The 69,902-nt window shown below is 47.9% G+C and overlaps 4 protein-coding genes and 2 long non-coding RNA genes across 6 annotated transcripts; 3 read left to right on the forward strand and 3 right to left on the reverse strand.

Moving 5' to 3' along the window:
* Positions 1-3,589: 3,589 nt before the first annotated feature.
* KCNA10 (potassium voltage-gated channel subfamily A member 10) lies at positions 3,590-5,140 on the forward strand. The gene has a single exon (XM_066565313.1). The coding sequence runs from the start codon at positions 3,590-3,592 to the stop codon at positions 5,138-5,140; it is 1,551 nt and encodes a 516-aa protein (XP_066421410.1).
* Positions 5,141-8,708: 3,568 nt separating this feature from the next.
* On the reverse strand, positions 8,709-15,331 carry LOC136566260 (embryonic pepsinogen-like). Its single transcript, XM_066565330.1, has 9 exons — positions 15,276-15,331; positions 14,796-14,958; positions 14,018-14,135; positions 13,515-13,633; positions 11,358-11,557; positions 10,439-10,552; positions 9,748-9,892; positions 9,031-9,129; positions 8,709-8,846 (listed from the first exon to the last, which is right to left on the reverse strand). Exons 1-9 carry the CDS (start codon positions 15,329-15,331, stop codon positions 8,709-8,711), a joined length of 1,152 nt encoding a protein of 383 aa, XP_066421427.1.
* Positions 15,332-19,882: 4,551 nt separating this feature from the next.
* LAMTOR5 (late endosomal/lysosomal adaptor, MAPK and MTOR activator 5) lies at positions 19,883-22,345 on the forward strand. The gene is made up of 4 exons (XM_066565319.1): positions 19,883-19,959; positions 20,525-20,586; positions 21,238-21,355; positions 22,048-22,345. Exons 1-4 carry the CDS (start codon positions 19,925-19,927, stop codon positions 22,106-22,108), a joined length of 276 nt encoding a protein of 91 aa, XP_066421416.1. The 5' UTR covers positions 19,883-19,924; the 3' UTR covers positions 22,109-22,345.
* Positions 22,346-27,007: 4,662 nt separating this feature from the next.
* On the forward strand, positions 27,008-51,335 carry SLC16A4 (solute carrier family 16 member 4). Its single transcript, XM_066565205.1, has 7 exons — positions 27,008-27,167; positions 28,882-29,014; positions 32,950-33,093; positions 35,210-35,371; positions 41,950-42,161; positions 44,512-44,605; positions 51,060-51,335. The coding sequence occupies exons 1-7, from the start codon at positions 27,030-27,032 to the stop codon at positions 51,200-51,202; spliced, it is 1,026 nt and encodes a 341-aa protein (XP_066421302.1). The 5' UTR covers positions 27,008-27,029; the 3' UTR covers positions 51,203-51,335.
* Positions 41,907-48,061, reverse strand: LOC136566181 (uncharacterized). Its single transcript, XR_010784999.1, has 3 exons — positions 47,958-48,061; positions 47,612-47,700; positions 41,907-42,201 (listed from the first exon to the last, which is right to left on the reverse strand). It is a non-coding gene; the product is annotated as an uncharacterized lncRNA (long non-coding RNA).
* A 14,077-nt stretch (positions 51,336-65,412) lies between the features above and the next one.
* On the reverse strand, positions 65,413-69,858 carry LOC136566180 (uncharacterized). The gene is made up of 2 exons (XR_010784998.1): positions 69,203-69,858; positions 65,413-65,800 (listed from the first exon to the last, which is right to left on the reverse strand). It is a non-coding gene; the product is annotated as an uncharacterized lncRNA (long non-coding RNA).
* Between the last annotated feature and the right edge of the window lie 44 nt (positions 69,859-69,902).

The following is a 69,902-nucleotide window of genomic DNA, read 5'->3' on the forward strand; positions in this document are numbered from 1 at the left end:
AGGCGCCTTCCGAGGGTATGGCTGGGCTTTTCTCTCACCCTGCACGTCCCTGTCTGTGTTTGCTAACTCTCTCCCCAGATGCTGACAGCCTTGGCGCTTCCATGCCCTGGCCAGGTAAGTCCTTGCAGGTGCTGCTGTGGGCGGGCAGAGGGGACAATCTCCTCCTTCCTCATCCCACCCAGGGATGATGATGGGGAGGGGAGGGGAGGGGACAGGAGAGGGGGAGAAGAGGCTCAACAGCTCCAATAATCTGGAAAAACCTTGGGGATGTGTCACAGACATCTTTTACTTGGGATTTTTCCTCCTGAGAAGCTGAGAGGCCTCAGGAACAAAATGCAACCAATGGTTATCTGCTGCTGTGGAATGCAACAGGTGCATCTGGGATTGGTCTCATGTGGTTGTTTCTAATTAATGGCCAATCACAGTCAGCTGGCTCGGATTCTCTGTCCTTGTTATTCATTCCTTCCTTTTCTATTCTTAGCCAGCCTTCTGATGAAATCCTTTCTTCTATTCTTTGAGTACAGTTTTAATATAATATATATCATAAAATAATAAATCAGCCTTCTGAAACATGGAGTCAGATCCTCATCTCTTCCCTCATCCTCAGCCCCCTGTGAACACGGACACAGGGACGGACGTTGTTCACACAGGGTGCTCACAGGAGGAGGAGGAGGAGGAGGAGGGGATTGCAGGGAGGAAGGTTTGACTGGGTGCAGAGAGCCTGGTGGAAACCACAGCCCTGACTCGCTGGGATGTGATGGGTAAAACACCAACTCTCCCTCCAAATGACCTTTCTCTTTCACCGTCGCTCTGCCTCGCGTGGTTTTTTTGTTATTATTATGATTTTCCACGGGCAGGGATTTCCGCTGAAGGATATTAGTTAATCAGATTCTGAGAAGCAGATGTTGGGTGATTTAGGAGGAAAAAATCAGGCAACTTTCTAGTTCAAGCCTCGGCTGGAGCCCGGTGCAAGGCTTAGGGAGGATGTTTTGTGGCTTTGGGATGCACTGTTAATTTTGGTCTTAATTAAAAACGAGACAGATAAGGTGGTTTAGGGTCAGGTGGGGCACCTCCCTCCAGACATCAGCATGGTCTGGGGATTTAAGGTAAGGAAAGGAACCTCAGAGCCCTGCATCCCATGGGAAACTGTTCCAAGGACTTGAAATGGAGCTGAAGCACTCTGGGAATTTCGTGGTCAGCTTTAGCTGCTCAGCTTTGTTCCACTGCCAAGAGAGGTCCCTGTACTTTTGGACCCCTCTGGGTCCTCCCCCTTTCTGGAGGTGTGGTGGGCCAGGTCAGCCCACCCTGCCACTGAACACTAAACTCTGATTCAAACTTTATTTTATTCTGATTTAAAAATCAGCTTGGGATTTATATTAAGAAAAAACAAGAACCAGAAGGGAATTATGTGTGCTGCTTTTCTTCTTTCCTTTAGCACTTATTTTTCCCTTGAAAGTGCTTTATCTGGGCCAGGTTTGTTGCAGTATCCCTTTGTAGGCCTCCTGATTCTCCTGAAACCAGGGTTATCCTCAGCTCTGATGCCACAAATCATCCTGCCAGCACCAGCTTCTCACTGAGCCCCCAAACAGTCCAGCCTGGGATGCCTCCAGCCCCATGGAGAGCAGCTGCACCTTGGGCATGCCCAGCTGGGGCTGGAGGACTCAGGTTTGGAGTCCTTGAGGCTCCCCAGCTTTGCCTGAGGTCACTTTGAGGACACAATCACGCTGCTGCTGCTGCTGCTGCTGCTCCAGGCACCAGTTCTGTCCCTTGCCCCAGCCACTCCTCTCTACACATCCCCGAGAGGGAGGTTGGGCACAAAGCCAGCCTGCAGCAGCTCCTTAGGGCTGGATTTCTAAGAACAGCCAAGCTTTGTGGGTTTAGCTCAAGCAAAGAGACCTGGCCTGTAAATAGCTTATGATAAATTGTAGGATTTTTCCCCAAATCCAGAATCTCTCCTACTGAGGAGAGGTTGACCCCTAGATGCTGGGTCCTGTATGAGCTTCTGCTGCCAGGGCTGTAAAGCTGAGAGGAGGAGAGGGAGGATTTGTGGCAAATCAGGCTCTTCATGCCCATTCTGCAACAGATTGGGGGGATTTTGGCCTGTCCTACCCCAGCTGTGTGTCAGCAAGGATGGAATCTCAGCTTCTGGGGAGCAAAAACCTTCAGCACCCCAAATCACTCCAGTGGAACAGGGAGCTCGAGGCACGGGGAGCAGCTCAGGCCCCATGTGGGGGTGGGTTCCTGCCCAGCCCTGGAAGCAAACCCAGCACTGGGGACCATCCTCATCACAGGACCAGCCCTGGCACCACTGCTGCTGCTCCGTGGCCTCAATTGTGTTGCTATTCCTGGCAGTTGAGGGCATTTGGGTTTTTTGTGTGCCTCTCACTGGAGCTGCCTGGGTAAGAAAGCCAGAGTGCCCTTGGTGAGCAGCGGTCACGCAGAGCAGCTCCACGTGTCCTCCTGTGGTGCCTCATGTCTGGGAAATACATTTGGAGGGGAAATAAATCAGGGCACTGAATTTACTTGGAAAGTTCATTCTGGGGAAAATCTCCACAGAACTGCTCCCTGTTAACACCTAATTTCTCTCTGTGCTTCTCCCTGAGGCAGGACAGGTAATTTCCCAGCTCCATAACTTGGCCTGGTCCCTGGGCTCCTCTTTGACTTTGCTGAGCTCAGAATGGTGTTGGTGTGTGGGGAGATGTGTGCCCAGGAATATTTGGAGATGTGGGGACTGTTCCTGAGTGCCTCTCAGAGTTGGGCTGGGAAAGAATCCACCCCATGGCCTGAAAGGTTCTCTCCAGGGGATCCAAAGGCTTAGTCCTGAGCTTCTTCCTGAGGCTGGGAATATCAGGTCTGTTGTGGAGGAGGGCTAGGAGAGCTCTGGGGGATGTCACCCCATCCTGTGCCTGCCCCAAGGCCAGGGGTCCTGTCCCACCCCTCTTCCCAGACCAAAGGGGCTCTCCAAGGCTGGTGGACATTTCTCCTCCTGGCCTGCTTCCTCCTGGGCTGCATTCCCCAAATTCCAGTGTCGTTCCTACTTTGGGAATTGTTTCCAAACAATGCTTGACCCATCTGCAACGTGCCCAGGACCTCCTGCGGTTTGACCAATGCCTCTCCCACCTGGATCAAGGGCTGTTCTTAACTTGGGGCAGCCATGTTCCAAACCTCCAAATCCTGCTCTGAGCTTTGGATCTGCACCTGGAAACGGATGAAACGACCCCTTGCTGTGGGATCACTGGGGAGAGGCTGGGTGGGACACCTGGATTCACCCCCATCCTCTGCTGCTGCCTGACCTTTCATCCTTGGGTTCTGTAGGAGGTTTGGGGAGGGCTAACAATGGCAAAGCCGTGCCAAAAGGGCGTGCAGGATCCAAAAATGAGTGATTTGCTGGAGGTCATTTTGCTACTCAACAGCATTAATGCTTCCATTAAAAACCAGAAGAGGGTGGTGTGGCCTCTCAGGGCTTGTTTGCCCTGCTCATGCACAGTTCAGCTCTGTGTCCCTGTCCCTTGCAGATCCTCCTAGCGTGGGAAAGGCGCGGGCAGCCGGCGTCGGCCGCGGGGGTTTCTGCTGCTGAGCTGATTAGCGTATGATGGACGTGGCCAGTTGGAAGGAGATGGAGGTGGCACTAGTCAGTTTTGACAACGCTGATCAGATCGTGGAGGATCCCTGCTACTCCAACGACCTCAGCCCCGCCGGGCAGTCGCGCAAGGGCCACCCCAGCTGCGCCAACCTGCTGTCCAACCTGCGGATCCTCATCAACAGCGAGAACGCCAACAATGAGACCATCTTCTCCAGGTTCTCTGCCGAGTTCAGCGACCACCTGGTGGGGGAGAGGGTGGGCATGGATGAGGGGGACCAACGAGTCATCATCAACATCGCTGGGCTGAGGTTTGAGACACGGCTCAAGACCCTGGACCAGTTCCCCGAGACCTTGCTTGGGGACCCGGAAAAGAGGATGCGTTACTTTGACTCCATGAGGAATGAATATTTCTTTGACAGGAACAGGCCCAGTTTTGATGGGATCCTGTACTATTACCAGTCTGGGGGGAAAATACGGCGCCCGGCCAACGTCCCTATCGACGTCTTTGCTGATGAAATCACCTTCTATGAGCTGGGTGATGAAGCCATGGACCAGTTCCGGGAGGATGAAGGGTTCATCAAGGATCCTGAGACCCTCTTACCAACCAATGACTTTCACAGGCAGTTCTGGCTGCTCTTTGAGTACCCTGAGAGCTCCAGTGCAGCCAGAGGCGTAGCTTTGGTCTCCGTCCTGGTCATTGTCATCTCCATCATCATCTTCTGCATGGAGACCCTGCCGGAGTTCCGGGAGGAGAGGGAGTTCAGGTCCACCCAGGAGCTTTCTAAGAATGTGACAGACACCTTGGTGTCCCACAGCACCTTCACGGACCCTTTCTTCGTCATAGAGACCGCCTGCATCGTCTGGTTCTCCTTTGAGCTCTTTGTCCGGTTCATCGTGTGCCCCAGCAAGACCGAGTTCTTCAGGAACATCATGAACATCATCGACATCGTGTCCATCATCCCCTACTTCGTGACGCTCACCACCGAGCTGATCCAGCAGAGCGAACTCAACGGGCAGCAGAACATGTCCCTGGCCATCCTGCGCATCATCCGCCTCGTCAGGGTCTTCCGCATCTTCAAGCTCTCCCGGCACTCCAAGGGGCTGCAGATCCTGGGGCAGACCCTCAAGGCCAGCATGAGGGAGCTGGGCTTGCTCATCTTCTTCCTCTTCATCGGCGTCATCCTCTTCTCCAGCGCCGTTTACTTCGCGGAAGTCGACGAGCCGCAGTCCCATTTCTCCAGCATTCCCGACGGCTTCTGGTGGGCCGTGGTCACCATGACCACCGTGGGCTACGGGGACATGTGTCCCACCACGCTGGGCGGGAAGATCGTGGGGACGCTGTGCGCCATCGCGGGGGTGCTGACCATCGCCCTGCCCGTGCCCGTCATCGTCTCCAATTTCAATTATTTCTACCACCGGGAGACGGAGAACGAAGAGAAGCAGATGCTGCCTGGGGAGGTGGAGCGGCTGCTGGCCAGTGTGGCCACGGGCAACGGCAGCATGGAGTCACTCAATAAGACCAATGGGGGTTACCCTCGAGACAAGGCCAAAAAATGATGGTAGAGGCCCTGAGGGACTGGGCACAGTCAGGTGGGATTAGCTGGAAAATGCATCCAACATCTGCATGCTCTGATTTTTTTTTTTTTTAATTATGTGCTGCTGCTTTTTTTTTTTTTTAGACATTTTTCAATCTCTGATTTCCTGTGGCTGTTCAAATAAATACCATCTTTCTTATCTCTCTGCCCTGCCCATCGGTCTGGCGTTTTTTATTTGATGCTCATCTGCTTGACATTTGTGTCCTCTCTTCTTCCACACTCCCTGGTGTCAGAGTGGAATTCCCACACATACAGAGATTTCCCCATTTACTGGAGAGGAAAAAAGGGCAAAATGACATGAAATGCTTGGCTTGGTGACACCCAGCTGTCCAGGGATGAAGGTGGGTCCAGCTCCCTGCTTTGTTTATAAAATTAGTTTTAAATATTTTAAATAGTTCCTCCCTGCCCACCACTTCAGATCTGGGGGGTCTGACAAATTCCCAGACCTGCAACAGCAAAAATAAGCTGGCAAAAAGAAATGAGAAGGGATATTTTTTGCTGGATGAGTTCCCTGGTCTGCCTGGCTCATTAATTTTGATGGCACAGCAGGGTGGGCAGTCATGGATGGACCCAAGGCAGCAGGGGGGGATTTGGGGTTGCTGACCAGACACGGTGGCACAGCCACCCCAAAGGTTCAGGGCACTGCAGCTCAAAGCCCACAGGGGTTTCTGCTGGAAAACTGAGCTCTGAGAGAGGGAATGGGATTTCTCCTGCAACAAATGCTCATTATCTGGTTTACAAACAACCCTGGGAATGAGCCACTGTGACCTTGTAGCTTTTATTGTCACTTCTGGTGCTGAAAAGGGGGCAGAGAGCAATGAGAGCCAACATTTCCTGACAGCTCCATTCCCTGTTGTAACAAGGCACTTCTGCTTTCCTAAAAATGCAAATTTCCAGTGGCACTTGGGATGGGAGCAGCCAGCAACAGCTCATTTTGCCATTCTCTCCAATGCCAGCAGTTTTTCTGACAAAAACATTTTGTTCCTACTTCGCTGTTTCACTCGACTTTTTTTTTTTTTTTTAATGTTTCTGCCTCCATTGAAATCCCAGCTTCTCGTGCAGTGTCTCATCCACTCTGATGTCCCACACCTGCTGCACAGATGTCTCATCTCCTGACAGATCCCCCCGATCATCACGCAGCGTGCCAGCATTTCTGCTTTGCAATTTCATTCAGAAAGCAGCGGTGGAACAGGGGTTGGATTTATCGCTCCTGCTCTGTTGGAAAATGTGGGTTCGGGCTCGTTGGGATTTTCCCTGTAGCAGAAATCCCACAGCCCTGGTGGGAGGAGTTTTTATTTTGGTTTTAAGGGATTCTGTGCCCTGTCTTTCTGCAATGAGGTGTTTTTCACCCCAGGAGATGGATCTGAGACATGACCAGTACAATCCCTTCTCCCTCTGGGACAAATCCCACTATAACACCTGCTCTCCCCGTTGTTTTTTTCCCATCCCTCCACCATCCCTCTCCCCTCCCTTGCAGCCCTCACACCATCATCTCAGGCAGGAGGAACTGTCAGAGCTATTTAATCTCCTTCCCACTGTGTCCAAGTTCTGTGGGGACGCTTGGAGAACGCACAGCTGGGCACAGCTGGAGGAGGCACAGCTGGGAACAGCACTCAAACATCCCCAGCTCCTCTCTTTTTACCCCTCAATTCTCTCCAGCAGCTCTTTCACATCACTATTTTTATTTCATAGCAGGTTCTTTCTCTTTTTCTTCTAGAAAACTTGATTTTTTTTTCCATTCTTTTGTATTTTTATTGCTCCCCTCCCCAAATTCTCTCCCTGCCTCTCTAATCTGAACTTTTGGTGGTTTTTCCTTGGGAAATTACCATGAAAAACTCTGATGAGAAGGTTTGGGCTGGGAAAGATTCAGCCTGATCAGCCACGAGCACATTTCCACTCCTCCTGCAAACATGGACTGTAATGGTGCTGGGATGGATGGATGGATGGATGGATGGATGGATGGATGGATGGATGGATGGATGGATGGATGGATGGATGGATGGATGGACGGAAAATCTGATTCTTATAAACTTGTAAACTATCCTCAAATAAAAGAATAAATGCTTCAAAATCTGGTATGCAGAAAATATTATTTCTTTGGACTCAACTTTTTTGTTCCTGGCTTTGTGCTGCTCCATGGCAACACAATTCCAGCTGGGAATTGTGCGTGGGAAGGTTGAGACATGGGGCAATATGGAATCCCAGAGTGGTTTGGGCTGGAAGGGACCTTAGAGCTCACCTCATTCCACAAGGCAGGGACACCTTCCACTGTCCTGGGTTGTTCCAAGCCCTGTCCAGCCTGGCCTTGGGCAATCCAGGGAAGGGGCAGCCACAGCTGCTCTGGAAAACAGAAAATTGCAGCTCTCCAACTCTGTGAGATGAGGACAAACCCTGCAGATTGGGTCACACCGTCCATTGTGGGAGATCAGGTCCAAGGGGGATCCCTGACTGATGCCATGGGAAGGGGATCAGAGGCATTAAACCTCCCCAGACACACCAACCTATTTCTAGTTTGCCCCAAAGAGGAGGAAAACCAGGCTACAAACTCCCAGTGTCAACACTGATGAAAACCTGCAAGAAACCTGATTTTCCTGCACAATTTGCAGCTTTGTCCCTTCCCAAACACAGGCCCAAAGCTCAAAGATCAACGAAATCCATACAAAGCCCTCAGTAACTGTCCTGTTCCAGAGCCAAGCCCTGATGAGCCAATCTGTCATGTCCTTCTGCACACAGGATGAATTCCCTCTTCACATTTTTTACTGCCTCAGGTTATCTAAAAGTAGACAAGAACCCCCTTTGCTCCATCAGAAAGGTGTCCTGGCCATGTTTTATCCTTGGAGCAAGACAAAACCTGTGGCCAGGTGTGAAATATTTGCAGGTAGGAGTGACTCCCTCCTTTGAGCTGAAATTCCCAAGAATCCCGGAATGGTTTGAGTTGGAAGGGACCTCAAAGCTCAATCTGCCATGGCAGGGACACCTTCCACTATCCCAGGTTGCTCCAAGCCCTTTCCAGCCTGGCCTTGGGCACTTCCAGGGATGGAGCATCCAGGATTTCAGGGTTGGCACCAGAGCCACGAGATGGCACTCCAGGATCGGCATTTCCCTGACACGGGCAGTCCCGGCTCCCTCCCCGCTCTCCAATCCGAGCTTGGAAGCTTTTCCTTGGTTTATCCCTTTATTGGAATGCGAACAAGGCTGGGAAGGGCTGCCCCGGACAGGTGGAGGAAATCCCTTTGTCGGGAATTCTCAGCAGGAGGAGGATTTAGGAACTGCTGGATTTAGAGACAGCATCGAGGCTTCCACCCCTCAGCCCTGCAGGTGATGACAGCTCCCAGGGGCTCTCAGCAGAGCTGTGATGGACAAACAGTCCTTGGCCACCACAAAGCAGCTCCTCCTGCCTCCTGCCGAATATTCCATCAGAAATACACACACAGCCACCAGCTCAGAACCACCAACTCTTTATTTGTGCCAAAAGCCTTGGCTGGGGCTGGGTGTGGACAAACCCCAGGAGCACTCCCATGGTGGTGGATCTAAACAGCCTTGGCCAGCCCAACGCGGTTGTTGGCCCGGTCAAAGATGCTGTAGTAGACCCTGATGAAGACATCTCCCAAGATCCAGAGGTCCCCAGAGGTGTCCTGGAAGCTGCTCATGCAAGATTCTTCACTGTGCTGCATTTGAGCACGAGAAGGAAATTGGGGAAATGTGGGAAATCTCTTCCTGCCTTGCCCTGGAGGCCCTTGGCCATCCATCTTCCAAGGAAATGGGAGAAGCCAAGGTGACCAGAGCCACTGGAGAGAACAGAAGGACCTTGAGAGAGGCTCCTGCAGCCAGGAGCTGCTGGTCCCCACTCACCTGCTCGGTGTAGGCCAAGGCTGACACGGGGTACTGGACCCCATCGATGACAAAGGTGACATCGGGCATGGCAGGGATGGAGCTGCAGTTCACACTGTGCTGCAGGGAGCAGAGGGAAGGGCTCTCAGCAGGGAAACATGTTCAGAGGGTGAGGAGTGAGGGGAGACCTCACTGGGGCCTTCAACCTCCTCCCAAGGGGCAGCAGAGGGACAGCTCCAATCTCTGTGACAGGGACAGGACCCAAGGAAGGGCTGGGGCTGGGCCAGGGGTGGATTTCAGGGAAAGGTTCTTCCCCCAGAGGGTGCTGGCACTGCCCAGGCTCCCCAGGGAATGGGCACAGCCCCGAGGCTGCCAGAGCTCCAGGAGTGTTTGGGCAGCGCTGCCCAGGGATGCCCAGGGTGGGATTTGGGGGTGTCTGTGCAGGGCAGGGGTTGGACTGGATGATCCTGGTGGGTCAGGATCCTGGATGACCCTGGTGGGCAGGGGTTGGACTGGATGATCCCTGTGGATCCCTTCAGCTCAGGACATCCTGTGGTTCTCTGTATCATCCCAGGACACCCTGTGATTCTCTGTCCCACTGACACAAGCCAGAGAGCCCCGGGGTGTCTCTGCCAGGGTTGCCATGAGCACCGGGCGGTTTCCCCACACGGTTTCCCCAGCCCTTGGCTGGGCTCTGCTGCGCCAGCTGCCTCCAGGGCCAGCAGGGCGAGCTCTCACCTCTCCATACTCGCCCTGCCTGGCCCCAACTGCGCTCTGGATGCTCCTGATGCCCGAGGGGGGCCCGGCCACGAGGGAAGTGCCGGTGTCGATGATGGCCTGGCAGCCACCAGCGCACGCAACCTCCTGGCTGCCCACAATGATGCTGTGGGGAGAGACCAAGCAGGGGCTGTGAAATAACCAACGGGGCTGTGAAATAACCAACGGGGCCGTGAAATAACCAACGGGGCTGTGAAATAAACAACAGGGCCATGAAATAACCAGGGGGCCTCAGGGATGGTTTCTAACTTCTTTTATAAGAGTTAAAGCTGGGTAATCCCAAGTGCTGCCTGTGAACCTGCTCCTGTCTGGAGTTGCAGAGCCACCATTGCAGATGTGGGCACTGAACACATGCCAGCAGCTGGGACCCACTCCAGCCCAACAAAGGAGGTTTTGACCCATGATTTTGCTCTCCTCATCACCAAAAACATTCCTAAATCACAGGACAGGAAGTAGGCTGTGCCCCAGGCACAAAGCATCCTCATTTTGGGTGTCAGTTACCAGAGCACTACAGAGTTTGTCCCCTTGTCCCCCTGCATCCCTCAGCCCTGGGGTGGGGGTGTCAGTGGAAGCCTCTGGTGCTGATGGGCCCAATGTCTCTTTAGAAGCAATGCTTTGAGGTGACCAGAGAGCAACAGAGCTGGTTTGTCACCTGTCCATGAAGATCTGCCAGTAGCCCTGGTAAGAGACAGGGATCCAGTTGATGGGGCCGGTGAAATAGGACTCGTCGATGCCCCCGAAGATGACCGCGCTCCCTGCTGCCTCCCTGGATGGTGCAGGAAACAAAAACAAGGGAGATTTGCCTTGTGGTTCACTGCAGGGCCATGTGTCCCATTGTCCCCACCTCCTCACACAGCACAGCACAGGGCCAGGGCCTTTGGCACCAGGAGCAGTGCTGGGAACTGCTTCCCAGCAAGCCATGAACCCTCTGGGGAGGCTGGAAATAGGAGCCTCCTCCAGCCAGGTCTCATGAGCTCTTGGAGGTCTATTTCACACCCAAGATAGCTCACCTACTTCAGAAGGCATAAAATCAGCAGGATGGCTTCTGTTGCAGTGTTAGAAACAAAAAGGTTTTAATAAAAGGCAAAATAACAAAACTCTTTACAGAGAAAAACTGATCCAAGTGCAAGAGGCCCTCCTGCCCCTGGTAAAACACCTCACAAAAGCAATTAGTTTCTTTGTTCTCTTCTTTTTCTAGTAAATTGTCTAAGCAGGACTTTTTGGTTCCTGTCCAATTAACCACCCTTAAGTTTGAGGTGAAGTCCCCCAAACCTATGAAATGCCTTTTCCACCTAATCGAAAAGAGAAACTTCTGAGCTTATTTCCTTTTTAAAGAGACAATAGATAGTTTTGTCACTCCATCAACAAGAAGCACATTCCTACAGCCCCCAGCCCTTGCACAATGGTGACACAGACACAACATCTGATGGCAGCAGTGACAAGGGGGGAGCCAGAGCCAGCAGCACATCGTGCATGAGGTGCATCCCTGTCGGAATTCAGGACATCACCCTGGCTGTCCTGGATTCCAACACATCCCCCCTTCCCCAGCCCCACAAGCCCACGTGGCTCACCGGGACAGGTAGACAGAGAAGAGGTTCTCCTGCAGCAAGCTCTGGTTCACCAGGTTATCAAAGACAGGGGTGATGCCATCAGCAGCCAGGTTTGGGTATCCCAAGCCCAGGATTCCATCGAATTGGACATGGACAAAGAACTGGCCAGGCTCAGCGGTGCTCAAGCCAAAGAGCTGGTTGGTGTCCACCAGAGAGGCCACCTGGGGACAGGGAGGTGAGGCCTGGAGCAGGCACTGGGATTCTGGTGTTAATCTGGTTAATCTGGGGATCCCCTGCTGTTGGAACTCAGTGCATCCCTGCGGGTGTCCAGAGTTGCCAAGCACCAGCCCCAGTCACTCCAGTGGAACAGAAATAATCTCTTTTGTTAAATATATGAAAAAAAAAAGCTTCTAAGGCTGAAATTCTCACTGAGGTTTGACAGAGGAGAGACATACAAGGCGCCCAGCTGGGAATTCCCTCCTTGTCACAGGGATGACAGCGAGGAGGCAGCTCAGGGATTCCTCTCTCAGCATCCCTCCCTCGCAGCACCCCCAGCCCAGCAGGAGCAGCCCCAGCACCTTCTGCATCTGAAAAGGCTCCTGCAGACACCACTGCAGGTGAATGAGCAACACACAGACTCTGGGTCTCTTCAGCTGTTGGAACTCAGTGCATCCCTCTGGGTGTCCAGAGCTGCCAGGACCCCGCCAGGGGCTCAGAGACCCTGGCACATGGCCCAGAGCACCTGGGGATTTGATTGTGACCCTTGGAACAAATTGCCAGCTCTGTATGAGGACCTGAAAGTCACAGAGGTTAGAATAGTAGAATAATAAATTATCACAGGGTGAAAATGTAGATTTTAGGATTTTTGGTATGGGGGTTATGGGGACAAGATGGAGGAACTTGGGCATGTCCAGCCTTTCTTCTTCTTCTTCTTGGTCTCCGTTTTCTGCAGTGATGCTGGCACTTTGGGATTGGTTTAGAGTAGAAGTGCACTGTCTAACACAGGTGATGGGTATTGGAATTCAGTGTAAATATGTTATATGTAGTTTGTAGTATAAAAGGACAACACCACCCTGAGGGTGGTCAGAGTGCCTGTGGCTGCCCTGCTGAGCAGATCTCGGCTGGGCAGAAAGAAAATTTTATAGCTAAGAATTAATAAACAACCTCAAGACCGAAAACTGAAGAGCTCTGAGTCTTTCTTCGGACACGGGGGCCGAAACAGAGACACCCTGCACATCTCAGGGCAGCAATTAACAACCAAAACCCGAGACCCTGCTGCAGGTGGAGCAGGAGCTTCAGACAAAGGTTGTTAAAGAAGCCCAAAAATTGAGGTAGGAGGATTATTGCCCTTTGCAATAACCCACAAGTTCCAAGCCCTGGCTGCAGAGATCTCTCATCTCCGTCCATCCCCACCATCCTACCCCTGATGCTCCTACAATGGTTGGGACAGACGGAGATGAGAGATCTCTGCAGCCAGGGCTTGGAACTTGTGGGTTATTGCAAAGGGCCTGGGTGCAGGGCCCTGCTGGGAGCTGCCAGCCACAGCTGGAGCAGGACTGAGAGAAGTAAAGAGAGTGGGAAAGAGAGAGAAGACAAGAGTGTGGTAAAGAGGATGAGAGAGTAAAAGAGAGGATAAGAGAGTAAGAGAGCGAGGTTCCCGTTACAATACCATAAATCTTCTGTGTTGAATATTCTGATTCTCACTGACCAATCTAGTCCAAGATACAAATCCTATAGCATTTCCATACAGCCTATAGGAATCATTACATTACCATACTGTGCTACATTTTAAACCCTACAAACTCCTCTTTGGGCCCCTTCTGCCAAGCTGGCAGGGTCTGCTCTGCCCCTTGGGCCTGTCTGCAAGCAGAGGGTGCTGTTCCATCAAAAGGGGATCACCTTCAGCTGGCCACACCATTGTTTTCCAGTTGTTCAGTGACTGAGGGATCTCAAAGCTTGCTTTCATTTCAATCTCACTTACAGTTTCCATGTTCTCAAAATCTTTTGCCAGACAATCATATTTATAAGGCTTTCCTGTTTCATCTTCCCCAACAGACCGTCCTACCCCCGTTGCTCCTACAGGTGAGATGTGGGATGTTCCCCATGGATATTCCCCACAGATGTTCCCCACAGATGTTCCCCATGGATGTCCCCCAGGTGTGCCATAGGGACACTCACGGTGACGGTGTCTGAGCCCACGGTCCCCTCCATCTCTCCTGTGCCATAGTGGATGGACAGACTCAGCCCTGTGCTCTTGTAGGTGGAGGACTGAGAGGGGTCAAACACCCGGTGAGTTTCTAGATAAGTGGAAAAACACAGAATTAAAACTTTGAGCAAGGCCAAGCCTAAGGGAGGTGTGGGAGGAGGAGCCCTGCTGAATTGCTGTTTATTATCCTGCATTCGGGAATAATTCAGCTGTGAGCTTTGCTGCTCATCCTTCCCCTCCTCCAGCAACCACAGGCATTCCCACCCCCCTTGGGCAGATGGGGAAACTGAGGCACCAAGCAGGAATCACATCACCCGAGGAATGCAGCCCTGAGCAGCCCCTACACCCCAAATATTCATCACTCACAGCTGCCATGGCCCAGCTGGGTGAGCCCCTCTCTCTGGCAATGTCACCCCAATTTTTGAGCTTGGTGGAGCCATTCCAAACCCAGAACATGCAGCTGGGCCCTACTCACGGCAGGCCAGGCTGGGGCAGGACACAGAGGGGACCCAGAGGTCGGAGGAGCCGGTGTCGAAGACCACGCTGAAGTCCTGTGGGGGGGTGCCAATGGAGATGGTCCCATAGTATTCCACCTGCAGGGAGCCAGGCCAGGGATGGGTTTGGAGGCATGAAACCAAACCTGGACCTTCCCCAGGCTTGGTCCCGTGCTTCATGGAGAGCCCCTGTGTGACGGCGTTCACAGGGGTTTTTGGATGAGGGAAGAGATGAGGATCTGACTCCATGTTTCAGAAGGCTGATTTATTATTTTATGATATATATTATATTAAAACTGTACAAAAAGAATAGAAGAAAGGATTTCATCAGAAGGCTGGCTAAGAATAGAAAAAGAAGGAATGATAACAAAGGCTTGTGTCTGGGATAGAGAGTCTGAGCCAGCTGGGCTGTTATTGGCCATTAATTAGAAACAACCACATGAGCCCAATCCCAGATGCACCTGTTGCATTCCACAGCAGCAGATAACCATTGTTTGCATTTTGTTGTTGAGGCTTCTCAGCTTCTCAGGAGGAAAAATCCTAAGGAAAGGATTTTCCATAAAATCTGTCTGCGACACCCCTGCTTCCAGCAGAGCTCCTGGGGGATATTTCTCCATTCAGAGCCACCAGCGTGGGCAAGGAGGGGTGAAGGACGTGACCTGAAGGCTTTGAGATGAAGGATTTCGGTTTGGACAGAGGGATGGACATCCCACAGACCCTGCCAGGGCTGTGTCCCTGGGGGTTGGAGCCCATACTCACGTCCAGGGCGTTCAGCAGGGGCTCGGTGGCCGCCCCGGTTCGGTTGGGGAGAGCGTGCGGGAATTTGGTGCCGATGTCGTAGTGGTGATGCTGGAAGAACTGCTGCAGCAAATCCTTCTCCCTGAGGACATCTCTCAGCTTCTTCCCCCTCTCCAAGGGCAGCCTGGCACAAGCAACAAGGGAAAAAGAAGGGTGAGATGGGATTTTGCTGCCTGCAGCTCCAGTGTTTGACAGCTCCAATGCTCCGATCCAACAGCAGGAGCACAGGAAACTCCTCCAAAACTCCGAGTCTGGGATTTCCTCTAAAATCCCAAATCAGCCCTAGAAACCAGCCCTTCCCCAGGCACGTCCTGCACCCCTGGAGCAGCTTTCTGCAGCTCAGACCTCACCTCTGCTCCCCAAAGCCATGAAAAGCCTCCAAATTCTCGTTTCCCCCTCCCTTCTCCCAGTGGCCCTGGCAATGATGGTGCTGTGGCTCACCTGGTGACACCCTGGCACAGGGCAGAGGCAGCACAGAGGAGCACAAGGAACCACATCCTGCCAGGACAGCCAGGACCAGTTCCTTCAGGTTTATAAAGCCCCTGCCCACCCCCCCTGCCGTGCCAAGAGCAGCCAGGACCAACAGGAGCTGCCCCCTCCCCTCCTTTGGGCACCCAGCCAAGGCAGGTGACAGCCAGGGACTGAAGGACACAGCACACACGAGCCACACGTCACCTGGCAGGGGGAACTGTCCCCTAATGCCTCCCATGGTCCTCTTCTGGGGACCCCATGCTCCCCTCTAGATCCCAAATCCAAACGCTCCATCCTTGAGGCCCCAAATTCTTCATCCCAACCAGGCACTGCCTGGCAGTGGGCATGGATCCAGAATTCCAGGATAATTCGTCTTGGAAGGGACCTTAAAGCTCATCCAGTCCCAACCCCTACCATGGCCAGGGACACTTCCACTGTCCCAGTTTGCTCCCAGCCCTGTCCAGCCTGGCCTTGGGCACTGCCAGGGATCCAGGGGCAGCCCCAGCTGCTCTGGGCAACCTGTGCCAGGGCCTGCCCACCCTCCCAGGGAACAATTCCTGCCCAATATCCCATCCATCCCTGTCTTGTGACAGTGGGAAGCCATTCCCTGTGTTCTGTCCCTCCATCCCTTGTTCCCAGTCCCTCTGCAGCTCTCCTGGAGCCCCTTTAGGCCCTGGAAGGGGCTCCAAGGTCTCCCTGGAGCTTTCTCTGGATGTGGCACTGGGTGCCAGGGTTTAGTTGAGGTGTTGGGGTGTCGCAGACATGTTTTATGAAAAATCCTTTCTTTAGGGTTTTTCCTCCTGAGAAGCTGGGAGGCCTCAGGAACAAAATGCAAACAATGGTTATCTGCTGCTGTGGAATGCAACAGGTGCATCTGGGATTGGTCTCATGTGGTTGTTTCTAATTAATGGCCAATCACAGTCCAGCTATCTTGGACTCTCAGTCAGACTCAAGATTTTGTTATCATTCTTCTTCTTGCTTGCTAGCCTTCTGATGAAACCCTTTCTTCTATTCTTTTAGTATAGTTTTAATACTATATATATGTCATAAAATAATAAATCAGCCTTCTGAAACATGGAGTCAGATCCTCGTCTCTTCCCTCATCCTGGGACCCCTGTGAACAGCACCATACTGGGGCATGGGTTGGACTCGATGATCTTTAAGGTCTCTTCCAACCTGGTGATTCTGTGAATTCTGTGAGTTCTCCTCCCCAGGTGAGCACCCCCAGCTCTCCCAGCCTGGCTGCAGAGCAGAGAGCTCCAACCTTGGGATCATCCCTGTGGCCTCCTCTGGAATTGCTCCATCAGCTCCACGCCCTGACGCTGCAAACCCCAGAGCTGGAGGCACCATTTTGGCTTTTCAGCCTGGCACCCTTGGCCATTGCAAAGAGCAGAGGGACAGTTGTGTTTGCAGGGCTCTCCTGTGTGCAGGACTCTCCTGTGTGCAGGACTCTCCTGTGTGCAGGAATCTCCTGTGTGCAGGACTCTCCTGTGTGCAGGAATCTCCTGTGTGCAGGACTCTCCTGTGTGCAGGAATCTCCTATTTGCAGGACTCTCCTGTGTGCAGGACTCTCCTGTGTGCAGGAATCTCCTGTGTGCAGGACTCTCCTGTGTGCAGGACACCCCTGTTTGCAGGACTCTCCTGTGTGCAGGACACCCCTGTTTGCAGGACTCTCCTGTGTGCAGGAATCTCCTGTGTGCAGGACTCTCCTGTGTGCAGGAATCTCCTATTTGCAGGACTCTCCTGTTTGCAGGACTCTCCTGTTTGCAGGACTCTCCTGTGTGCAGGAATCTCCTGTGTCCAGGACTCTCCTGTGTGCAGGACTCTCCTGTTTGCAGGAGTCCCCCCGGGCTGGCACGAGGGGGGCCCTGTGGCTGCTGACGTGAGTGACTCCCCCTTATCTCTGACCCCGCGATGCAAACAGGACAAGGTGACCCTGCAGGTGCTGGGCTGGTGCCAGGCTGTGCCCAGGACAGGGAGCCCTGTGCCACTGGGATATTTCATGAAAAATCTCTTCACTAGGATTTCTTCTCTTGGGAAGCTGGGAAGCTTCAGCTTCTTCTTGTTTTGCTGCTTTGGAATGTGATTTGGAGAATTGTTTACTCAGCATGGGAATAGTTTTAATTTAATGACCAATCCCAGTCCAGCTGTGTCGGGACTCTGGTCAGTTTTTATTATTCATTCTTGTTTGGCCTTCTGATGTATCTTTTCCCTTTCTTTAGTATAGTTTTAGTATATAATATAATATAATATAATATAATATAATATAATATAATATAATATAATATAATATAATATAATATAATATAATATAATTTCTAGAACTATATTACATTATATTAGATTAAACTACATTAATATATTATGATACATAATTATAATTAATTTATTATGACAATTATTATAATTATTATGTAATTATAAGAATGTAATTACTATTATTATATTAATATAATATATAATAATATCCATATTATTAAAATTAATATAATGGCATAATATAATATAATTATTATAATTCATATAGTAATTCCTAATATAATATTATATCATATTAATACGATATTGTAATATAATAATATAATATATAATAATATATTATTATAATAATATACTATAAAATTATTATAATTATTATATTATTGTAGTGATATCTTTATTATTATATTAACATAATACATAATAATATCTATATTATTATATTTAATAAAATGCCACATAATGTCATAATATAATATAATATAATATAATATAATATAATATAATATAATATAATATAATATAATAATAAATCAGCCTTCTAAGAACATGGAGTCAAATTCTCATCTCTCACCTCGTCGTAAAACCCTCCCAGCCCCGCAGCCCCCAGGGCGTCCCAGCCCCTCCGAGCTCCGGGATCCCCGCCCCGTCCCCGCGGTGCCTGAAACGGCTGCAACAGGGGCCAGCCAGAGTGAAGGGCAATAAAGGGGTGTTTATTGAAGGGCTTTCAAAGGCACACCGTGGCAGCACCAGAGCCATGGCTTTTGTCGCGATTCGACATGAAATGAACGACACTTGCACGCTGAGATGTCCAAGGCAAAAAAGCGTGTTTATATCTGGGCCTCAATATTTATAGAATTCCAAAAGTGACCATGGATTGGGGGATGAAATTGCCAACTCTCCAACCACACTGGTCAGACCAACAATCCATCAGTTCTCTCCTCCTCCAGAAAGAAATGCAAAATAATCATTATTTACATGAAAAGTGTGTTAGAAACTCTATTTTAAAAACGTAAACATCAGAAGGCTTAGAAGAACTTTAGAAGAACTTTAGAAGAACTTTAGAAGAACAGGGCTCTGCCCGCATGGCTCTAAGTTGGAAGCAAAAGAGGGATTGCTCACAAGATCTTATATTTTTATGTTTTGGTCCATTTGCATCTTGGAGGTAATTGTCCAGTTACAGCCCCAGCCCATGAAGTCCCATCCTTGTTTTTCTCTCTTCAGTCCACATTGTTTCTGCTCTTGGGCTTGAGATCCGGATTGGCTGTCCTTGGGTAGAAGGAATTGTTCCGTCTAACTTCTCTCCTCTCCAGCCGTGTCCCTGTCCTGTCCCAGCTCTATCCCATTCCCATCCCAGCCCTGTCCCTGTCCCATCCCAGCCCTGTCCTGCTCCCGTCTCAGTTGTGCCCTGATCAGGTCCCATCCCAGCCGTGTCCCCTTCCCATTCCAGCTCTGTCCTGGTCCCATCCCAATTATGTCCTGGTCCCATCCCATCCCATCCCAGCCATGTCCCAGCCGCTCCCATCCTGCTCTGGCTCTCGCAGCTGCTTCACCTTGGAGCAGACATCAAACAGCGCTGGGGACTCGCCCGTCCCGGCCCCGAAGGGTTCCTGGCTCCGTTCTGGCCGGGAGGGGCTCCGTGGATCAAAGAGCACCGGGGCTGCACTCACAGCCCCGGCTGACTTTGCCTGTCCCTGCTTTGCCACCAGGCTTCCCCCACCGCGAGCTCTGCTCCTCTAGGGAGAACTTACAAGGATATTCCCTGGGATATTTCCTATTTCCTAGAAGTTTCCTGCTAAGATGTTTTATTTCTTTTTGTTGTGGTGGGGTCTGCTGGGAGAAAATAATTTGTAATATTTTTCACCGGGAGATGTCCAGAAATTAAGCACAACTCCCACATTTTTAGCACTTTCTGCATCCACTTTCACTCTTCAAATTGTCTCATCCTTGATTTTTCCTGGATAAAATAAAGAGGGGACGTGGAAACTGACGGGCAGCATCCAGGAGCCAACACCTGGGGAAGGGATTTGTGATGCCACGGAGAAATCAGGGCATCCCAAAATCAGGGCATCCCAAAATCGGGGCGTCCCCAGAATCGGGGAGTCCCAAAATCGAGGCATCCCCAAATCCGGGCGTCCCCAAATCTGGGCATCCCCAAAATCGGGGCATCCCCGAAACAGGGGCATCCCCAAATAGGTGCATCCCAAAATCGGGGAGTCCCCAAGTCGGGGCATCCCAAAATCGGGGAGTCCCCAAATCAGGACATCCCCGCGGAGCCGAGCGCGCCCCGAGCACTTTTGGCCCTGCGGAGCCGCCGTGGCGGGGTCACGTGTGCGGTGCGGAAGTGGAGGCGAGGGGCGATGGAGGGAACGCTGGAACAGCATCTGGAGGAGACGTGAGGGGACAGCGGGGATGGGGGGGACATGGGGAGATATGGGGGGACACGGGGGATGTGGGGGGGCATGGGGGAACGAGGGGAACATGGAGGCACGGGGAGATATGGGGGACATGAAGGGATATGGGGGGCACAGGGGGGTGGGAGGAACAAGGGGGGATATGGGGGGACATGGAAAGGACAAGGGGACATTGGGGGATATGGGGGACACAGGGGGATATGGGGGGATAGGGGGGCACGGGGACGTGGAGGCACGGGGGACATGGGGGGATATGGGGGCACGGGGGGATATGGGGCGGCACGGAGACGGGGGGACACGGGGGATGTGGGGGGCATGGGGGGGATATGGTGACATAGGGACACGGGGACATGGGGCGATATGGGGGTACACGGTGGGGGCACGGGGAACATGGACACACGGGGAAATATGGGGGGACATGGGAAACCGGGGGTGTCCCCCACACGGGGGTATGGGGGGGACGTGGGGAGATGGGGGGACACAGGGCCGGGGGCTGAGGGGGCCGGGCTGTCCTTGCCGGGCTCTGATTGCTGCTCTCTCCCGCAGCATGAAGAGCCCGGCCGTGGTGGGTGTGCTGTGCACCGACTCGCAGGGGCTCAACCTGGGCTGTGAGTGAGGAGCTCCGGGCCTGGGGGGCACCGTGGGGGGCTCCTGGCACTGCCCCATGGGGGTTTGGGGTGTCCTAGGTCCTGCCCCATGGGGGGTTTGGGGTGCCCCAGGTCCTGCCCCATGGGAGGGTTGGGGTGCCCCAGGTCCTGCCCATCTCCTTTGAGGGGCTCCCCAGGATGGGGGCACCAGGCCCAGCCCTACAGACCCTCCCTGGGGGTGCCCTGTCGTGCATCACTCTGGGGACACCTGCCCTGCCCCACTGCCCTGTCCCCTCCTTTGGGTGTCCCCAAGGGTCACCACCTGCCTGTGCCTACCACGGCCAGCTCCTCCTGACACCTCAGTTTGGGATTTTTGGTAGAGGGAGAGGAACTATTTGGGGAGATGCTGAGTCAGCCCTCAGGGAGGGAATTGGGCCCAGGCAGGACCAGGGAGGGAATTGGGCCCAGGCAGGACCAGGGAGGGAATTGGGCTCGGGCAGGAGCAGGGAGGGAATTGGGCTCGGGCAGGAGCAGGGAGGGAAATGCCTGGGGCAGGAGCAGGGAGGGAAATGCCTGGGGCAGGGGCATCCCCCTGGGCCTGGGGGGGCAGTCAGGGCTGTCCCAGAGCAGTGCCCTGGCACAGGGAGGGTTATCCATGGCCTCCCCCTGCAGGCAGGGGCACCCTGTCAGATGAGCACGCTGGCATCATCTCAGTGCTGGCCCAGCAGGCGGCCAAGCTCACCTCGGACCCCACGGACACGCCCGTGGTGTGCCTGGAGTCAGACAGCGGGTGAGCCCCAGCCTGAGCTGCCTCTGAGCCCCTGTGCCCTCCCCCAGCCCTGGCAGCTCCTGGAGGCAGAGCCTGGAGCAGCCATGGGGGGAGGCACTGCCACAGGCACTGGGTTAATGGAGGTGGAAAAGCAGGGGGAGACCTTCCAGGGGCTGCTGGTTACTGCTGCTCAGGAGATCTTCCCCCCTTGGGGTCCCTGTGGGTGACACGGCCTGGGGTCCCTGTGGGTGACAATTCCTGGGGTCCCTGTGGGTGACACAGCCTGGGATTCCTGTGGGTGACAATTCCTGGGGTTCCTGTGGGTGACAATTCCTGGGGTCCCTGTGGGTGACAATTCCTGGGATTCCTGTGGGTGACAATTCCTGGGGTTCCTGTGGGTGACAAATCCTGGGGTCCCTGTGGGCGACACAGCCTGGGATTCCTGTGGGTGACAAATCCTGGGGTCCCTGTGGGTGGCAGAGCCTGGGGTCCCTGTGGGTGACAAATCCTGGGGTCCCTGTGGGTGGCACAGCCTGTCAGTCCCTGGGGCAGCAGGGGTGTCTCCATCACTGCCCATGGAGGGGGGAGATGGAGCAGCCAGGCTCTGGGGTGGGGATGGGCCCTGGGCTGCTCAGGGATTCCCCTGCCCTCTCCCCAGCCCCAGCAGCTGCTGCTGGCCCAGCTGCCCCCCCAGCCCCTTGTCCTTGCTGCAGGAACATCATGATCCAGAAGCACGACAGCATCACCGTGGCCGTGCACAAGCTGCTGTCCTGAGCCCTGGGAGCAGCTCTGCTCCAGCTCCTCCCTGCACTGCCACCCTCCCTTTGGAGCTCCAAACCTGGGATGAAGGCTCTCCCTCCCTCCCTGCCTCTCCAGCTCACATTTCAGCCCCTGTGCTGCTGAGGATGAAGCATGGGCTCCCCCCAGGCCCTGTAACAAGCAGATCCTCCCTGCTCTATTTGGGGGGCCTCATTTGTTGGAGAAATCAATAAATGAGCAGTAAAAACCTTCCTTCCTCCTCTTTGCTGTGGCTGGGAGAGCTGGGCCTTGCAAGGTAACTTCTCCCACTGCCTTCATTAGCATTTCTCTGGAGAAAGATTGGAACTCTGGAGGCTCCTCTCTAGAAAAGGAACAAAAGCTTTCTGAGGAATTTCTCCCAGGAAACATTTCACCTCCTCAGGTTAAACATTCTGTGGGAGTTCTTGCTCACTGTGCCTTGGGTTGAAGTTCAAACCTGGCCCTGGGAGATGTGAAGGGATCTTGGCAACGTCCTCACAAACCCAGGCCCCTCTTCCTCTCACAGATTTGAAATGCTGCAGGGAAACAGTCCTGCAGGAAGATGGGGGAGCTGCTGCACCCCAATGGTTCCTGTGTGCTGGGGAGGGAAAAGGAGCTGGGCTGCAGCTGCAGGAAGGGGAAGGGGAAGGGGAAGGGGAAGGGGAGTTTCACAGCAGAGCATGAGGGAAAAACATGAGATTGTCACTGCTAGAAGTAAAGGGATGGGACTTTTCATGCTAAGAATGTTTTATTGCTCAGGTAAACATCAGTCTCAGAGGCCCTGAGGTTTTAGAGGAGCAAGCACTCAGCCATGGCTCAAGAGTAGCACAAGATTTTTTGTTACAAGGCAATATATAGAACTTTCTAAACCAACAGAAAAGGCCAAAGGATTTATTTTGTTTTTCTGACCAATCACCTTTACTTATTTCTGCAGATACTTTTATCTAATGGGCTTTTAACTCACAAGTTTTAACTTAATGTTTCTGTCATAACTTCTAAACTCCCAACCTACTCCATACTATTACATTACTTCACTATAAACCTTTCACTATCTTACCCATTCAGTTTCTCACTTACTTAAGGCATATTCTTATTTACAACTATAGAAACATAAAAAATATTATATAGAAAATATTATATAGCAATATAATTATAATTTTTCTGCTTTATATCTGTGTATTGTATTTTTACATCAATCCAAGCTTCTCCCAAGGCTGTAAATCAAACCCTTCAGTGTCTGTGGAAGTTTTTCCAATTCCCACAGTTGGGCTGAGTCAGTGCAATGCCATTGTCACTGCTCTCTTTACTCAGACTTTACTCTGTTGGGCAGTGATAGTCCCAGGCTCACACAGGAGTAGCCCCTGCCAGGCCAGGCTCCACACTCAGCTCAGTGTTCAGCTGCAGCAAAGCCCTGATCTTGGCCTATCCAAGCTCTGATCTTGGCCTATCCAAGCTCTGATCTTGGCTTATCCAAGCTCTGATCTTGGCTTATCCAAGGCCTGTGCCGGCCCTGGGAGCGCTGCTCCCCTCTCCATCCCTCCAGGCTGGCAGCAGCTGGAGCTGCAGTTTCCCCCTGATCCAACAGCTCTGAGTGCTGCTGCCCCTCTGCCCCCTCCTTAAACCACACTCACTACAAACCTGATCCTAAATAAAGCTCAGGGTACATATTCAAACTCTTTTCCTGCTGGGAAAGCTCCTGGAGATCCTGGACTCCACCAGGAGGATGCATTCAAAAACCAGGAGGTTTTGCATTCTGTGCCAAGGGAGGGCAGAGAGCATCACTGTCCCCACTGATGCCACTTTTCTCTGACCTCGGGAGTGAATCCCACCTGGGCTGGCAGCTCAGCAGGAGCAGCAGGGCTGTGCTCACCCAGGAGCTCGGGCAGATTCACAGTGGGGCAGGGAGCTGTGAAAAACGCCAACCACTTGTGGGGGTTTTTTAATTTTAAAAAGTTTCATAGTAATGAAATGGTTATAAAATTAGTAATACAGTTAGAGTAATAATAATTTGGACGATTTGGATTAGGACAATATGAGACAATAGAAACAGTTACAGATGGTCTGGGTACCTTTTTCTGGGCAAAATAAACCCAAAAAAGGACCATGTTAACAGAGGATTAACCCTTAAAAACAACAGCCTGTTGCATATTCATACACCTCATACATGGTGCATAAATTCCATTCAAACACAGGATTCTCTCTGGGCAGTGTCAACTTCTCCCTCTGAATCCTGACAGCGCCTTCGAGGCAGGAAGAAGTTCGTTTCTCCTGATAATGGAGCAATAAATTCTTTTTCTCTGAAAGATTTGGGTGTCCTGTGGCTGCTATTTCTCTGTGAGTCCTTTCTGTACATCCTTTATCGATGTACCGAGTCCTTTATCTTGACATCTTCAGTGTCATGCTTTTTGTAAGCTACAAGAATGTAAAATTTGGTGGGTGGTTGGTTGATGATTTATCATCATGGTTTCTATTTTTGTTTGGGTTTTTTTTTATGGGGAGTAGTTCTGGGGTTAATTCTATGTTTGTTTGGGGGTGGTTATGGAGTGATGATGACAGTTGGTTACTGTTTTTGATACTAGGAAATATAGAGGAAGGTTAATTGAAAGTGCATTGATAACAAATGATTTGGATAATGTAGGGATATATGGTTTAATTATTTGACAAAAAAACAAAAGTCAAGATAAATGTCAAGATACTTTAAAGAAAAGTATCCATAGTTTCTATTTCAACATTTCTTATAACCTAAAACTATACTAACAGCTACTTAAGAGAATTAACACAGCATCACTTTCTAACACAACACATATAATATTGTTATGAAAAGAAGCTTGACTAGGCCAATGTTCAAGCAGCAATCAATTTATTAATTAATATGGTAAAGTATGAGCAATACAGCGCTGGGTACAGTGTGGGAAGTTTTCCCTCCAACTGCACACCGATAGTTGAGGCTTACAGGTATTTATAGGGGCACTCATCAGCTTTCTCAGCAGTTTCTATTCCAATTCTTACTCATCAGCAGTTTCTATTCCCAATTTTTACATCACAATTCTATACACTATTGTGATTTAGTTTTTCTCAGGATGTATCCCAAAAGGAGCATCCCCAGATGGTGCTGGTCTGGTTTCCAAAAGAAGAAAGAAATCCCATCTGGTGAGGTCCAGCTCTCCAGATGTGGATCCACCTTTTAATTGCAAGGACTATAAATCTCATAACAGTGATGTCCAGCTTCCCTTGGTTGAAACTATAAATCCTTGAGTGGATGTTCACCTTCCTTTCTCAAGCTGCTTTTCTCTGTTTCGTTAAGGTGTGAGATAAGCATGTTTCCTTTATATATATTCCAGAGCTATAGTTTCAAGGATACAAGCAATATTCTAAAATTATACTTCAAAAGGTTATTATTGCAGAGCTCTTTAAGGCTTAGCTACAAGCAAAGAGCAACATCCTTAACGCTTTAATTCCAATGCTCCTAAATCAACGAAGGTTAATTGCAAACAAAAGATGGGTTCAAAGGCCTTCTTCCATGCTTTACTTTCCTCAGTTATTATTAGAATTGGTCTTTATAACTGTCCCATGGTCGCTTTCCACACATATCACAATCACAAATACACACATTGCCTGTTTGTACCTGACACCAAACACAGCTTTGTATTTCACAATACCCATTTTAACATTTGCAAAAAGCCAACCATAAAATACGTATTTTTCACAGAGCCAAAGCCCGGGGCTGCTCTGTCCAGCTGCAGAACGCTCAGTTTTCCATCCTGTCCCCGCTCAGTGATGCTGCTCCCGGCCAGGACAGGCAGGGACCGGGCTCTGCCCCAGCCTGGCTCCAGCCCAGCGCTGCCAGCCCGGCTCGGCTCGGCTCGGCCGGGATCCGGAGCTTTTCCCGGGCTCAGAACTTTGCAGGCTCCCCCTCCTTTTCCTTCCCTACAGGATTTCTGCTCCAAACGCCTCGCGTTTCCTGTTCCCAGCTGGGCAAGGGGAGGGACTGCCGGCCTTGGGGCCGCACGAGCCGAGCTCTGCCTCCAGAGAGGAGGAGGAGGAGGAGGAAGAGGATGGGTCCGTCCCCCCAGCGCTTGCCACGCTCCATGTCCCGCTCAGCGCCGACACCATCATCCTCATCCTCACCGCATGGGAATGAAGGAGCAGACTCTGGGCTGCCAGGTCAGGAAAGGGGAATTTAATCTTTGGGGCAGATGAAGAAGCTCTGAAAAGATTGAAGAAGCTCTGAAGAGATTGAAGAAGCTCTGAAAAGATTGAAGAGACTCTGAAGATATTGAAGAGACTCTGAAGATACTGAAGAAGCACTGAAGAGATTCCTCTTTGCTGTCGGCAGTCCCGGGGAGGATTTTCCAGCATGCCGAGCAGTAAGGAAAAGTTCCAGTTCATCACCCCAAGGGCTGTAGGGTCCAGCTGCTGCCTCGGGCAGGATCCTGCCTCTGCCAGGGGCACGGGGTGGGTGAGAGCATGGGAGCAGAGAAAGCTGGAGTGGGAGAGCTGGCAGAGAGCTCCGAGTGACCCCCGGGCTTCTGGCTCAGCCCAAAATGCCAAAGCAGCACTAAGGCACTTAAAGCTGAAGTGGTTACAGTGATTTCGTGGGAATGAGAAAGAAAATGGAACTGTTTTCAGACAGGGATAATTGGAATTGTCAGAGAGTCTGGTGGAAGCATCACCCGAGTGAGTGCAGAGCGTGGTGTCTGCCCCAGCACAGCCCCAGGGCTCCAGGGAATGGCTGGGAATGGCTGGGGATGGTTGGGAATGGTTGGGAATGGTTGGGAATGGTTAGGGATGGCTGGGAATGGCTGGGAATGGTTAGGGATGGCTGGGAATGGTTGGGAATGGCTGGGAATGGTTAGGAATGGTTGGGAATGGCTGGGAACGGCTGGGAATGGGAACAGGAGCAGTGGAAGGTGTTCACATGACACTCTCACCAGCAGGAGAGGGGAAGGAGGATGAGGAGCTGGAGGCTCCGGAGGCTCCGTCAGCCGGGAAGAGCCGAGGCTCAGGAGCAGCAGGAGCAGGGTGGGCGTGGGGAGTGGTGCTTCACTTCTTCCTGGTGAGTGGGGAGTGATCCAAACCCTCCCGGGGCTGGGGCTGGGGCAGGGGGATCTCCAGGACAGACTGACCCCAGCACAGGACAGACTGACCCCAGCACAGGACAGACTGACCCCAGGACAGACTGACCCCAGGACAGGACAGACTGACCCCAGGACAGACTGAGCCCAGGACAGACTGACCCCAGCACAGGACAGACTGAGCCCAGGACAGACTGACCCCAGCACAGGACAGACTGACCCCAGGACAGACTGACCCCAGCACAGGACAGACTGACCCCAGGACAGACTGACCCCAGGACAGGACAGACTGACCCCAGGACAGACTGAGCCCAGGACAGCACAGACTGACCCCAGGACAGGACAGACTGACCCCAGCACAGGACAGACTGACCCCAGGACAGGACAGGCTGACCCCAGCACAGAACAGACTGACCCCAAGACAGACTGACCCCAGCACAGGACAGACTGACCCCAGGACAGACTGACCCCAGCACAGGACAGACTGACCCCAGGACAGACTGACCCCAGGACAGGACAGACTGACCCCAGGACAGACTGAGCCCAGGACAGACTGAGCCCAGCACAGGACAGACTGACTCGAGGACAGGACAGACTGACCCCAGCACAGCACAGACTGACCCCAGCACAGACTGACCCCAGCACAGCACAGACTGACCCCAGCACAGGACAGACTGACCCCAGCACAGGACAGACTGACCCCAGGACAGGACAGACTGACCCCAGCACAGACTGACCCCAGCACAGACTGACCCCAGCCATCCCAGGGCACACCCCAGCCACGCCATTCCTGGGGAATGCCCCCTGCAAACATCTCAGTGATGGGCAGGAGGGTCCCCTTGCCAGGATGGCTTTTCCCTGGTCAAACACATCACCCCAAAGGGTGTCAAACCCCAAAGGAGTGTCCTGTCCCCCTGGCAAGGTGATCCCACCCCAGGCAATGAGGCACTGACTGGGAGCAGCACACACTCTTGGGTGCTCTCTGGGAGGGCCTGGCACCTCAACACCCCTTAAAGCCACTAATTCTCTGTGCCCCAGGCTTTATCTCCCCACCAGTGATGAATGAAGGAATTGTGAAGCTTGGAGAAGACCTTTAAGCTCACTGAGTCCAGCTGTAAAAAGGCACCATGCCCCAAGCTGGGAGAGCTTTCCTCCCTTCAAATCCACCCCAAGTAACTCACTGTCAATCATTAACCCCCTGCCAGCAGGGAGACAGCAGGAGTTAAAATTCAGGACACAAACTGTCTGTCCTTTGCCCCTGTGGCAGAGAAATGCTGGGAAACTGCCCCAGTTAATGTCCATCCTTGCTGCCCTCATCCCCTCCCAGTGAGCTCCAAACTGATCCATTTTGACCATTGCTGCAGTACTCAAAAATAACTTCAAAGGTAAAAGCATCCTACAAGAGCTGAGCTCTGGGATGGGAGAGAAAGGAAAAGGGACAGGGAAAGGGAAAAGGGGAAGGGAAAGGGAGGGAAATTTTTTTCCTTTCCTTTGGAAAATCAGTTTTCAAAGGATTTTCTGAGGGTCTGCTTGAGACCAACCTGCAGCACGGCCACGACCAGCCCACCCTGCTGGCATTCCCCAACACCAGTTCAAGTGTCCCTGTTTGTTTCTCCCACACCACCCCAAAATGAGCAGAAGGAAAAGCTTTTCCTCCCTCCTGTGGCACCTCCCCTGCACCCCCTGTCATCCCAGGTCAATGTGCTCGTGATGGGGACGCTCAAGACCTTTGGGGTTTTCTTCGTGGCTTTCCGAGAGGAGATGGGGGGATCCTCAGAGCAGCTCAGCTGGATTGGCTCCATCATGTCCTCCCTGCGCTTCCTGGGAGGTGAGCTCCTGTCCCCAGGGCACTGAGGGGGCTCCGTGCACCCCACCCCACCCCAGGCTGCTCCCAGCTGGACAGGGCTGGCACCCACACGGGTCTGAGCAGGAATGGGCTCTAAACGCTGGGACATTCAGATGGGATAGTGGGAAAAAAATTGGAAATTGGAAAGAAATCCTTCCCTGTGAGGGAATCCTTCCCTTGTACAAGATTGTGAACGAGGGGAACAGGAGGGACTCTTCATCAGGAACTGGATGGACAGGACAAAGGGGAATGGGTTCAACTGAAAAAAGGGAAATTGGGGTTTGATATTGGAAGAAATCTTTCTGTGTGAGGGTGGGGAGGCCCTGGCACAGGTGCCCAGAGCAGCTGTGGCTGCCCCTGGATCCCTGGCAGTGCCCAAAGCCAGGCTGGACGGGGTTTGGAGCAATTCAGGACAGTGAAGGTGTCCCTGCCATGGCAGGGGGTGGGACTGGGTGAGCTTTCATGTCCCTTCCAACCCAAACCATTCTGGGATGCCCTGAACTTCACTGTGGGTTTATTGTAGAGCTCCAGAGCAAGCAGCACTCTTGTCCCAGCTGTGGAATACCTTGGAGCTGCTGGGCATGCTGTGACTGAGGAAGGAGGCTCAGGAAAGCTGAACCTTTGGGCTTTGCCTCCTTCCCTGCCCCACTCCCCGAGCTCAGGGCACAGGCAAAACCTCTCTGCTGAGCATGAACCCCTCCCACACCCCTGACAGGATCCCTGCCCAAATCATTTACCATGCAAGAACTGACTAAGACAGAGCCCCAGCAGCCACATTATCTCCCTCCTTTCCCTGCTAAGCCTGTTCTTTTACCTTGGTCTGGAATTCTGCACTTACACTCAATTAATTACACTGCCCCCATGTGACAGTGTTCACAGGGGTTTTGGTTGAGGGAAGAGACGAGGATCTGACTCCATGTTTCAGAAGGCTGATTTATTATTTTATGATAGATATTACATTAAAACTATACTAAACGAATAGAAGAAAGGATTTCATCAGAAGGCCAGCTAAGAATAGAATAGGAAGGAATGATAACAAAGGTTTGTGGCTTGGACTCTGTCTGAGCCAGCTGGGCTGTGATTGGCCATTAATTAGAAACAACCACATGAGCCCAATCCCAGATGCACCTGTTGCATTCCACAGCAGCAGATAACCATTGGTTACATTTTGTTCCTGAGGCCTCTCAGCTTCTCAGGAGGAAAAATCCTAAGAAAAGTGATAGTGGAGCCCTGGAAAATGTTAAAAATAGTCTTTGAAAATATTAAGCTTTGTGTTTTCTCAGATCACTGCACCTGCATAAACAATATGATAAAAGATATCATTGTTAGATGTGATGATTGTTTAGTAATTAAATATAATTATTATATAACCATAAGAAGAATCATGAGAAACTATGTTGGAAAGTTAAAGGGGGGCTATGTTTAGCTGAAATCTGTGTATACAATAGAACAATATAAGTTCAATAATTACCATGAAAGTTATGTAATGATAGAGTATAAAACACGTTCACCTCGAATGTATGGTCGGAGTCAGATTTGAGTTGAATACTCCTGACACCCAGAGCTCTTAATAAAAAGCACTGCATATAATGGCTTATGTGATTATGTGTTTATGAATGCTAACAATAGGATTTTCCATAAAAGATGTCTGTGACACCCCCACACACCACAAACCACAGAAAGCAATGACACACTAACGAGCCAACCAGCATCATAACTGCCATCTTAACCTCCATGTCCACCATCCTCCTTCCTATCTCCCCTAGAATCCTTCCCATCATCTAAGAAATTTAGGATTATCTAAACCTAAGGCCTTCAAAGCCTTAAACAGGAGTTCAACCCTCTTAGTTTCTGCTCAAGTCCACGGCCATTACCCTGCATGCCCGAAATGCAATCAGGAGCCTCCTGCCTCCCAAAGCTTCCCAGAGGTGCCAGGCAGGTCCCCAAGCCCTGCCAGAGCAGCCTATTGAGGCAGAGTGGAGATTTTCCCAGGTAGAAATCCATTTTGATTTAGGTGAAATGTACATTTTTGAGTTGAGTCTGTGGTTAGAAAACAGAGCTATTTAGCCTGACTGCAAAGCCTGGGCTCAGAGAAACTGCTTCAGTGGTGGACAGAGATAAGGGGATGTTGCTGTTGAGGTGGTTAACACACAAAGCAGAGATTATAATCAGTTTTAGATGGCAACTTTTTATTATTGAACATAGCTGATTTTTTATACACTTTTTAATTGTTTATGCTTCTTTGACTATTAGCTACAATAAGTTAACATAACCCTATTAGTGAAAAATTACAGTAACTTCAATTAACTTTCTAAAAATACTTCGTCTAGCTGCAAAGTTTTCTTATTTTTCTTCTCTCAGTCTCCTTAGTTACAGCCTTAGAGAGAGCCCTTTATCAGCTCCTTCTTACTTCTCAGCTTCTTCTTGCTGTTTTAGCTAACAAACCTGCTGTCAGCCCCTTTCACAAGGGATGGAGAGACAGAGAGTGATAGAGAGAGACAGAGAGGCTGCTGTGAGAGCAGCTCAACCTGACCTAGGATAAAGAAAAGATAAAGAAAAACTAGCAGCAAATGTCACATGAAATTCGTAAAAATGAATATGTATGAACCTATTGTGAAATTGTATGCATATGTATCTGAGAGGGGGATAAAGAAGGACCTGAAGTTCCCAGAGGTACCCATGTGTGTCATTGTAGGGAAACGATTCCCACACGCGTCCAGGGCTGTAATAAACACACCTGTCACACACATCTCCTATGGAAAATCCTTGCCTTAGGATTTTTCCTCCTGAGAAGCTGAGAGGCCTCAGGAACAAAATGTAACCAATGGTTATCTGCTGCTGTGGAATGCAACAGGTGGATCTGGGATTGGTCTCATGGGGTTGTTTCTAATTAATGGCCAATCACACCCAGCTGGCTCAGACAGAGTCCGAGCCACAAACCTTTGTTATCATTCTTTGGCATTCTGTTCTTAGCTGGCCTTCTGAGATGAAACCTTTTCTTCTATTCTTTTAGTATAGTTTTAATGTAATATCTATCATAAAATAATAAATCAGGCTTCTGAAACATGGAGTCAGATCCTCATCTCTTCCCTCATCCTGGGACCCCTGTGAGCACCGCCACACACAGCGGCTTTACTACTTCCACAAAAGTTGTGGAGTTTTGATTATCTCCACAAAAAACTGTGTCCCCTGTGCTGAGCTGTGTCCCCAGGGCTGAGCTGTGTCCCCTGAGCTGTGTCCCTGGGGCTGTGCTGTGTCCCCTGTGCTGTGTCCCCAGGGCTGAGCTGTGTCCCCTGTGCTGTGTCCCCTGTGCTGAGCTGTGTCCCCAGGGCTGTGTCCCCGGGGCTGTGCTGTGTCCCCAGGGCTGAGCTGTGTCCCCTGTGCTGAGCTGTGTCCCCAGGGCTGTGTCCCCGGGGCTGTGCTGTGTCCCCGGGGCTGTGCTGTGTCCCCGGGGCTGGGCTGTGTCCCCAGGGCTGTGCTGTGTCCCCAGGGCTGAGCTGTGTCCCCAGGGCTGTGCTGTGTCCCCGGGGCTGGGCTGTGTCCCCAGGGCTGTGCTGTGTCCCCAGGGCTGTGTCCTCAGGGCTGAGCTGTGTCCCCAGGGCTGAGCTGTGTCCCCTGGGCTGTGTCCCCGGGGCTGAGCTGTGTCCCCAGGGCTGAGCTGTGTCCCCAGGGCTGTGTCCCCAGGGCTGAGCTGTGTCCCCAGGGCTGTGTCCCCAGGGCTGAGCTGTGTCCCCTGTGCTGTGTCCCCAGGGCTGAGCTGTGTCCCCAGGGCTGAGCTGTGTCCCCAGGGCTGTGTCCCCAGGGCTGAGCTGTGTCGCCAGGGCTGTGTCCCCGGGGCTGAGCTGTGTCCCCAGGGCTGAGCTGTGTCCCCAGGGCTGTGTCCCCAGGGCTGAGCTGTGTCCCCGTTTCCCTTGCAGCCCCGCTGGTGTCCGTGCTGTGCCAGCGCCTGGGAGAGCGGCCGATCTCCATCCTCGGGGCTGGGCTGGTGGCTGGGGGCTGCCTGCTCAGCACCCAGGCCACCAGTGTCTCCTTCCTCTGCTTCTCCATGGGCTTCCTGCTGGGTGAGATGGGCATTGTTTTACTGCAGGGGCAGGAAATCGGCTCCTTTAGCCTTAGACCTGGGGAAGGGGGGTTTGTTCTGCAGGGCTTTGTTCAGCTCGAGGAGCCTGGGGTGATCAGGGGCAGGGCCTGAGGAAGGAGCTGTGTCAGAGCGTTGGAATGGAGATCAGGGAAAGGATCTTCCCCAGAGGGTGCTGGCACTGCCTGCCCTGCCAGGGACCCCTGTGCCCCCCAACAAGCCCAGGGCCCTCCTGGGTGGGTGAGGATCAGACACTCATGCACAGAGCTGTGCCAGGGCAGGGAAAGGTTTCCTATCAGGGAAAGTTCTTCCCTCAGAGGGTGCTGGCACTGCCTGTACCCCCACACACAGCCCAGGACCCTCCTGGGTGGGTGAGGATCAGACACTCATGCACAGAGCTGTGCCAGGGCAGGTTTGGATCTCAGGAAAGGTTCTTTCCCCAGAGGGTGCTGGCACTGCCCAGGCTCCCCAGGGAATGGGCACAGCCCCGAGGCTGCCAGAGCTCCAGGAGTGTTTGGGCAGCGCTGCCAGGGATGCCCAGGGTGGGATTTGGGGGTGTCTGTGCAGGGCAGGGGTTGGATGTGATCTGTGTGGGTCCCTTCCACCTCAGGATATTCTGTAATTCCATGAACCTTCAGTGCCAAAGCATCCCCAGCTCCTTTCTGTTACCATGTGAACTCCCAGAGCTTCATGCTCAGAGTAAAACACCAATTTCAACATCCCAGTCCCAACCAACTTTGATTTTTTTCCTGGACCTACACGGATCCTGGCCTTTTAAACTCCCTTATAAAAGGGGAGAACCTCCAACCGCCCAGACACCAAACCTCACCCACCAAATCTCACTCTCTTCTGACTGTGAGAGCAGAAATCCTCTCCTTTCGGCCAGGAACTGCCAGCCTGGGATAGCAGCACATGGAATCCCCACACAGGAGCCCCTTTTTGGGACTGGAAGGGGTTTGTGCCTTCCCCTGGCCTCAGTGGGTGTTTCTGAGGAGGAGCTCTCTGGGCTGGGTTTCTGCAGCCTCCCCAAGGCTGGCTCAGAGACATCTCTGCCATGGGGCACCACGAGTCTCACTATGGTGGGAGCCTTTATTCTCATTTTCCCCCTTCCCAGAGGGATGAGTTTTGCCTGATGGGAGTTTGTGGTGGGAACCTTTATTCTCATTTTCCCCCCTTGCCTCAGGGATGGAGTCTCTCTGTGGTGAGAGCCCCTAATTCTCATTTTCCCCTTCCCCAGGGACAGGCTTTGCCTGATGGAGTCTCTCTGTGGTGGGATCCTTTATTCTCATTTTCCCCCTTCCCCAGGGACAGGTTTTGCCTGATGGAGTCTCTCTGTGGTGGGAACCTTTATTCTCATTTTCCCCCTTCCCTAGGGATGTGCTTTGCCTGATGGAGTCTCTCTGTGGTGGGAGTCTCATATTCTTGTTTTTCCCCTTCCCTCAGGGATGGAGTCTCTCTGTGGTGGGATCCTTTATTCTCATTTTCCCCCTTCCCCAGGGACAGGTTTTGCCTGATGGAGTCTCTCTGTGGTGGGATCCTTTATTCTCATTTTCCCCCTTCCCCAGGGACAGGTTTTGCCTGATGGAGTCTCTCTGTGGTGGGATCCTTTATTCTCATTTTTCCCCTTCCCTCAGGGATGGAGTCTCTCTATGGTGGGAGCCTTTATTCCCATTTCCCTCCCTTCCCACAGGGATGGGCTTTGCCAGTGGAGTCTCTCACTCTCATTCTCCTCTTCCCCAGGGATGGGTTTTGCCTGATGGAGTCTCTCTGTGGTGGGAGCCTCTTCCTCTCATTTCCCCCCTTCTCTCAGGGATGGAGTCCCTCTGGGGTGGGAGTCCCTTATGTTCCCCCTTCCCACAGGGATGGGCTTTTCCTGATGGCAGTTCCTCTGTGGTGGCAGCCTTTATTCCCATTTCTCCCCTTCTCTCAGGGATGGGCTTTGCTTGATGGAATCTCTCCGTGGTGGGAACCTTTTATTCTCATTTCCCCCCTTCCCTCAGGGATGGAGTCCCTCTGGGGTGGGAGTCCCTTATTTTCCCCCTTTCCCCAGGGCTGGGCTTTGCCTGCTGGAGTCTCTCACTCATTTCCCCTTTCCCCAGGGCTGGGCTTTGCCTGTCTGTACCAGGCAGCTGCAGTGGTGACAGCCAAGCGCTGCCGGGCTCGCCTGGCGCTCAGCAACGCCCTGGCCCGCTCGGGCATGGGGCTGACCTTCCTCATGGCCCCCTTCACCCAGCTCCTCATCGAGGCCTATGGATGGCAAGGTGAGAGGGCACAGGGTGCCCAGAGCAGCTGTGGATCCCTGGCAGTGCCCAAGGCCAGCTTGGATGGGGTTTGGAGCAGCCTGGGACAGTGGAAGGAGAACCAGAACCATCCCATGGCAGGGGCTGGATTGGGAGCAGCTTTAGGGTTCCTTCCAACCCAAACCATCATTTTTTGTTCCCTGCCCTCCAAATCACTGCCCCCAGCCTGCAGAGGCACCCAGCCCAAAGCTGCCAAGGGTTCTGTAAATTCCAGCTCCATGCACAGGAAAAAATTAATATTCCCAATCAATATCCCTGGGCTGGTTCTGCTCTGTCTGTGGATGCAATTTCAAGCAGCCAAAACATTTCATGGACCAGGAGCTTCCCAGTGCCAGGATTGCAGATCCCTGCTGCTGTACAAGGTGTGCACTGAGCACTAAACAATCCCTCAGTCCCCTGTGGCTGCCCCTGGATCCCTGGCAGTGCCCAAGGCCAGCTTGGACAGGGCTTGGAGCAGCCTGGGACAGTGGAAGGTGTCCCTGCCATGGCAGGGGTGGAATGACAGAAGCAGCTTTAGGGTTCCTTCCAACCAAACCATCATTTTTTGTTCCCTGCCCTCCAAATCACTGCCCCCAGCCTGCAGAGGTGCCTGGCTGGAAGCTGCCAAGGGTTCTGTAAATTCCAGCTCCATGCAAAGTTTCAGCAATGCTGCTGTTCCACCAGCAATTAATATTCCCAATCAATATCCCTGGGCTGGTTCTGCTCTATCTGTGGATGCAATTTCAAGGAGCCAAAACATTTCATGGACCAGGAGCTTCCCAGTGCCAGGGTGATGCAGAGCCTGGATTGCAGATCCCTGCTGCTGTACAAGGTGTGCACTGAGCACAAAACATCCCTCAGTTCCCTGTGGCTGCCCCTGGATCCCTGGCATTGCCCAAGGCCAGGTTGGAGCAATCTGGGGCAGTGAAGGTGTCCCTGCCATGGCAGGGGTGGAAGGGATGGGCTCTGAAGTCCCTTCCAACCCAAACCAGTCTGGGATTCTGTGATCTGGGTAGGGAGGCACCATTATAAGTTGGCATTTCTCTCTGAAGGCATTCAGAGTTTCAAACTCCTTCCTCCAGGGCTGGGCAGCTGAAGGCAGAGAAGCCCTACAGGGGCAAAGTCCTTCCAAAGCTGCTGCTGGATCCTGTTCCTTCCAATTCATCAGCTCTGAGAGGGAATTTGGGGAGATCTGGAGGCTCTAAGAGACTCTTAAAAGTTCAGCACACCAAGGAATAACTCTGCCTCTTCTAGGATAGTTTGGGGACATCTTGTTAATAATTGAACACTTAATCAGTCATTAAAATCGGAGTCAAAGCACAGATCTCAGAAATCAAACCCAGAAATCCCTAATTAAAATCAGAGTTGAAGCACAGATCTCAGAAATCAAACCCAGAAATCCCTCATTAAAATCAGAGTCAAAGCAGAGATCTCAGAAATCAAACCCAGAAATCCCTCATTAAAATCAGAGTCGAAGCACAAATCTCAGAAATCAAACCCAGAAATCCCTCATTAAAATCAGAGTCAAAGCACAGATCTCAGAAATCAAACCCAGAAATCCCTAATTTTACTGTAGTGTTTCAAGACCATCTTGAAGGTCCATCCTGACTTTAAATGAGGAAAAGCAAAACAGACCCCAGAGGTAGCTGTGGATTTGTCCTGTGCATCACAGCAAAATGAACTTCCAGCTGGAAAAGCAGGAATAAAAATCCCTCGTTTTTTAACTCCTCCATAAGGGGAAGGCAAAGAGAGCTTCCTCCATGGTCAGTGAAAACCACACCCTGGTCTAAAAGGCCATTTCCTGCTGCTCCCCCCTTTCCAAGCCAAGAACAAACCCCCTTTTGCCTTCCCTCAGGTACTCTGCTCATTTTTGGAGGCATCATGCTGAACCTGGTGCCTTCCAGCATGCTGCTGTGGCCTGCCAGCCCCCAGCTGCCTCGGGAACCTGCCAAAAATCAACACCAGGGGTCTCCAGGGGCAGAGAAGGATCCAGAAAGTCCTGGTGGGTGTTCAGATGGAAGCACTCAGAGGGAATCACAGCTTCTTCACGCACAGGAGGCTCCCAGCACAGAGAGACTCGTGGTGCCCCACGGCAGAGATGTCTCAGAGCCAGCAAATCCATCTGCCTTGGGAAAGCTGCAGAAACCCAGCCTGGAGAGCTCCTCAGAAACCCCCACCGAGGCCAGGAGAGGCCCCCAAACCCCTGCAGCCACCACAAAGGAACCTCCCCAGCCTCTCCTGGACTTCTCCCCGCTGAAGGATCCCGTTTTCTACATCTTCACCTGGTCTTTCCTCTTCAGCCACCTGGCCTATTTCGTGCCCTTCTTCCACCTGGTGGCCAGAGCCAGGACCCTGGGCTTGAGCAGCAGGGATGGCTCCTACCTCATCGCCGTGGCTGGTAGGCACAGAGACCCTTCACAGCCCCAGCTCACAGCCAAACACCCCCAATTCTGCCCAGAAATGGCCCCAGACATGTCCTGGGGTGGATCCTCCTGGGTGCTTCTCCCAGTGCCAGCTGGATGATCCCACACCCTCCCTGCTCCCAAAAACCACAAATCTCCACCTAAAAGGTGCTCTGTGCCCACCACAATCCCTGCTGGGCTTAAACCCACAAACCACCAGAATCCTGAGGTGCATTCAAAACTCTCCAGCTTGACCCAAAAGGGAGAAATGCAGTATTGGGGGAAAAACCTCCCACAGTAATGTGGATCCAGGCATTTGGATTTGGCACATCCCAAACTCCAAGGGGGGAAAAAACAAGGCAAACTCCCCAAAAACCAAACCCATGCCTGGTTATAAAGAACACTTCGCAAAATCAAACCCATGCCTGGCTTTAAGACAGACTCCCCAAAACCTAAACCCATGTCCAGATTCAGGCATTTGGATTTGGCACATCCCAAATTCCAAGTGGGGAAAAACAAGGCAAACTCCCCAAAAACCAAACCCTTGCCGGGTTTTAAGGCACACTCCCCAAAAATCAAACCCCAAAACCCAAACCCATGCCTGGCTTTAAGGCACACTCCCCAAAACCCAAACCCCAAAACCCAAACCCTTGCCTGGTTATAAAGAACACTTCCCAAAACCAAACCCATGCCTGGCTTTAAGGCACACTCTCCAAAAACCAAACCCATGCCTGGTTATAAAGAACACTTCTCAAAATCAAACCCATGTCCAGATCCAGGCATTTGGATTTGGCACATCCCAAATTCCAAGTGAGGAAAAACAAGGCAAAGTCCCCAAAACCCAAACCCCAAAACCCAAACCCTTGCCTGGTTATAAAGGACACTCCCAAAAACCAAACTCATGCCTGGTTTTAAGGCAGATTCCCCAAAACCAAACCTATGCCTGGTTATAAAGAACAGTTCCCAAAAACGAAACCCATGCCTGGTTTTAGGGCACACTCCCCAAAACCCAAACCCATGCCCAGATCCAGGCATTTCAATTTGGCACATCCACCTCCAGGTGGGGAAAAAACAAGGCAAACTCCCCAAAAACCAAACCCATGCCTGGTTATAAAGAACAGTTCCCAAACCCAAACCCATGCCTGGTTTTAAGGCACACTCCCCAAAACCCAAACCCCTGCCTGGTTTTAAGCCAGGATTAACACTAAAGCCATGCTGGGGTAAGAAAGTGGCTCCAGCCTCAATCAGCAGCAAATATTTTATTGTACAAAAATACAAATATTTTATTTCTGCAGTGCTGGGGAATACTCAGCAGGGAGGGGTTGCTGAGGTGTTAGGATTCCCCAGGAATTAATGGGATATTTGGGATTAGGAGTGGGAGGGACACGGGGCTCAGTGGGACATGAGCTCACCTGAGAGCTCCTTGATCTTTGCTTCATAAAAATGTAAAAATGTACCAAGAAATGTAAAAAACAACCCTCAAAACTCCAACTCTCAAAACCAAGACTCTCAAAACCCCGACAACTAAAAGGCTGCTGAGCCTCTAAAATGCCTGGGTTTCTACAAAATGCCGGGGGTTTTAGAAAAATTAAATTTTAGAATTTAAATAGAATTGATTTTAGAAAAATTAAAATCTCAGCCGCAATTTTCTTCTTAATATTCAGATTTTTCTCTTCAGCAGGTTCCTCTGTCCTGATTTAGGGCATTTGAGGGTGCAGATTTCACCTGAAGGGTGAAATTCCCCCCGAAGGGAATTTTCCCAGAGCACTTTGGTGCCCTTGGGAAGAGCAGCACAAGGGAAAAGGGAAAATCCCAATCCCTGGATATTGTAACAGCCTAAAAATATCTGGAACTTTCTGGAATTTTAGGCTTTTGTGGTCACATCCTCACAATGAACAGGGAAACTGGGATGTGACACAGCCAATAACAGAAATAATATTGAATTTAAAAAAAAAAAAAAAGCAATATTATAAAAATCTGTAATAAATCATAATAATTTCAAACTACAGAAATAAACATGTATAAAATAATGTATATAGTAATATAAAATAGTGCAAATAATATTATAAAATAAATAAAAAATAAAATATTAGGGTTAATATAAATAATCAAGTCTAACACACATAATGAATAAAAATAATAAAAATAATGTATTATAAAATAACATAAAATATAACTATATTAGAATATATAATATGCAATATTGTAGTATAATGTAAAATAAAAATATTAAAAATATTAAAAATACACAAATACTAAATAATAAATATAGTAATGTGAGGATAAGTATAATTTAACTATATGAAATACAGTTACTAATAGAAAATAATACAGATGATATAAAAATATATTATATACTAAAATATACTATAATATACTATAATATAATATAAGTTATATATTATGACTGATAATAAACTATAATATTAGTAATATGAAAGATAAAATACTGTAAGTATCAATATAATACATATACTACAAATAATAAAAATAACATTATAAAATAGTATAAAATACAGCTAGATTTATAATATCTAATAAATTTATATGAAATAATATATAAAAATACCTAGAAATAATAGAATTTAAATATTACACAAAGTCAAGTCTCAATATATTACATATACGCTAAATAATTTAAAAATAATACAAAATACTATGAAATCCAGCTAAATTTATATCTAATAAATGTGTATGAAGTAATAATATATAAAAATATCTAGAAATAACAGAATTTCTATATTACACAAAATCAAATTTTAATATATTACATATACTACGAATAATAAAAATAGTCATATAAATACTATAAAATATAGGTAGATTCATAATATCCTTATTATCCTAATATATTTAAATTAAGCAATATATATAAATATATAGAATTAACAGAATTTCAATATTACTCAAAGTATCAGTTTAATGCATATACTACAAATAATAAAAATAATAATATAAAGTACTATAAAATACAGCTAAATGTATAATATCTAACAAAGTTATATGAAGTAATATATGTAAAAATACCTAGAAATAACAGAATATCAATATTGCACAAAGTCAAGTCTCAGTATATTACATATACTACAAATAATAAAAATAATCTTATAAAATACAGCTAAATTTATAATATCTAATGAATTTATATGAAGCAATAACATATAAAAATACCTAGAAAAAATAGAATTTCAATACTGCACAAAGTCAAATCTTAATATATTACATATACTACAAATAATAAATATAAAATCATATAAAATACTATAAAATCCAGCTAAATTTATGATATCTCATAAATGTATATGAAATTTATAATAATTTATAAAAATAATAATTTGTAAAAAGAATTTCTAAAAATATCTAATAATTTATAAAAATAATTTATAATAATAATTTATAAATAATTTATAAAATAATAATTTTAGAAATAATTTAAATTTCTACTAAGAATTGATAAAAAATCATTTATAAAATAATAGTAATTTATAAAGATAAATATAATTTCTAGAAATATCTAGAAAACATAATTTATATAATTTATAAATCATTTCTAAAAATATCTAATAATTTATAAAAATAATTTATAATAATCATTTATAAATCATTTCTAAAATAATAATTTTAGAAATAATTTAAATTTCTACTAAGAATTGATAAAAAAATTATAAAATAATAATTTATAAAGATAATTTCTAGAAATATCTAGAAATTATAATTTATATAATTTATAAATCATTTCTAAAAATATCTAATAATTTATAAATATAATTGATCATAATCATTTATAAAATAATTTTAGAAATAATTTAAATTTCTACTAAGAATGTATAAAAAAATTATAAAATAATAATTTATAAAGATAATTTCTAGAAATATCTAGAAATTATAATTTATATAATTTATAAATCATTTCTAAAAATATCTAATAATTTATAAATATAATTGATCATAATCATTTATAAAATAATTTTAGAAATAATTTAAATTTCTACTAAGAATGTATAAAAAAATTATAAAATAATAATTTATAAAGATAATTTCTAGAAATATCTAGAAATCATAATTTATATAATTTATAAATCATTAATAAAATATCTAGAAAGAATAGCATTTAAAGGTGACACAAAGTGCAGTCTCTGAGCGCTGCTGTTCCCCCAGGCATCACAGAGATGCTGAGCCAGCTGCTCTCAGGCTGGCTGGCCGACCACAACTGGACCAAGAGGTACCATTTCCATGTCACCTACCTGCTCCTGAGCGGGGCCACCAACCTGCTGGGGCCGCTGGCCACCACCTTCCACCTGCTGCTGGCCTACACCGTGTCCCTGGCCACCTTCTGTGGAGGCTTCATGGCCCTGGTGCTGCCCGTGCTGGTGAGTCCTGAGGGGCCCAACAGGGCTGGGGGTCCTGCTCCTGTCCCAAAATCACCCAGAGCCATCCCAGAGCCAGCTGGGACACCCAGAACCATCCCAGATCCATCTGAGACTCCCAGAGCCATCCCAGAGTCATGTGGGACACCCAGAACCATCCCAGAGTCATGTGGGACACCCAGAACCATCCCAGAATCAGCTGGGACACCCAGAACCATCCCAAAATCACCCGGGACAACCAGAATCATTCCAGAACCAGCTGGGACACCCAGAACCATCCCAGAGCCAGCTGGGACACCCAGAACCATCCCAGAGTCATGTGGGACACCCAGAACTATCCCAGAGCCATCTAGGACACCCAGAACCATCCCAGAGCCAGCTGGGACACCCAGAACCATCCCAGAGTCATGTGGGACACCCAGAACTATCCCAGAGCCATCTAGGACACCCAGAACCATCCCAGAGCCAGCTGGGACACCCAGAACCATCCCAGATCCATCTGAGACACCCAGAACCATCCCAGAACCAGCTGGGACACCCAGAACCACCCCAAAATCACCTGGGACAACCAGAATCATTCCAGAACCAGCTGGGACACCCAGAACCATCCCAGAGCCAGCTGGGACACCCAGAACCATCCCAAAATCAGCTGGGACACCCAGAACCATCCCAGAATCACCTGGGACAACCAGAATCATTCCAGAACCAGAACCATCCCAGAATCAGAATCACCTGGGACACCCAGAACCACCCCAGAGTCATCTGGGACACCCAGAACCATCCCAGAATCACCTGGGACACCCAGAATCATCCCAGAATCAGCTGGGACACCCAGAACTATCCCAAAATCATCCTGGGACACCCAGAACCACCCCAAAACCAACCTGGGACACCCAGAACCATCCCAGAATAACCTGGGATACCCAGAAACATCCCAGAACCAGAACCATCCCAGAATCACCTGAGAGGGACACCCAGAAACAGAACCATCCCAAAGTCACCTGGGACACCCAGAACCATCCCAGAATCAGCTGGGACACCCAGAACCATCCCAAAACCATCCTGGGACACCCAAAACCATCCCAGAATCAGCTGGGACACCCAGAACCATCCCAGAGCCATCTGGGACACCCAGAATCATCCCAAAGTCACCTGGGACACGCAGAACCATCCCAGAATCAGCTGGGACACCCAGACCTGCAGCAGGGTCCTGCTGGACACCACGGTGATGCTCCCAGGGCTGGAGCCAGCCTGGAGAGCTGGGAGTGCTCAGCCTGGAGAGGAGAAGGCTCCAGGGAGAGCTCAGAGCCCCTGCCAGAGCTAAAGGGATCCAGGAGATTCCTTAGAGCCCCTGGCAGAGCTAAAGGTGTTTCAGGAGATCCCCTTGGAGCCCCTTTCAGTGCCCAAAAAGGATCCAGGAGATTCCCTAAGAGCCCCTTCCAGAGCCTAAAGGGGCTCCAGGAAGAGCTCAGAGCCCCTTCCAGTGCCCAAAAAGGATCCAGGAGATTCCCTCAGAGCCCCTTCCAGTGCTTAAAGGGGATCCAGGAGATTCCTTAGAGCCCCTGCCAGAGCTAAAAGGGGCTCCAGGGAGAGCTCAGAGCCCTTTCCAGAGCTAAAGGGATCCAGGAGATTCCTTACAGCCCCTTCCAGAGCTAAATGGGATCCAGGAAATCCCCTTGGAGCCCCTTCCAGAGCTAAAGGGGCTCCAGGAGAGCTGGAGAGGGACTGGGGACAAGGGATGGAGGGAGAGGAAAAAGGGGAATGGCTTCCACTGCCAGAGGGCAGGGATGGATGGGATTTGGGAATTAGGAATTGTTCCCTAGGAGGGTGGGGAGGGGCTGGGATGGAATTCCCAGAGCAGCTGGGGCTGCCCTGGATCCCTGGCAGTGCCCATGGCCAGGCTGGACAGGGCTTGGAGCAGCCTGGGACAGTGAAGGTGTCCCTACCATGGCAGGGGTGGAAGGGATGGGCTTTGAGGTCCCATCCAACCCAAACCAGTCTCCCAGAATATCTCTGGATACCCAGGATTCTCTGATTATAATTTGGCACCATTATAATTTGGCATTTCTCTCTGAAGGCATTCAGAGTTTCAAACTCCTTCCTCCAGGGCTGGGCAGCTGAAGGCAGAGAAGCCTCTCCCATCCCAGTCATTCCCACAGCTGCCTTAGGGAGGCAAAAGGGTTCCAGGCTGGATCAGCCCTACAGGGGCAAAGTCCTTCCAAAGCTGCAGCTGGAGAGGAAATTCCCCAGAAAAATCATCTCTTGTGCTTAAAAAAAAAAAATCAATTAATCTCTTGTGCATATGCATTCCTATGAAGCCAATCGCTAATTATCTATTTTTGTTTCCAAACAGGTGGATCTGGTGGGTGTGGAGAAGCTCCACAGCTACCTGGGGTTTGCTGCTTTCTTTGCAGGGATAGCAGCCATGGGAGGACCCCCCCTAGCAGGTGAGTGATGTTTTATACAACTCACAGCCACCCCAGAAACCCAGGGATAAACCATGCTGCTGGTTCACTCTCCTACAGGGATCCATCTGTTTCTGTTCAAACAGAGAGAGGAAAAAAAAAAATCCTATTTCAGAAATGTATTTTTATAGACAGGCAACATTTTGCTTGGGAATTTGCAAAATCCAACCAGCAGCTTGGAAAATGCTGCCTGGAGTATTTAGAAAATGCTGCCTGGAATATCTGGAAAATGCAGTGAAGCCCCATGTGCAGAGTTCAGCCCTGAGCACAGCAGGGTAACAAGCACATTTCCATGGATTTTACTCCCAGTGGTGTTAAAATAACACTGAACTTGGACTGGAGGGGAAGAAAGGACAGACTCAGCAAGATTCCCACCAGGCAGAGGCACTGAAACATCAGGAGAAGCCTCAGTAATCTCTTGTTTTGACAGAGATTACACAGCTCAGCCACCAGAGCTCTGGGCCCAGAGATAAGGAGCATGAAAAGCATTTGCTCTTCTCCCTCTGCCAGGAAACCAAGGCAGCTGGGAGGATTTGGGAGATTTCAAGTGCTTAGAAATGAGTGTCCAGCCTGTGCTAAGGAGCAGGGGACTTGTTCTCATCCAAACAGCTTGGCCAGGACAAAGCTTTTCCTTCCCTGCAGCCCAACAAGCTCCTGGACCAAGGCCCCAGCCTGGGCAGCAGGGGAAGGGGGGACTGTGCCCCTCTGCCCTGCTCAGGTGAGACCCCAGAGCTGCTGCAAGCCTGGGGAACATCAGGAGGACTTGGAGCTGCTGGAGAGGGTCCAGAGGAGCCCTTGGAGATGCTCCAAGGGCTGGAGCCCCTCTGGAGCCAGGCTGGGAGAGCTGGGGGTGCTCACCTGGAGAGGAGAAGGCTCAGAGCCTGAAGGGGCTCCAGGAGAGCTGGAGAGGGACTGGGGACAAGGGAAAAGGGACAATGTCACTGTCATATTTTATTAAATGTCCTGGCAAAAGGATTTTTCATAAAATATAACAGTGACAGGACACAGGGAATGGCTTCCCACTGCCAGAGGGAAGGGTTAGGTGGGATATTGGGAAGGAATTCTCCCCTGTGAGCATGGGCAGGCCCTGGCACAGGGTGCCCAGAGCACCTGTGGATCCCTGGCAGTGCCCAAGGCCAGGCTGGAGGGGTTTGGAGCAGCCTGGGACAGTGGAAGTGTCCCTGTCCATGGCAGGGGCTGGATTGGGAGCAGCTTTAGGGCCCTTTCCAACCCAAACCATCATTTTTTGTTCCCTGCCCTCCAAATCAGCTGCCCCCAGCCTGCAGAGTTGCCTGGCTGGAAGCTGCCAAGGGTTCTGTAAATTCCAGCTCCATGCACAGGAAAAAATTAATATTCCCAATCAATATCCCTGGTTCTGCTCTATCTGTGGATGCAATTTCAAGCAGCCAAAAGATTTCATGGACCAGGAGCTTCCCAGTGCCAGGATTGCAGATCCCTGCTGCTGTACAAGGTGTGCACTGAGCACAAAACAATCCCTCAGTCCCCTGTGGCTGCCCCTGGATCCCTGGCAGTGCCCAAGGCCAGCTTGGACAGGGCTTGGAGCAGCCTGGGACAGTGGAAGGTGTCTCTGCCATGGCAGGGGTGGAATGACAGAAGCAGCTTTAGGGTTCCTTCCAACCCAAACCATCATTTTTTGTTCCCTGCCCTCCAAATCACTGCCCCCAGCCTACAGAGGCACCCAGCTCAAAGCTGTAAATTCCAGCTCCATGCAAAGTTTCAGCAATGCTGCTGTTCTGTCTATAAAAATTTACATTCCCAATCAATATCCCTGCTTCTGCTCTATCTGTGGATGCAATTTCAAGCAGCCAAAAATTTCATGGACCAGGAGCTTCCCAGTGCCAGGGTGATGCAGAGCCTGGATTGCAGATCCCTGCTGCTGTACAAGGTGTGCACTGAGCACAAAACATCCCTCAGTCCCCTGTGGCTGCCCCTGGATCCCTGGCAGTGCCCAAGGCCAGGTTGGAGCAATCTGGGGCAGTGAAGGTGTCCCTGTCCATGGCAGGGGTGGAATGGGAGCAGCTTTAGGGTTCCTTCCAACCCAAACCATCATTTTTTGTTCCCTGCCCTCCAAATCAGCTGCCCCCAGCCTGCAGAGGCACCCAGCCCAAAGCTGCCAAGGGTTCTGTAAATTCCAGCTCCATGCAAAGTTTCAGCAATGCTGCTGTCCCACCAGCAATTAATATTCCCAATCAATATCCCTGGGCTGGTTCTGCTCTATCTGTGGATGCAATTTCAAGCAGCCAAAAATTTCATGGACCAGGAGCTTCCCAGTGCCAGGGTGATGCAGAGCCTGGATTGCAGATCCCTGCTGCTGTACAAGGTGTGCACTGAGCACAAAACAATCCCTCAGTTTCCCTGAATCCCCTGCCACAGCAACACAGCAGGGGCTAAACACCCTGGCTGTCACTTCTCCACATTCACATTGCAGTTAAAAGAAGTTCAATTTCCATCCAGCTGCAATATTTCTGCACTAATGGGAAGATTTTTGTTTTCTGCAGTGGGTTTGTAAAGCAGGTTTCCTGCAAAAAGCTTGCCACAGAAATCAGGCTTAAGGCAGGTGGGATAAATAAAGGCCAAATAAAGCCAAGAAGCAAAACAATTCCTGATCCATCTCATTACAGGCAGAGCAAGATGGAAACAATCCAGAGCTCAGGGATCCAAGATAAATTCTGCATTTTTCTCTTGCAATGCAGTTTAAAGTGTGAAAACTGAGTGAGACCAAAAACTCCTGATGAAGTGTCCAAAACCATCTGCTCCTTGCAGAATGCAGGATTTAAATACTCTGTAAAACCCTGAGATTTGGTGTTCTCACCTCCCAAAATCTTTGAGTTTAGAATTACAATTTCATCAAACTCAAGTGTTTTTATGCAGTGGAAATAATGATGATGGATAATGAGAACTGCAAAGGTTAAAACTGCCTAATTTACATATTAGACCAAAGCCTAATGCAAGGAAAAGGTGACTTACCTGAAACAATCCAGAGCTCAGGATCCAGGCTTGGGATCCAAGATAGAATTCTGCAATTTTCTCTTGCAATGCAGTTTTAAGTGTGAAAACTGAGTGAGAAAAAAAACTCCTGATGAAGTGTCCAAAACCATCTGCTCCTTGCAGAATACAGGATTTAAATACTCTGAGACCCTTGGATTTGGTGCTTTCACCTCCCCAAACCCCTGAGTTTAGAATTACAATTTCATCAAACTCAAATGCTTTTACACAGTAGAAATAATGATGATGGATAATGAGAACTGCAAAGGTTAAAACTGCCTAATTTGCATATTAGACCAAAGCCTAATGCAAGGAAAAGGTGACTTACCTGCAAATCTGTTCAGCTGAAAGCCCTGAAATCCAGGGGCAGCTGGCAGGACCCAAAGGGAAAGTTTGGAGTCTCCTTCAGAGTTCCCCATCCACTGGCACCTCTGGATGCTGAAAAAGCCCAGCCCAAAGCAGAATAAACATTATTTTGGCAGCCAGGAGCAAGCTGAGGAGAGAAGGGCACAGTTTATTACCACAAGCAGTACAAATCACTGACTCAAAATGCAAAAGGGCTGAACCAAAGCATGTAAAGCAAATTCTAGAAAAGATTCCAGTCCCCAGAGGACAAACTCCAGTCCCAAGAAATTTGGGTGGTGAAAAGGGAGAGGATGGAGTCATCAAAAGCTCTGCTGCCACATGTATTTAGATATTTGCTAAATTTTACCTTCACCTTCCCACTGAATTTTGCTCCTCAGGGCATCAAGAAGAAATAAAAATTCTGATTAAAGATCAGCAGCACAATTTAAACAGCCAGACCCAGCTGGTAGCAGCAGCAGCAGTGCTGGGAATGTTTAGTTTGGATTACATTGCTGGGATTTACCAGCATTCCTCACAAAACTGCTGCTTTGCTGGGGTTTGAACACCACAAGCTCCTAGTTCAGCTTTCAGCAGCAGGAGTGATTATTGTTTTGTTTTGGAAATGAATTGGGGGCACAGAGACTGGAGTTGCTTCAGAGGGTTGGGCTGTGATGGAAGTTGGTGGCTGTGCTGCCAGTGAGGCAATGCTGGTAAATCCCACTGCACCTAAATCCCATTCAGCACCAACAAACCCCCAGGAAAATAAATAAAATAAAATAAAATAAAATAAAGAAATATCCTGAAGGATAATTTAAGAATTGCAATAAATCAGAGCTCAACTGGAGCACTCTGTCCTGTTCCTCTCACAAATAACTACATCAGCATATCTTTCCAAATCCCAGAGACTTCCAGGCAGCAGAAACAGATCCCAGCCCTGGGAATGAACCCCAGGGTCAGGGGAGAGGCCCCCAGTGCAGCACCAGGGCATGGATCCAGGAGGGGATGGATCCAGGAGGGGATGGATCCCAGGAGGGGATGGATCCCAGGAGGGGATGGATCCCAGGAGGGGATGGGTCCCACCAGGGCATGGATGCCAGCAGGGGATGGATCCCATGGGGGGATGGATCCCAGGAGGGGGTGGATTCCACCAAGGGGTGGATCCCACCATGGGATGGATTCCAACATGGGATGGATCCCAGGATGGGATGGATCACAGCAGGGATGGATCCCACCACAGGATGGATCCCACCACGGCATGGATCCCACCATGAGATGGATCCCACCATAGGATGGATCCCACCACAGGATGCATCCCACTATGGGATGGATCACAGCAGAGATGGACCCCATCACAGGATGGATCCCACCACAGGATAGATCCCAGCAGGGCATGGATGGGATGGATCCCATCACAGGATAGATCCCAGCGGGGCATGGATCCCACCATGGTACAGATCCCACCATGGGATGGATCCCACCATGGTACAGATCCCACCATGGGATGGATCCCACCATGGTACAGATCCCAGCAGGGCATGGATCCCACCATGGTACAGATCCCACCATGGGATGGATCCCACTATGGGATGGATCCCATCACAGGATGGATCCCAGCAGGGCATGGATCCCACCATGGTACAGATCCCACCATGGGATGGATCCCACTATGGGATGGACCCCATCACAGGATGGATCCCACCACAGGATAGATCCCAGCAGGGCATGGATCCTCCTCTCCAGCTGCAGCTCCTCCAGCACGTGGCTCCCAGGCCATCCCTGAGGAGCAAACACAGGGACTCCCCCTGAGACAGCAGTGAGCCAAGAGAAACTGAAACTGGGCAAAAGCAGCTGTGCTGTGCTGTATAAAACCTTCTGTGGAAATCCACAGCTGGAATGGCAGTGCCTCTGCTCCAGCACAGATCCCAAACCTCACTGGCACCCTCCCTTCCCATGGCTCCGAGCCCAGCACCTCAGGGACTGTATCCTGGCCCCTCCTGGGTTTGAGGAGCCCAGGTTTGGGTCAGATCTGCTGTTTGTGTGACTCAGGGTCTGTATCCTGTCCCTTCCTGGGTTTAAGAAGCTCAGTTCTGGGCCAGATCTGCTGTTTGTGGAACCCAGGGTCTGTATCCTGTCCCTTCCTGGGTTTAAGAAGCTCAGTTCTGGGTCAGATCTGCTGTTTGTGGAACTCAGGGTCTGTATCCTGTCCCCTCCTGGGTTTAAGAAGCTCAGTTCTGGGCCAGATCTGCTGTTTGTGTGACTCAGGGAAGCCCATGGATGTCTGGATTCCATGGATGTATCCAGAGGAATTGCATTTCACACCAGCAGCAGATCTGGCTCAGCTGCTGCCCCACACCCACATACCCCACACCACATTTGGGACTGAATTAGGGTTTTTATGTGCAGCAGCAGCATCTCCCAGCACTTTGCAGATTTTAGATTCAAAGAGAGGAACTCTCCACCTTTCAAAGGACTGCCCAGAGCCCAGATGATTTGCCAGGACCAAACCCAACACTTGGAGGTCACTTTAAAAGGTGACCTGAATCCTCCAGACATTCCTGAGGCTCAATGGAATTCAGCTTTTCCTTTTAAGTCCTCCCAGAGCTACTTTTATCAAGTTCACTTCCAGCTCCTGGCCTGGGGTGTCTCCTGTTAGACAAAGGACATGAAACTGGGTCTGCTCACAAGAAGACAAGGCTGGAGAACAGAGGGTTTGCAGCCCAGATGTTGCAAATACCAACATGTGCAAGTGATCCTTTCAGTCCAAGAGAATCTTCCATCAGCCACTTTTGGCCCACTTACTTAAACAGGAAAAAAAAAATAAAAAATCAGGGATTAAATTCACATTAAATTAAACACCATGTCCACTACAGGGATCAAAGTTGGCTCTGGGCAAAATGACCTGCATGTCATTTCCTTACAGGAAATGCTGCCCAGGAAGAGTTAAAATAATTTAAGGGAAATAAGGGAAATATCTGAGCAATTCTTAGATGAGAACACACATCCTTTGCCTCCCACCCACCTCCCTGAATTATTTTTTTCACTGAGAAAAATCCCCCAGCTTTAATAACAACCTTCTCTCCTGCAGGGTGGCTCTATGACTACACCCAGACCTACGCCTGCTCCTTCCTCTTTGCTGGAGCCTGTGCTCTCATCTCACCCATCTCCTTCTTCTTCGAGCCTGCAGCCCAAAAATGGAAGCTAAAAAAAGCCAATTTGAACAAAAACTGAAGTTTTAAAGGCTGGGCTTTGATCATATCTACGTGGGAAAGCCATTGCCTGAACTGGGAAGGATCAACAGCAGCAACACTGAAAATACCAGAATATTCCAAAATAACTGGAATTTTTGGATGTCAGATTCAGTTTGGACACCTGGATATTTGTGCTGATTAAAGCCAGCTGAGAAATGCACAGTGTGAAGTGCATGGGGAAAATGCAGCCCATGGTGGTGCCTCAGCTCCTGAGCTGGGTTTTTCTGCCCCTCAGATTTAATCCTCAGCTCTGTCCTGACTCACTCACCTCGTGGGATGAGCAGCTCCCAGTGCCAGAGATTTCAGCTCATTCTGTTCACTGGCCCTGGGGAGGGGTGAGAGCAGGGACAGGGAGGTGCAAGGTGATCCTTCCATGAGGATCCTCCAGGAGCTCCTCTCTCTCTGGGGGGAGGATGCTGCACTGGGGCCATTCCACATCCCAGGCACGGGTATTGCCACAGCACACAGGACCTGGAGGCAAAAGCAGTTTTTAATTTTAATTAAAGCCAGAACCACGACACAGCAAAGGCAGAGACCAAACCCACCCCTCCCCAGCTTCCCAACTCTCCAGAGACTCCTGTCACCGACATATCTTATGAAAAACCCTTTCATTAGGATCTTTTCTCCTGAGAAGCCTCAGAGGAAAAGAAAAACAATCATTATCTGCTGCTGTGGAATGCAACAGGTGCATCTGGGATTGGTCTCATGGGGTTGTTTTTAATTAATGGCCAATCACAGCCCAGCTGTCTCAGACTTTCTGGTCAGTCACAAGATTTTATTATCATTTCATTCCTTGCTATTCCCTTCACGCCTTCTGATGAAATCCTTTCTTCTATTCTTTAGTATCGTTTTAGTAGATAATTTTCATTTAATATAATATATATCATAAAATAATAAATCAGCCTTCTGAAACATGGAGTCAAGATTCTCATCTCTTCCCTCATCCTGGGACCCTGTGAACACCACCACAGCCTCCCAGGGATTCCATTCCAGAGGCAGCTCCAGTGCTGAGCCTGGATTCAACCACCATCCCACAGATTTAATTTGGATGGATAAGACACAAAACAGCAGCCTGGACTTTATTTCCAGTAGTGAAGGTGCAATTTTTTGAAATTTGGTATTTAAAATTATTATAGTAAAAAATTTGGTATTTGAAATTATGATGGTAAAAATATTGGTATTTGAAATTATGATGGTAAAAAATTTGCTATTTGAATTTATTATAGTAAAAAGTTTGGTATTTGAAATTATGATGGTAAAAAATTTGGTATTTGAAATTATTATGGTAAAAATATTGGTATTTGAAATTATTATGGAAAAAAGTTTGGTATTTGAAATTATGATGGTAAAAAGTTTGGTATTTGAAATTATTACAGTAAAAAATTTGGTATTTGAAATTATGATGGTAAAAATATTGGTATTTGAAATTATTATAGTAAAAAATTTGGTATTTGAAATTATGATGGTAAAAAATTTGCTATTTGAATTTATTATAGTAAAAAGTTTGGTATTTGAAATTATGATGGTAAAAATATTGGTATTTGAAATTATGATGGTAAAAAGTTTGGTATTTGAAATTATGATGGTAAAAATACTGGTATTTGAAATTATTACAGTAAAAAATTTGGTATTTGAAATTATGATGGTAAAAATATTGGTATTTGAAATTATTATGGAAAAAAGTTTGGTATTTGAAATTATGATGGTAAAAAGTTGGGTATTTGAAATTATTATGTCAACCTGGGATATTCATTCCAGCCAATGGCATTATCCTTCTCTTTACCTTTCCTTTTTTTTATTATTAATGAGATTATGATATGATTTATTATTAATAATAAATATTAATAATCATTATTATTACTTTTCTTTAATTATTAAATAATTATTATTATTATTACCTCCTTTTAATTACTAAGGAAATTTAATTATCCTATTTTTTTTTCTTACCCCTTTTATTCCTCATCCCCAGCAAGAGAGTTGTTTCCCCTATAGAAACACTCCTTTAAATGTGAAACAGATTATTTCAAGCCCAAAATGAGGTGGTCTATACTTAATAAAAAGCTACAGAATGCTGTAACAGTTTCAAGGAGCTCCAACACTGTCACAGGTAAGAAAATTCCTCAATAGATGATGGACCAAATGCAGCAGTTACACAATTACACAGTGCCAAAAAACTGCTTAAATGAGGGGAAAATTCCAGGGAATGGGGAATATCAGTGCTACAAACCAGTTCATTTTTCATATGCTGTTTGACAGCTTCTCCCAGGAATCTGCAGGCAGCAAATGCTTTGGGAATTGTCCTTTCCACTGGAACCATCATCGATTTACACCTGAAACCTCAGCACCCACCACTCTGGGGTTGGGATGGGGCAGAGAATATCAGTGAGGATCCCCAAGGGGCATTTTCCAAGGCACCAGGATTTCTGGATAAAATGATTATTTCTGAGGTGTTTAAGGCACTGGGAGTTGCAGGGGGATGAACCAAACTCGGCCAATCCTGCACTGAGGTCTCAGCCAAGCCCTTCTGCAGCAGGGATGAAGCTTTCATTTAAAAAAAAATTGAGTTTTCACCTCGTGAAACAACAAAGTTCCTCACTCTCACCAACTCAAACATTACCAGCAGCTTTGCTGCTGTAACAGGAACCACGTGGGAGGTTTGCCAATCCTAAAGCTTTAGGATTTTAGCATTTCTTTCTGAAAGGCATTTCAGGATTTTAGGTTTTTTCTGTATCTCCCTAAGAGCAGCTCTGCTTCTGGCTTTTAACAGAGTGGGACCAAAGCTCTGTGGGGATGGAAAGAGCCACCCCAGCAGCTCCTCACCTGCTGCTCCCACTCTACACAATTCCAACACCTTTTCTGCTCTGCTCTCTCCCTATGCCTCTAAATGAAGCCTCTGCTCAACACCTTCCTCCTTTCAACACAAGCCCTGTGGTATTTTCACCTCTTCTGCCACCAAGAAACAACTCAGCAGGATGTGGTGTCCACACCTCCCACCCCACCCACACCCACTGGAATTATTTTATATTATTTATACATTATTTTAATTCATTTATATAAATTATTTAAATTTTATATTATTTTATATAATTGAAAATACTTCTATATATAAATATTTTATTTATCTATACATATTGTTTATCTTTTATATAATTCCATAAAAATGTTTATATATTAATATAGAATTATTTAATTTATCTATACATATTACTTAAATTTTATATAATTTTTATAGATTTTTATATATTTTATATAGAATTATTTAATTAATTTATACATATTACTTAAATTTTATATAATTTTTATAGATTTTTATATATTTTATATAGAATTATTTAATTAATTTATACATATTACTTAAATTTTATATAATTTTATAGATTTTTATATATTTGATATAGAATTATTTAATTAATTTATACATATTACTTAAATTTTATATAATTTTTATAGATTTTTATATATTTGATATAGAATTATTTAATTAATTTATACATATTACTTATATTTTATATAATTTAATAGATTTTATATATTTGATATAGAATTATTTAATTAATTTATACATATTACTTATATTTTATATAATTTTATAGATTTTTATATATTTGATATAGAATTATTTATCTATACCTATTACTTATACTTTATATAATTTTACAGAATTTTTATATATTTGATATAGAATTAATTAATTTATACATATTATTTCTATTTTATAGTATATAAACATATATTTATAAATATATATTTTTATAGTATATAAACATATTTATAAATATATTTTCTATATTTATGGATTTATTTCTAAATCATAAACATATTATTTATGTATTTTTATTTATAATTTATATATTTTACACCCCTAAGTGTCCTGGCTACCAGCTGCAGGTTTCCCTTCCCTGTTCTGTATTCTGCCTCACTGAAAGGCAGGATACAGCAGCTAGAACATGGATTTAGGCATTTCAAAGTACACAAAATAAACTTCTCCCTGCCCCAAACTCTGTGGTCAGGCTCTGCCCTTGATAAAAAACATAATCTACTGAAAACCAAGGCTGTGACTTTCCCATCTGCTCCAATAAAGTTCCCCTCCAAACCTGCAGGATCCTAAGGAGAGTCCTACCCTCTCTCCATCAGACCAATGTCACCAATTCCTTACCCTCATTTAGCAAAATTGGAGTTCTTGTCCCCCCCAATGTCACCAATTCCTTACCCTCATTTAGCAAAATTGGAGTTCTTGTCCCCCCCAATGTCACCAATTCCTTACCCTCATTTAGCAAAATTGGAGTTCTTGTCCCCCCCAATGTCACCAATTCCTTACCCTCATTTAGCAAAATTGGAGTTCTTGTCCCCCCCAATGTCACCAATTCCTTACCCTCATTTAGCAAAATTGGAGTTCTTGTCCCCCCCAATGTCACCAATTCCTTACCCTCATTTAGCAAAATTTGAGTGTTTGTCCTCCCCTCTTTCCTTCTCCAGAGGAGCAAACAGCTCAGGAGCTCCCATTTCCCACATCCCAGCCCATGGATGGGCACCACCAGCCTTTATTTGCCCCCAGAATAATCCTGCACAGGATTATTATTAATCATTGATTATTAAAGCACCTCTCTCCAGCCACATTACCTCTTGTCTATCCAAAACTGTTGAGGAAACCAATGCCCACAATGAGAAATGCCTGCACCATCCTGCCAGTGGGCTGGGAAGGGGGTGAAGAGTCTTCAAACCTTTGTTTTTCCACTGAGCAGCTCAGGCTGGTGGTCAAACACTTCTCTGCTCACACCTGGGGCTGGGAAGGCAAGCACAGAACAGATGGTTCAGTTCCCCTGGCAGCTCTGAAAACCAAATGCATTTATTTACTGCAGGATATAACACGTGCATGGGAGAAAGCAGCAGTGCAGATGGGAACACCTGCCCCAGGAAGGTTTTTTCCATCCCACTGAAGCCATGGTGCAAATAAATCACTTCCTAAAGCTGATTTTGCACAGTGCAGACCACCACAAGTGTTCATGTGTGGGGAAATGCAAGAGCAGGGGTGGCTGGGACACAAATGAGGTTAAAAGCTGCAATCTGAGGCGGAGGAGAAAATCCCTTTTGTCCCTGCTCCCTTCACAGAATCCCAGCATTTTTAAGGTTGGAAAAGCCCTCCTCGAGTCCCAGCTGTGCCTGGTCCCCACCTTGTCCCCAGCCCAGAGCACTGAGTGCCACCTCCAGGCATTCCCTGGGCACCTCCAGGGATGGGCACTCCAAACCTGCCTAGGCCTGAGCACCCTTTCCATGGGGAAATTATTCCTGTAAATTTTCCCCTTACACTCCCTTAATTTCCCTTACATTCCCTTAATTTTCCTTACATTTCTTACATTTCACTTAATTTTCCTTACATTTCCCTTACATTCCCCTTAATTTCCCTTACATTCCCCTTACATTCCTTAATCTCCCTTAACATTCCCCTTACATTTCCTTACTCCCTTAACATTCCCCTTACATTTCCTTACATTTCCCTTACATTCCCTTAATTTTCCTTACATTCCCCTTACATTCCTTAATCTCCCTTACATTCCCCTTACATTTTCCTTTCATTCCCTTAATTTCCCCTTACATTTTCCTTTCATTCCCTTAATTTCCCTTACATTTCCCTTTCATTCCCTTAATTTCCCTTTCATTTCCCTTAATTTCCCTTAATTTCCCTTACATTCCCTTAATTTTCCTTACATTTCCCTTAATTTCCCTTACATTCCCTTAATTTTCCTTACATTTCCCTTACATTCCATTTCCCTTACATTCTCTTAATTTTCCTTACATTTCCCTTACATTCTCCTTACATTTCCTTAAATTTCCATTACATTCCCTTAAGTTTCCTTACATTCCCTTAAGTTTCCTTACATTCCCTTAATTTTCCTTACATTTTACTTACATTTCCCTTACATTCCTTACATTCCCCTTGAATTCCTTAATCTCCGTTACATTCCCTTAACTTTTTTCCCCTCCAAAGGAAATTCTGCCCTTACACATCTGCAGCAGAAAAAAATTAGCAGCAATGGCTAAAAATGATCCTGAGCATGAAAAATGTTTTGTGGAAGGGTGGTGCCCTCCCAGCCACCCCTTCTGCTCCTGGGCTGGCAGTGGGGAACTGGATCCCTCCTGGTACCTCACAGGCAGCATCTCCACCCTCTGCACTGGGAAGAAATCACCAAAAACCTCCTGGATTTTTCCAAGATTTCACTGACAATAAATCAAACCCCTTGGAAAAGCAATGCCAGGCTCAGCACTGTGCCCTGAGTCACCCAGGGGACATTTTCCTGCCCATGCACGTGGGATAATATGCCATGGCCAGCTGGATCTTGATGGGAAATCACATTTGGAAGCACTTTAACCAGGATTCATCGGTTTAAAAACCTTCTAAAAATCATGGTGCAGAGAAACTAAACACTAAAGAATTCTCCAAAGATCCAGAGACCTGCAGGGAACCAGAGCTGGCTGGAAGGAATCTGAGTGACCAAAGGAACCCAAGAACACATCCTCCAATTTTCACTGTACCCCAACACGGACCTGCTAAAACACACCTGAGCCCTTTTGGGAAAAAAACTTAACAACTTCATTCAGATAATTCGTTTTTAGAGCACTGACAGACAGAGGTCTGATACCCTGAATCCTGGTTAATTTTAGCACCACAGGATTAAGAAAGCAAGAAGAAAATATGGAAGTGGCTTCTCCAACAAGACAAGGATCCCTGCTGGGGTTGTGCCATCCAGAGCTGGGCTGCAGGGGCGCCATCCCTGGCAAGGAAACGCTTCTCCATTGCTACCAGTGATTTACTCCCAGGTGTAACCCTGGAGGAGGAGCCTGGGCAGCCTCCAGGACCTGCTCCCAGTACCTGCCAGGCAGGGTTGATTTATGGGGTGGGCACCTGCTGGGTCTTAAACCTTCCTCAAGGGATGTTCCACATGCCAGGATAAAAAGCTGCTAAGACTCAGCTCAGGTCTATCAAAGCAAAGTCAGTGCAATTGGAGCTCACAGCAGGAAGCACACTGCATGCCCCATACACATTGGAATGATTTTATGTTATTTATATTTTAATTTATTTATACATAGTATTTATATTTTATATCATGAAAATATTTTATACATCAATATTTTATTTATCTATACATATTATTTCTATTTTATATTATTCCATAAAAACATTTATATATCAATATATAATTATTTCATTTATTTATACATATTATTTAAATTTTATATCTTATATAATTTTAAAATTTTTATATACAATTAATTAATTTATCTATACATATTATTGATATTTTCCATTATTCCCTATAAATGTTTATATATTAATATATAATTATTTAATGTATTTATTTACTTATATTTATATTATTTTATAAATTTTTAAATATATTCTAGATATGATTATTTAATTAATCTATACATATAAATAATATCTTATATTATTCCATAGAAATGTTTATATATTAATATGGAATTATTTAATTTATTTATACATATTACTTATAATCTATATTATTTTATAGACATTTTTATATGTTTTATATAGAATTATTTAATTTATTTATACATATTATTTATATCTTATTTTATAAAATTTCTATATATTTATATAGAACTATTTAATTCATTCATACATACTGTTATATTTCTATTATTTAATATTATTTTAAAATATATTTATATATTTATTTATATATCCATAGATATATTTATAAATCATAAATATATTCTTTATATATTTTTATTTATAATTTATACAGTCATTGTACATCCCTGAGTGTCCTGGCTACAGCTACAGGTTTCCCTTCCTTGTTCTGTATTCTGCCTCACTGAAAGGCAGGATACAGCAGCTAGAACATGGATTTAGGCATTTCAAATACACAAAATAGACCTCTCCCTGCCCCACAGTCTGTGGTCAGGCTCTGCCCTTGATAAAACACCCCTAAATTCTGTAAGAATTAAAAATTAAAAGGGAGGGTTGTACATTAGAGGGGAATCTTTGGGAAATCTCTGGTATCAGGTGTTACGGGAAGTTTGTACCTCTCAAGTACCTCAGGTGTTTTGGGAAGTTTGTGCCTCTCAGTCAATGGGGAAAGAGAGAAGGGAAATGTGCCTGGAAATTGGGATTAAAAGGAGGCTGCATCCTCCAAAAATGTGAGAGATCCCAGGGCAATGCCCCATGGCCTCTCCCTTTATTGGAATAAAGTCAAAGGACTCCTCTGTCTCCTTTTTGGACATAAACCTCTGGTGTTTGTGGGTTAATTTTCCTGACAGCAGGGTGAGGGGTGAGAGCTCTGGGTTTAACCCCATCCCTGGGATCTCCCTGGGAATCCCACACCCCCTGAGCTGCCTGAGAGCAGTGACAGGAATAGAGGATTTGTCTTTCCAAACAAGCTGTGGGGCTGCTGGTAGATAAAACCAGCACTGGGAGATAAAAGAAACAATGGGAAGGATTCCAGTGATTGATGAATGGAAAAAGGCATTTGTCTTTAGAAATAAACTTTAGGTTTGCTGATAAACGAAATTAAACATTGAGAGATGAAAGAAACAACAGGGAAAACCCCTAAATTCAGTAAGAATTAAAAATTAAAAGGGAGGGTTGTACATTAGAGGGAAATCTTTGGGAAATCTTCGGTATCAGGCATATTGGGAAGTTTGTACCTCTCAAGTACCTCAGAAATGGGGAAAGAGAAGGGAAATGCAGCCAGGAAATTGGGATAAAAAGGAGGCTGCATCCTCCAAAAATGTGAGAGATCCCAGGGGAATGCCCCATGGCCTCTCCCTTTATTGGGATAAAAAAGCCAAAGGACTCCTCTGTCTCCTTTTTGGACATAAACCTCTGGTGTTTGTGGGTTAATTTTCCTGACAGCAGGGTGAGGGGTGACAGCTCTGGGTTTAACCCCATCCCTGGCATCTCCCTCTGACCCTTTCCAGGGCTCGTCTGAACCCAACCCACTGCAAAGCTGCTCCTCTGCACTGCTCCCAGCACACTCATTAACCACAGGGGGAAATCTCCAAAATTCCCATTTTAAAGGGGAACAAGAGGCTTTTCCACAGCACAAAAACCAGCCCAGACAAGGTGCTTCAGCTACCAACACTGCTGGGGTTCCCTGTGTTCACCTTAAACCACATGAAGAAAGCCAAAAGCAATTTAAAAGAGCTGGGTAAGGATGTGACACCAGGGCCTTCCAGCAACAGGAAATGTGGCTGTTCTTCCCTCCCCTGTTTGGCAGATCCCTCGTGGTCTGGGCTGTTTACTTGCCCTCACACACACTGATAACAGGAACACTCTTTTTACTCTTTTTTTGGTGCTGGTTTCCCCCTGGCCTGGAACATGTCCTGCAGCTGTGTTTATGATGCAGAGCCTTATTAGGCTGCATTTTAGCAGAGCCTGAATTTAAAAGTTTCATTTCTGAGGAGCTGGAAGCCTTCATAGGAGGTGGGAGTTGTTTGGAAAACAAAAATAAAGATGTTTAAAGATACCATAATGGTTCTCACTGAAGTCCATGGGAATTTATCAGCACCTCTGATGAACAAAAATTAAAGCAGATGTTGAAAACCCAGAAGTTTGAGCTTTAGCTGAGATCCTCATGGGAAAATTTTCCAGCCTGCAGAAACCACAAAGGGGATGGGAGCTCTTGTTCATGGCCATGAACAATTCCAGAAGTAATTCATGGGTCAAAGTCTCTTTTCCAAAGCAGACTTTGCCTCTGAAGCCACCACCAATCTTTGCAAAACTTTCCCCTATAGATATCCCTCACGTGGACAAGATAGAGCCAGGATTGTACTCTGGAAGGAAGAGGCAAAGGGTGTCTTTACAACACCCCAGGGACAAAGAGAACACCAATAAACTGAGCTCCAGCCCCTCAAGCCTCTGCACAAGCTGGGAAGGAGTCACAGCCACCCTGGCTGACACAAGGGTGGTGACAGGGACGGGGTTTTTGGGACTGGGCTCTCCCAGCCTCAAGCTGCTCTTGGCATGCAGCTCTGAGAGCCACGAGGAACCAAAGGCACCCTCAGAGAGCTGAGAGCTCAGAGCAGGCTGTGCCTCAGTGCCAGGGGGAAAGCTGGGCTGGCACAGGTGAAACACAAGGTCTTACAATCACAGAGCCCTGGAATGGTTTGGGTTGGAAGGAACTTTAAAACTCATCTTGTTCCTGTCCCTGCCATGGCAGAGACACCTTCCACTGTGCCAGGTTGTTCCAAGCCCTGTCCAGCCTGGCCTTGGACACTTCCAGGGGTGGGGCAGTCACAGCTGCTCTGGGCCCCCTGTGCCAGGGCCTCACCACCCTCACAAAGAAGGATTTCTTCCAATATCAAAGCCAAATTTCCCCTTTTTCAGTTGAATCCATTTCCCTTTGTCCTGCCAGTCCAGTTCCTGATGAAGAGTCCCTCCTGGTCCTCGTTCACAGTCTTGTCTTCACCCACCCGAGAGGAGCAGCATGAGAAACACCAACATCCCCTTTTCTCACCATCCCACGAGCCTCAACAGCAGCTCAGGCGGTTCAGGACCTCATCCTGCCCTGAACCTCTGTCCAGGTCAGAGCTGGAGCAGCCCAGCAGCAACAACCAAAGCAATCCCTTGGCCAAGGGGGTTGCAAACGCCTCCATGGCCCAAAGGACATCTCCTCTCCATGAGCAAACAGCTCAACAACCACCCCAGGAGACCTCACTGGCTTCTCTTCACTCAAACCCTTCCACACCCCTCGTGTGTCCTCAGACACACATTTGTGTCCCCAGCCATATCTAAAACGTGCACAGGCTGCACAGTTGCACGTGTGCAGTAAATGTGCACATTTTACTCCAGAAAACGTGCAATTGTACAGCCTGGAAATGCAGCACATGCATCTGAAAGGAGAGGCTGGCTGCAGGATCCCAGAGCTCCCCTGCACAAAGGGCAGCAGTGCCAGGGAACGCTGCCAGCTCGGGGCTGGGTCAGGCTGTGTGCATTGCTAAACCTTGGCCTGACCTCTCACTGCATCTGGGGACAGGAAATCCTGAAGGCAGCTAAAAACCTCCAGCCTGATCTTCAGATGCAATAGCAGAACTAGGCATGAAGGTCAAGGCAGGCAGATAAGGAGATGAAATAGCTGTGACCCACAATTAATCCACAGCTCCTCTGTGGAGCCCAGCACATCCCATCCCCATCCTGAGACAACACACAGGAGCTCAAACCCAAGAGCTGGGCTGGGAGCTGGCAACTCATTAATGCACAGCACCAGGAGCACGTTTGACAGCATCCACACCCCGGGTTCCAATGTCTAATTAATACATCCCTGGAGTGGGGCGCAAAGGGGGAAAAACAGGCAACCTTTGTGCCACCATCCACGTTCTCTGCTCCTGCTACAGGCACCTCTGGACAAAGAGGATGAAGAGCAGGAGGCTCCTGTCAAACCCATCACAGCACGTGCACTGACCCGGTCCCTCAGAGCTTACTCTGCGTAGGAGTTTACCTCACCCAGTTCTCAAGGCAGCTCTAATTACACTCAGGCACAGGGCTCTGAGCCAAGAACCGCAGGAAACACAAGGGGAATCACAAAGCCAGCAGCCCAAGAGCCTTTCCAGTGCTCTGCCTGTTTGACCAAACCCTTTGCAGTCTTTGCCCCAGACCCCAGGACACGAGGTGGGAGCATTTCCTCCAAGAGCATTTGCCATTTCATAGTAAACCAGCAGCATGAGGCCAACACAAGATTATTGGCCATAAGCAGAATCTGGGCCATCTGATGTTTTAAACTTATTAATTCAGCTGCAGCTGGTAAAAGCACAGTTCTAAAAAAATGTGTGAATTCAAATAACCTGCTCCCATCTAATCCGCTGGCATTGCTCTCTGCTGCAGTGCAGTTAATTAAATGGTTCTCCTTATAAATCCACTTTCCCCAGAAGTCTCATTAGCCAAATTAATATGATGCATATAGAGCACTTAACCCTTCCAAGAGACTGGTTTGAACAACAGTCTGGCTCTACCTGGCCACTGGAGCATCCCTCTAAGCCCTTCAGAAGGCAGAGGGGCAGAGCCAGCACCCAAAAACAACTCGCTATGGCAAAGTGACTGCAGGAGAACCATCCCACAGCACATCCCACGGTACCTCTGAGTCTCTGGAATAAATGCATGATGTAAAGGAGACAGGGAACCATCTCCCAGTTAAACAGACAGTGAAATCTGACTCAGAGAGACAGAACTCTTCTGGAACAGCCACTGACATTTTGAAGCACACCCAAAAAGTGGGATAGTGTCCAAGGCCTGACACAAACACCTGGATACCTGAGCAGGGGAGCAGCTTGCCAAAAAGAGCCCCTTTTTGGGGGTACACTGACAGATCACCCAGCTCCTGCCAGCATCAACCCCCCAGCCCAGGCAAAGGGGCTGAAACACATCTCCCATTATTGCTACCAGCCCCAGACCTACTGTACAACACTTCAAAGGAGATTCAGAGGTTGTATCTCAACAGCACAAGAAATACATTGCAAAAATAGGAATTTTAACTACAATCAGCAACTTCTAGAAGAAAAGGCATCTCCTGAGTCTCCCCTCTCCAATTCCCTTCCCTCATAACCACCAATATCTGCAATTGCTCCCATTTACAACAAAAAGCTTCATTTAAATTATTACACCAGCATCCCACAAACACAGACAATTTGCCAAATCATTGGCTTGGCTTTCCTTATCACCACATACAAATTATAAACACTACTCTGGGTTAAAGCAGTGTTAATTCAAGCAGTTCATGAAGTCAAAATAACACCTCCAGCTTGCCAAGCTGAGAACATGTAGTTTTATGTGCAGGGCCCTGTTTCTCAACGGGACTCCCCAACAGGGAAGCACATCCAAGAGTCGGCTCCTTTGCCCCCATTCCCAAGCAGGAGGAACAGCACGGTGACTGAAGAAACCACAATTAGTAAGCATTAATAAACTGGAGAATCAAGGCAACAAAAGGTGAACAACAATCTTCTTTTACATTACAACTCAGTCCAACCTCTTCCAGCCCCTTACCTGTTTTAGGGATTTACACAGCGCTTTGACACCTTGCAGAGCACAACCACAGCATCCGTCGGCTGAGAGGCATCTGCAGCCTAGCAAAGCTCCTGCCCGGCTGCAGGGGGTTATCCATGGAAGTTAAAGTGTGTCAAGGCAAACAGGGCAAGCGTTCGAGGTGTCTTCATGGCACATCACAGGAATTCTACCACGAGCACAGCACGGGAGCTCCTGAAGCCGACGATGCAGCAGTTGCGGCTTCCTCTCGACGGCCGCGGTCCTCAGGCGCGCCCCGAAGTCTCCTGCAGCAAACACGGAGTTGTGCTCCTGCACGGGAACAGCTTTCCAAAGCTCAGGAGCCCCCGGGACAGGAGAACTACAGCACACAACGTTTTCAGGCTGTTCCTCTCCCCGTCTGCACTACACCGGGAGCGACTGCACGGAGCGCGCGGCGGGGCCGGGACGCGAGCAGGGCACATGCACATCCGAGGCGTGTGGAACCACTGGCTTCAAAACCGGTCAAAATAAGGCACTGAGACACCACGCAAAGGTTTAAATTACCGCCTCCAGCTCTCAGGAACTCTTCATCCATTCAGCACTAAACCCACAACTGCTGAAAAGCCCCTGGAGATGGAGGAGCGCCTCGCGTACGGCAGGAAAGGCTTTATTAACAGCATTTAAACACTTTTAAGGACTCATTTCTCTTTTTCTTTTGGCAATTTTGGTGCAAAGGTTTTACGTGCAAAGATTCAAAGCAATTTCGAAACTTTTTTTTCTTCAAAATTAAAAAAGAAAAACAACCAAGAATCAAAACTAAAGGCAAACATGTTGGGTGAACAAAATAAATCAGAGAAACTTAAAATTCAGGAACTCCAGCTCTTCCAACCAGCGAAGCCCCAGACTTGGCCACCGTTCCGAGGCGCAGGGTGGTGCTTCCCTGCTTCTTGCGCTGCCCCGTCCCGCTGAGGAGAAACGCAGCAAAGTGCCCCCATTTTCACTGCAAACACGGGGGCCACAGCAAGGCCATCAGACACAAATTCTTCTGACTGGTACCACAGGTCGATCAACGCAAAAGTGTCGGTGCTCTCCCTGCTTCTTGCTCAAGACCCACAACTATCAGCTCAATTGGGCAGCAGCAGCAGGAACCCCTCCGCTGCCAACACAGGGGGGCCAAACGTTTGTCGTCAATTCACTTCCAGGCAGAAAAACCATTTTCCTCAAAAGAAACAATTTATTTAGAATGAAACAAAATCAGCTCAACTGTGAGCGCATGTTTGAGTGACAGCTACTTTTAAGCTGTGTGAGCCATAAAAAGGGTATTCCTTTACTTTTCCAGCAATCTTGTGTACACAGCACAAAGCAAAGAGGTCATTTTTTTTTTCCACTTAAAACACGGGCATTGGCATCACAATAGCAGATACACAACTTTTTTTTTTTTTTTAAAGCTGCCATTTTAGTAAAATGCACAAATACTAAACAGATAAGCTTTCTTCCACCAGGAGGCCCATGTAAATTCCACATAAGCCACAGCTTCTCTTCCCAAAGGTCCATTAGAGCTTGGTATCCCATGCGGTTGTCTTCTGCAGTCCACCAGATTTGCTTGCAGGAGGAAAAAAAACGTTATTTCAATACAAATGTGTACACCAGGTTTGGGTTTTTCCCCTCCCTACATTATACAGATGAACATAAAGAGCTATGAGGCCTTTCTGAATGTTCTACTTGGACTTCAAAAAGCACCAATACCACCCCATGGGCATGAAACCTCGGAATGAAGTTGCCTTCTAGGGATAGATGCAAAACAAGTAGTGCAGGGCTTCTTTTTGGACCAGGATAAAACTAGGCTTACAGTACTGATGATGACTCAACTTGCAGTAACATTTTTTGGGGCACATTGAAATCATTAACCAGGAGAAAAACCAACCTAATTTTTTGCTAATTCGGTTGACTTTCCTCACTGGGTATTTCCTGAAGGCAACTTATCAACAAAACCATGAAATGTAGTGTTACACAGCTCTTTTGCTCTTGTTCTGCTGTGCAGTTCTAACAGCAGACAATGCCAATATTAAAAGGTCAAATCAAAGACACACCCAATAAAATTTAAAATTGTTACTATTCAAGTCATATCTCTTAGCCATCGTTTTCACACAATGGGAACTGCGGGAAGATGAATATTCAATGAACCATTCTCTGCACCACCCGGTCTGCTTTAAGCCTGATACAAAAATCACCTCATCGTTCAGTCTACCAATCATTGGAATATCTGTCCTTCAGTGCTATAAAGAAATAAACAGGGGGACAAAGGGGAAAGAACCCCAAAAGCTCTAGAGCCACATGACAACCATTTCTTCCCCTCTGGGCACACAGCACTCCCCAGGAGCGCTGCCCTGAACACTGTTTTGCTTAGAGCCAGGAACTATCATTTTCCAAGGCATTTTTCCCTGAGTCCTCAGAGTTTTTGAACTTGTCTTCACAATTTTGATTCACTCCTCCTCCTCCCCACTAACACCTCAGGCCTTTGACCTCAGTTACCATCAACCAGAGGGTTCCAAAACCCACACAAGAAATTAAAACTCATTCTTCATAAAACTTGGCTCTCCATAGAGGCCAAGAAAGTTGTCACCGAAATATTCCATCTTTAACATCCTTGAAGGAAACAAAAGAGAGAGAGGGCAAGGTTTGTCTGCCTGGCAATAATGCCCTTTTCTCTCTGGGAGGCTGACAAGGATGTGTTGGTATTTGTGCCCCCAAAACCTCTGGATTGAGGATAACCTCAGTGTTCCCGTGGCAAACAAAGCCACTGGCCAGGGGCCAAGGAAGTTGCGCAAAGTTTCCAATTGAAAGAAATAAACAACAAACTAAAATCTCAAACAGAAAGAACTACGAGTCATTTGAGGTTCTTTCCCCAAAGCATAAAGCACAAGGATGAAATGATTCAGGAAAAGCACATCCTTTTTCCAGGCTAATTCAACACACTAATGAAATAGAAGAACATCAGCTGCACACAAGGTCGGGAGGGAATTCTGAGCTCTCGCCAGAGCAACTTAATGCCAGACACAAGGAGAGAGCCAACAGTTGCTACATCTGGTTTACTCTACACACAGTGGTATCACCCACAGGCTTCTAAACCTTCAGCCCTGGCTAAGCCAACTTCAGTGGACAGTTACTCCAATGGGGAACACCTCAGACCAAGGAGGAAAGCACAGCCCGCCCAGCCGGGACGGCAGCACGGGAATTCAGTGCTGGCAAAAAAAAACCTTTCAAAGTTTTGCCACAAGAACCCTCAAAGGGTGTTAAAATCCTTGCTTACAAAACAGAGCAGCAACCACAAATAAACCAGATTCAAAGAAGCAGGTGCTCCATTAAATAAGGAACCAGAAAACCTGGAGTCAAACACAGCCTCGCCTGCTCCTCCTCGCCCTCCAGCACAGCAGAATTTCACAGCCAGTGGCAGCTGGAACCGCTGTGATTTCCCAAGGAAAAATGGAAGTTCACCTAGCATGCTCTTCCCAAAAGGCTTCCCAAACCAAGCTGGCTTTGACAAGCTATGTTGACCCCAAGTTTTATGGGTTTTTAAGCAGGTGCCTGCTGCGGATCAGAGGAACAAATGCTGCTCTCAGTGTCCAACACAAACTTTAGTGCTTTTTTCCCCCCAGTTTTGGGCAGATTTAAATTCTCAGCTGTTCAAGTCTCTTTCCTAGAAAACTCTTGCAAGTGATTTCTGTCAGATGACAGAAATCTCCCAGAAAACTCCCTCTGAATGCAAGCAGCACTTGCAGCATTGCTCACCTGCTGACACACAACAGGCACCTGCTCCAATTAAAACATTCTTTGCAGTAAGTGGTAAACACGCTGTATCTTCTTAAACACAGTGATTTGCATTTCTGGTGTCATTCCCAAAAATTCTCCTTGTTAATAGTAAGCTGAACAGCTGAATTCTGCCATCTCTTACATTCACATTGAAGGACAACCCAGAAATCCTGGATTTTACTCTCAAATTTAAGAGCATTAAATGAGGCTTTCACCTTTTCATTTAGAAAGAAAAGTAGGTATAAAAAACAAAATCTGTGTTTAAGAGATGCTGCCACATTGAAATTCTCAGTTCACCACGATGTTTGGGATGCTGGGTCCACTCATTTTGGGCAAATAAAGGAACCAAAGCCCTCTTATAACACAGCCCTCTTTGACAAGTGGTGCAGTAAGAAAAATTCCTATTTTTGTGACAGAAACTCAAGCAAGTTCAGTTACACCCATAAAATACATTCAAGACATTTCCTCCTTCGTCTCCTATTCGCATCCTATTCCACACTTTGAATTTGATTTTTGCCATGCAAGTTGTAACAGAAATCAACTCATGCCTGTATCACTTATCCAAGGAATCTACTGGAGCATGGACCAAGAGAGGCAGCGTCGCTTCTCCGTTGCCCAAATCCCTGAAAACATGGCTAAGTGCAAGATTACATTCTGGGTTTAAGTGCAAGACTACAATTTTAGGGCCTGTAAAGAGATACAGTGAGATTTACACTTCAGTTTAGAAGCTGCTGCAACATCCTTTTGGTTGTTAAACAGAGTATCGTGGAATTAGATCACATCAGGGACTGAGATCCCTTCTCCCCTCCTAAATGCCTGAATTACCAAAGGTGGCTAAGACAGCTGGAGAAAAGTGCCCAATGATTGGGGGAAAATAAGAAAAAATTAACTATGTTCTTTGGAAAAAAAAAAAAAACAAAACAACCTGCAAACTGTTTCATCCTTGAATCACAAGAACAAGAGCTCAAACCTCAGCATCTCAGAGTATTTTTAATATTTCTCCAGGATGCTAAAACCACTTTACTCCAGGTGCCCATGATAAACCTCATGTAATGCCCACTGCACACTGTACCTGAATAGTCCCTAGCAGACAGCAGTTCCTTGCTATTAACAAAGAGGTAAAATGTTAATGAGAACTTTTATGTAATTAAATTATCACAGAATGAGAAGCATTCTCTGGAGAGAAGCACTTACTTGCTCAGTTTGCATTGTGGAACCAGACCCCACTGAACCTGCAACTCTTGGAAAACAAAACAAAACAACAACAACAAAAAAAGGCAGTAAAACCAAAACCCCACAATATAACTCAAGTTCTCCTTAAAGCACCTCCTTGTTTCCTGCACACCAGAGTGAGCACAAGACATTCCTGGTTTGCAACAAAGTCCTCAGCTCTTCACCAAACCTAGTCACTGCTACAAACCCAAAGTGCACATATGGGATACACCAGGAAATCAGGGAAATACACCTGTTAAAAAGCCCAGTTTCAGTGCATGCACCTGGGGGGACTGGATGAAAAAGGAATCCCTTTCCAAAAAGGAATTCAGTGTTCTGCTGTGTACCCGAGAGCAGCTGCTGCTCACCTGAAAAACGTCGACCTTGAGCCACGCGACTCAACGGGGAAACCACTGCGGCTCCCGAGGGAAGGGATCACACAGCGCCCCTGGCCTGAGGCCCACACGGAATTTCAAGGACTCAAAAGAGGAGGTGACACCAGTCTGTTATTAAAGTTATGGTTTTCCATTTCCACTGAGTGCTTTAAATCTGGTCTGTTCGGTTTGGAGCTCTCTCGAGGATGAGCTCTTGGGACTTGCTTTAAAATACATGAAATGAAAAAAGGACATGAATCTAAATTAAGAAGACAGGAGTTTTTCTTTTCCCCCCCCCTCCCCCCCAC

The sequence above is a fragment of the Molothrus aeneus genome, chromosome 24 (genome assembly GCF_037042795.1).
Source record: "Molothrus aeneus isolate 106 chromosome 24, BPBGC_Maene_1.0, whole genome shotgun sequence".
Classification (NCBI taxonomy): Eukaryota; Metazoa; Chordata; class Aves; order Passeriformes; family Icteridae; genus Molothrus; species Molothrus aeneus.

Bases quoted from the DNA above. Each gene is read 5' to 3' on its own strand.
- KCNA10 (XM_066565313.1), top strand. From the start codon at position 3,590: ATGATGGACGTGGCCAGTTGGAAGGAGATGGAGGTGGCACTAGTCAGT.
- LAMTOR5 (XM_066565319.1), top strand. From the start codon at position 19,925: ATGGAGGGAACGCTGGAACAGCATCTGGAGGAGAC. The intron at 19,960-20,524 runs GTGAGGGGACAG...TCTCTCCCGCAG, and splicing joins GAACAGCATCTGGAGGAGAC to CATGAAGAGCCCGGCCGTGG. The intron at 20,587-21,237 runs GTGAGTGAGGAG...CTCCCCCTGCAG, and splicing joins GCAGGGGCTCAACCTGGGCT to GCAGGGGCACCCTGTCAGAT.
- LOC136566260 (XM_066565330.1), bottom strand. From the start codon at position 15,331: ATGTGGTTCCTTGTGCTCCTCTGTGCTGCCTCTGCCCTGTGCCAGGGT. The intron at 14,136-14,795 runs GTGAGTATGGGC...GGCTCCCTGCAG, and splicing joins CCCTGCTGAACGCCCTGGAC to GTGGAATACTATGGGACCAT. The intron at 9,130-9,747 runs GTGAGAGCTCGC...TGCTCCCTGCAG, and splicing joins GGCAGGGCGAGTATGGAGAG to CACAGTGTGAACTGCAGCTC.
- SLC16A4 (XM_066565205.1), top strand. From the start codon at position 27,030: ATGACACTCTCACCAGCAGGAGAGGGGAAGGAGGATGAGGAGCTGGAG. The intron at 27,168-28,881 runs GTGAGTGGGGAG...CTGTCATCCCAG, and splicing joins TGGTGCTTCACTTCTTCCTG to GTCAATGTGCTCGTGATGGG. The intron at 44,606-51,059 runs GTGAGTGATGTT...TCTCTCCTGCAG, and splicing joins GGGAGGACCCCCCCTAGCAG to GGTGGCTCTATGACTACACC.